This window comes from Leucoraja erinacea, chromosome 37, assembly GCF_028641065.1.
Source record: "Leucoraja erinacea ecotype New England chromosome 37, Leri_hhj_1, whole genome shotgun sequence".
Classification (NCBI taxonomy): Eukaryota; Metazoa; Chordata; class Chondrichthyes; order Rajiformes; family Rajidae; genus Leucoraja; species Leucoraja erinaceus.
The window spans coordinates 151,140-223,228 of NC_073413.1; the positions used below are offsets into that span (position 1 = coordinate 151,140).

General features: G+C 47.8%; 1 protein-coding gene across 3 annotated transcripts; it reads left to right on the top strand.

The window, feature by feature from the left end:
• Positions 1-5,368: 5,368 nt before the first annotated feature.
• pane1 (proliferation associated nuclear element) lies at positions 5,369-21,231 on the top strand. Of its 3 annotated transcripts, XM_055662975.1 has the most exons (6): positions 5,369-5,492; positions 6,926-7,005; positions 8,857-8,955; positions 14,073-14,152; positions 17,731-17,822; positions 20,220-21,231. In XM_055662975.1, exons 1-6 carry the CDS (start codon positions 5,436-5,438, stop codon positions 20,358-20,360), a joined length of 549 nt encoding a protein of 182 aa, XP_055518950.1. In that variant the 5' UTR covers positions 5,369-5,435; the 3' UTR covers positions 20,361-21,231. The 3 variants fall into 3 exon arrangements, with proteins under 3 accessions (XP_055518950.1, XP_055518952.1, XP_055518951.1); XM_055662977.1 differs by lacking the exon at positions 17,731-17,822; XM_055662976.1 differs by lacking the exon at positions 8,857-8,955.
• Positions 21,232-72,089: the final 50,858 nt, after the last annotated feature.

The window sequence follows — 72,089 nt, forward strand, 5'->3', positions numbered from 1 at the left end:
GGGAAGCGTACAGCCTGTCCTCCACCACCCCACAGAGTGGTGACTGCGTCAGATCGGGTCGGCGCGGAGTACATGCAGATACAGAGGGGCCCGGCCCACCACACTTACCCTCACTGGGCCCCACAGCAGGGGGGACCCTCAGTGATGGCCGCCTCCTGTGTCCTCCTCACGGCCCCATCATCAGCCTCCGGACACGGGCTCCCTCCCGCTCTGACACACGGTCAGTCCCACTGTCCCACACTCCTGTGTCTCCCGCAACGCACACTTCTTATTAATCCATCTGTTGCCACGGCAACCGGCCTGCCGAGCTGCTCCTTGTGGTACTGAGGAGAGGATGTGAGCTCGGGAGAGAGAGAGGGGGGGGGAGGGAGAGGAGGGAGAAAAGATGAGAGAGACAGAGAGAGAGGAATGGGGGGGGGAGAGAGAGAAAGTGGGGGGGGAGAGAGAAAGTGGGGGGGGGAGAGAGGGGGGGAGAGGTGGAGAGAGAGATGGGGATTGAGGGAGAGGGAGGGGGTGGGCGAGGGAGGGAGAGAAGGAGAGAAAGAGGGAGAGAGAAATTGGGAGAGAGGGAAAGAAGGGGACAGAGAGGAGAGGGGGAGAGAAAGAAGGAAAGAGGAGTGAGAGAGGGAGAGAGAGTGGGGGAAATGAGCCCACATCAAACAGTGACCTATAAACACCAGATGCACAGCACACAAAAACATGAATCAGCTGCAAAAATCATATCACTCCTAGGAAAGGCTTTTATTTACAGAGAGCAGATGAGTGCATTCAGCGGGGAGTTGGTTCATGTGGCTGGGGCCCAAATACCATGCGTAGCACAGGATGAAGATTGAAGCATTGACATGGTGTCACACCCAATGCCCTTGGTGTCAGTCCATCCACCCTTTACAACAGCCCCTTGACAGCATGCCTAGTGGCAAGGTGGTGCAGCGGTAGAATTGCTGCCTCACAGCGCCAGAAACTAGATATAGATATAGATATGCCATTTATTGTCACTATACATGTACAGTGAAACTGAAAGCTGCTCGTACTCAGTGCATACATACAATTTAGCACAAAAAAACAAGAAACAGAAAAAACAAAAAAAAAAAAGGGAGATGGGGAGGGGGGGGGGGGGGGGGGGAATAGGTGCACAAATTCTGCGGCGCTACATACATATATACATATATACAGATGAAAGTCCGTGTTGGGCAGTGTAGTCAGTGCATGTGTGAATTTGAATTTATAGTAGTTATAATTCTCGGAAAGCAACTATTCCTGAGTCTGTTTGTCCTGGATTTGATGCACCTATAGCGCCTTCCAGAGGACAGCAGGTCGAACAGTCCAAACGCAGGATGGGAGCTGTCTTTGATGATCTTCTTTGCCCTGCTAAGGCAGCGGGAGGAGTAGATATCCATCAGGGAGGGGAGAGGGCAGCCAATGATCCTCTGCGCTGTCCTGGTTACCCTCTGAAGCCTCTCCCTGTCTGCCATGGTGCAGCTGCCATACCATGCTGTAATGCAGTATGTCAGCAGGCTCTCGATGGACCAGCGGTAGAAGGTCAGCAGCAGGTTAGAGTCCAGGTTGTGCTTCCTGAGGACCCTCAGGAAGTGCAGCCGCTGCTGAGCCTTCTTGATGACCGCTGTCGTGTTGTCCGTCCAGGAGATGTCAGCAGCGATATGGACGCCGAGAAACCGGAAGGTGTTGACCCTCTCCACACACTCGCCGTTGATGTGTAGGGGGGCTAAGTCGGTGCTGTGCCTCCTGAAGTCGACAATGAGCTCTTTTGTTTTCCTGGTGTTCAGAGCCAGATTGTTTTCTGAGCACCAGGTTGTCAACTTCAGGACTTCCTCTCTGTAGGCTGCCTCGTCTCCCTTCGAAATAAGTCCGACCACAGTAGTGTCGTCAGCAAATTTGACGATGCGGTTGTTGTTGTGGGCCGGACTATAGTCGTAGGTGTAGAGACAGTATAAGAGGGGGCTTAGCACACAGCCCTGTGGGGAACCGGTACTCAACCTGCGAGTGGAGGAGAGGTGGGGGCCGAGTCTCGCAGTCTGGGGCCGGTTGGTGAGGAAATCCTTTATCCAGGCACATGTGACAGTGGGGAGGCCGAGAGTGACCAAACTCGGGTTCGATCCCGACTATGGGTGCTGTCTGTACGGAGATTATACGTTCTCCGCGTGACCATGTGGGTTTTCTCCGAGATCTTTGGTTTCCTCCTACACTCCAAAGACGTACAGGTTTGTAGATTAATTGGCTTGGTCTAAATGTAAATTGTCCCCAGTATCTGTAGGATAGTGTTAGTGTGCGGGGAGCGCTGGTCGGCGCGGACTCGGTGGGCCAAAGGGCGCTGTATCTCTAAACTAAACTAAACTAAAATAAAACAGCATTCCAGCACTGCAGAATGCCCACGGTTCATCACGGCTATATTTGATCTCAAACCCTAAAATGGAACCTTAGGGCAGATGAACAGAAAGGTTCATAGAAACATCCAGCCACTCCCTTCCTGGATCTCTGACTGGTTTACTTCAGACACCATTGCAGTATCCACCCCGATCCACTACGGGTACTGACCTCCCCACCATTAAAGGGATCTACGGGGTTGTTGCCTCAAAAAGGCAGTCAGCATCATCAGAGACCCAAACCACCCTGGTCACACACTCATTTCACCCCTGATATCGGAAAGAAGGTACAGGAGCCTGAAAACTTCCCTACAACCATCAGGCTCTTGAACATCGCACAAAACTAACCTCAACCATGAACTATGGACTGTCGATAGAGTTTAGAGATACAATGTGGAAACAGGCCCTTTGGCCCACCGAGTCCATGTCACCACCTGTTTATAATATGTCTATTCAGATTCAGATTCAGATTCAATTTTAATTGTCATTGTCAGTGTACAGTACAGAGACAACGAAATGCATTTAGCATCTCCCTTGAAGAGCGACATAGCAAACGATTTGAATAAATAATAATAAGTGTCCGGGGGGGGGGGGTGGTGATTGGCAGTCACCGAGGTACGTTGTTGAGTAGAGTGACAGCCGCCGGAAAGAAGCTGTTCCTCGACCTGCTGGTTCGGCAACGGAGAGACCTGTAGCGCCTCCCGGATGATAGGAGGGTAAACAGTCCATGGTTGGGGTGAGAGCAGTCCTTGGCGATGCTGAGCGCCCTCCGCAGACAGCGCTTGCTTTGGACAGACTCAATGGAGGGGAGCGAGGAACCGGTGATGCGTTGGGCAATTTTCACCACCCTCTGCAATGCCTTCCGGTCGGAGACAGAGCAGTTGCCATACCATACTGTGATGCAGTTGGTAAGGATGCTCTCGATGGTGCAGTGGTAGAAGTTCACCAGGATCTGAGGAGACAGATGGACCTTCTTCAGTCTCCTCAGGAAGAAGAGACGCTGATGAGCCTTCTTGATCAGAGTAGATCAGTGTATTCCACTTTCTCATCCTCTGCCTACATGCTATGGATAATTTACAGAGGCCAATTAACCTACAAACCAAGGACATTGTTTCTCTTTTGCAGTAGAATTTGGATTATTAATCTATTGACTTTTTGTTTATTATATATTATTTCTGTATCTCTTTACCTGCCCGTAATGTTGCTGCAAGTAAGAATGTCATTGTTCTGTTGTTGGTACATGTGACAATTAAACACTCCTGACTTGACAGTGTCACTTTCCCACACTTACCCCACATCCCTTCAGTCTGACCTCATTGGAGACCCTCAGACTATCTTTGATCGGTCTTTGCTGGACTTTATCTTGCACTAAACGTTATTCAATTATTCCCTTTATCTGTTCACTGTGGACGGCTCGATTGTAATCATGTATTGTGTGTCCGCTGAATGTTAGCAGGCAACAAAAGCTTTTCACGTGACAATAAACTGAACTCAAATAAACTAATCTCCCCTCAATAGCCCAATGGCAACCAGTCCCAGCCTTCAAGGATTGAACCTGAATAGACCTTTAAGACAAGGAGTCACCTCCAGCTACTTTAGTTTAGAGATACAGCACGGAAACAGGCCCTTCGGCCCACCGAGTCCACACCGACCAGCGATCCATCTTCAAATCCAGTGTTAAAACACATTTGTACTCCCTGGCTTTTGACCATGCCTGAGGCTTTGCTTCTGTTTGTGGTGTTTTTGATGTTTCTTTATTTTACATGTCTTTTCCTACTATTTCTTTTGATTGTTATTTTTGGTGTGTATTAACTTTTTTGTCAATGATTAGTGATGTACAGCACTTTGTTGCAGCTATGTTTGTTTTTAAAGTGCTCTATAAATAAAATTATTATTATTATTATTATTATTATTAACATTACCCTACACCCACTAGCGACAATTTACAATTATACCAAAGCCAATTAATCTACAAACGTGTACGTCTTTGGAGTGTGGGAGGAAACTGAAGAGCTCGGAGAAAACCCACGCAGGTCACGGGGACAAACTACAAACTCCGGTGACAAATTACAAATTACAAACTCCGTACAGACAGCACCTGTAGTTGGGATTGAACCCGGGTCTCTGGCAGCAACTCTACTGCTGCACCACTGTATTTAACTGTCATTGTCATACTAGACCAAGTGCAGACCCGTTGGGTCTGTTCCCCCAGCGTGCGGATGAGGGGGGAGGGGTGGCATGCGGCGTTACACATTAACCACCCCACCACACACACTACCCCCCTCCCACCCCCCGCACACAAGCTAACTACCCCCCTTGTTAGTCGTATGTCCCGAAATGGAACAATGCAATTCCTACTGGTAACAGCACAACACATACGTAAACCATGTACTCTGTAAAACCCATAATATACAACAAAAACATTCAGAGGGTGTATGCATGTATTATTTTATAAAAGAACTGCAGATGCTGGTTTACACTGTAGATACAAAATGCTGGAGTAACTTCTGTGGCAGAGAATTCCACAAATTCACAACTCTCTGGGTGAAAAAGGTTTTCCTCGTCTCAGTCATAAATCCCTCATTATTATACTGTGACCCCTGGTTCTGGATTCCCCCAACATCGGGAATATTTTTCCTGCATCTAACCAGTCCAAACCCTTAAGAATTGTATATGTTTCTATAATATAGTCCCCTCATCCTAAATTCCAGTGAATATAAGCCCAGTGGATCCATTCTTTTGAATATAAGCTGAGTCGATCCATTCTTAATGCTGGGCATCTGAAAGTATAATAGAAAATACTGGAAGGGAAGCACTGAGCAGGTCAAGCAGCATCTTTGAACCTTTTAACTAGGCAGCATCTGTGCAGAGTGGATTATGCAACGCCTGCCTTGTGGCTGGCAGAGCTTTGTGATTGAGTTGACAGCACAGTGCTTGGTGCAAGGAGCTGGCGGTCCTCCCGCCACCAGGGGGCGCTCGCCGCGGCCGTCAGTGCGTCGTGACGTCAGGGTGATGAGCACGTGACGCCGGTGGCGGGCGGCGGATTCAAAGCGGATGGAGGCGCTGCGGCCGCTCACTAAACAGGGGGCGCTCAACACGGGCAGCGTCCTGGTGGGTCACTCACCCCCCCCCCCCCCCCTCACCCTCACCCTCACCCTCACGTCATCTCCCACCCCCCCCCTCTCCTCCCCCCTCACCCAATCCCTCACGTCTCTCCTCACCTCCCCCCCCCTCTCACCTCGCCCCCCCCTCCCCTTCACCTCCCTCCCCTCTTCATCACCTCCCCCTCACCCCCCTCCTCCTCCTCACCCCCCCTCCTCCTCACCCCCTCCTCCTCCCCCCCCTCCCTCCTCCTCCTCCTCACTCCCCCCTCCTCCTCCTCCTCCTATCCCCTCCTCCTCCTCACCCCCCTCCTCCTCCTCACCCCCCCTCCTCCCCCCTTTCCTCCTCCTCACCTCCCCCCCCCCCACCCCCCTCCCTCCTCACCACCCCCCCCTCCTCCTCACCCCCCTCCTCCTCACCACCCCCTCCCCTCCTCACCCACCCCCCCCCTCCCCTCACAACCCCCCCCCCTCCTCCTCCTCCTCCTCCCCCCCCCCCCCCTCCTCCTCACCCCTCCTCCTCCTCCTCACCACCCCTCCTCCTCCTCACCCCTCCTCCTCCTCCTCCCCCCCCCCCTCCTCTCCCCCTCCTCCTCCTCACCCCCCCCCCCCTCCTCCTCCGCACTCCCCCCTCCTCCTCAACCGTCCTCCCCCCCCCCCCTCCTCCTCCTCCCTCTTCTCCCCTCCTCCTCTCTCCCCTCCTCCTCTCTCCCCTCCTCCTCCCCCCCCTCCTCCTCCCCCCCCCCCCTCCTCCTCACCCCCCCTCCCCCCACCCCCCCCTCCCTCACCCCCCCCCTTCCTCCTCACCCCCCCTCCTCCTCACCCCTCCCCTCCTCCCCCCTCCCTAACCCTCCCCCCACCCCACCTCCCCCCCCCACCCTCCTCCCCCACCCCTCCTCCTCCCCCTCCTCCTCCTCCTCCCCCCCCCCCCTCCTCCTCCTCCTCACCCACCCCCCTCCTCCTCCTCCTCACCCATCCCCTCCCTCCTCCCCTCAACCCCCCTCCTCCTCCTCCCACCCCCCCCCCTCCTCCTCCTCACCCCCCCCTCCTCCTCCTCTGAGGGCAGAGATAGATCAGCCAACAGATCAGCCAGAGTAGACTTGATGGACCGAATGGCCTAATTCTGTTACTATCGCATGACCTTATGACCCTCTCTCCCTTCACTCTTCTACTCTCCAGCCGTTCCACTTCCCCCTGACTCTTTCTACCTCTCGACAACCTTCCCACTTTACCCCCTCTCTACCTCTCCCTGTTTCTTCATCCCTCTACCATCACCATTCTGTAACTCTCTCCCTCTCCCTCCCCCCCCCCCCCCCCCCCCCCCCTTTGTTACACACAGCTGCTGAGGAGATATGGGGACAGGCTGGAAGGCTTCATGTCACTTTGGGTTGATGCGTGAAGGAGGGGTTATATTTACGTCATTTAATTATTTTTCTTTTGCAGTTAGTTGGAGCTGAATATCTTCCTTTGGATGAACTTGCAGCAGCTATTCTGAAGGAGAACAAGTCCTTTGAAGTGAATGTGTAAGTTCTGATGATTACAGACTCCAAAATGAGTTAAATTCAAGGGTACTGGGAATCTTTCAGACGTTGGAGTAATGGGTTGTCAGCTTTGGATTAGTTTAGAGATACAGCGCGGAAACAGGCCCTTTGACCCACTGAGTCCGCACCGACCAGCAATCCCCGCACATTAACACTCCTACACACACTAGGGACAATTTTACACATATACCAAGCCAAGTGTGGGAGGAAACCGAAGATCTCTGAGAAAGCCCACGCATGTCACGGGGAGAACGTACAAACTCCATATAGGCAGCACGCGTAGTCAGGATCTAACCCGGGTCTATGGAGCTGTAAGGCAGCAACTCTACCCCTGCACCACCGTGCTGCCCGTGGAAGGTGTCCCAACCTGAAGCGTCACCTATCCATGTTCTCCAGAGATGCTGCCTGCTCCCGCACCAGTACATGCATGTCTGCATCTACCCTTCATGCCACTAAATATCTTAAGTTCCAGTAGAAAGTTCTAGACAACCTTCTCTGCACAAGAATTAAGAAAACAAACTGCGGGAGGGGGAATGTTGTCACACAGACTCAGTCGGTGCTGGATTGATAGATCTTGGTCAGCATGGGCAGGTTAGGTTGAAAGGCTGGTTTCTGTACTGTATGACTATGCTATAAATAATCCCCTTCTCAGGGCAAAACTTGCGCAGCAGTAGAGTTGCTGCCTCACGGCACCAGAGACCCAGTTTGATCCCGACGATGGGTGCTGTCTGTATGGAGTTTGTACGTTCTCCATTTGGTGTCCAAAGCTCAGCTTAATCAAGAAAATACCTATTCAAAAATGGCAGTGGGGTCCCAGGAACTGATGCACTGCAATTGATTTTGATAGAGACTATATAAAATTAGATGAAGTCTTAAGGATCCTGACATGAAAACATCATCTGTCCATTCTCTCCACAGCTGCTGCCTAACCCACTGAGTTCCTCCAGCACTTTGTGTTTTGCTGTAGTTAGATGTAGCTCAAATATAATGTCATTGAATGTGGGTCAGGCTGAGAAACCAAGAGGCCCATTCTTGTTCTAGTATCCTTTAGTTCTTTATATTGATGTCTTAAGTTGTTGATGTACAAAAATTTGGAGTTTCCTTCATATGTCTTTCTCATTTCAGCATTGTGGAATACCAGCATTTCAAATGTTTAGCAAAATATTGGTTAAGTTCAAAAATAACTCATCCTTTCCCTAACATAGTGTTAGTCAGCCAAGGATGAAGGCTGGAAATATATTGATCAAAGCACGAAGTATTAGAGTAACTTAGTGGATCAGGCAGCATCTGTGGAGGGAATGGATAGGTGACGTTTCAGGTAGGAACCCTTCAGACATGGATTGGAAATATATTTCCTATATTACTGGGATTTTGTGGAACAGATGTGGAATTTTCCCTATTTGTTTAGTTTAGAGATATAGCATGGAAACAGGCCCTTCGGCCCAACGAATCTGCGCCAACCAGTGATCTCTGTACATTGGCACTATCCTTCACACTAGGGGCAATTTACACCTTTTGTCGAAGACAAATTAACCGATAAACCAGTACGGCTTTGGTGTGTGGGAAGAAACTGGAGCACCCGGGGAAAACCCACATGGTCACGGGGAGTACGCACAAGCCCCCTACAAACAGCACCCATATTCAGAATCGAACCGGTGTCTCTGGTGCTCTAAGGCAGCAGCTCTACCACTGCACCACAATGTGGCATTAGCTATCTTTAAGTAAATTCAATCTTTATCTTTTATCTGAGAAAATATTCAGTAAAGTAAACTTGTGTTTTACGGGATACCTTCCATTATATTTTGCATTATTATCTTGCATTATTTTTCTCAGCCATTTAGCAAAATGCCTGCCATTACCGGTGGAAAATGAGCACACCCGGCCTCGAATCGACCTCATCGTCTTCCTAATAGATGTACGTAGTCAGCACAGGTGAGCTGGAGTGATCTTTAAACCAGGGCATCTTTGATCCCATTGTTCAAATCAGATGGTGTTATGTTGCACAGTTCATGGTATGCACAGATTCACGATTATCCCCTAGTAGTGCGTCACCATTTGTATCTGGTGATATTGTAAGCTGATAGAAACATAGAAAATAGGTGCAAGAGTAGACCATTTGGCCCTACGAGACAGCACCGCCATTCAATATGATCCAAAATCAGAACCCCTGATGAGAAAGGTCCACGTCTTCCAATGTAACTCGACAGATATAGAAACATAGAAATTAGGTGCAGGAGTAGGCCATTCGGCCCTTCGAGCCTGCACCGCCATTCAATATGATCATGGCTGATCATCCAACTCAGTATCCCGTACCTGCCTTCTCTCCATACCCCCTGATCCCCTTAGCCACAAGGGCCACATCCAACTCCCTCTTAAATATAGCCAATGAACTGGCCTCAACTACCCCCTCTGGCAGAGAGTTCCAGAGGTTCACCACTCTCTGTGTGAAAAAAGTTCTTCTCATCTCGTTTTTAAAGGATTTCCCCCTTATCCTTAAGCTGTGACCCCTTGTCCTGGACTTCCCTAACATCGGGAACAATCTTCCTGCATCTAGTCTGTCCAACCCCTTAAGAATTATGTAAGTTTCTATAAGATCCCCTCTCAATCTCCACAATATTGATCATGGACACAACATACGGTGGTGGAGGAACTCAGCAGGTCAGGCAGCATCTCTGGGGGTGGATAGATAGGCCTATCCATCCCTTCCACAGATGCTGCCTAACCCAACGAGTTACTCCAGCATTTTGTGTGTTTGATTTTAAATGATTCTGTGTTCTATTGCACAGTTCATTGAGAGCAATATTTAGTGTAGAGATACATCGTGGAAGCAGGTCCTTTGGCCCACCAAGTCTACCAGTGATCACCCTCGTACACTAGGGACTTTTTTTTTACAGAAGCCAATTTACCTAAAAACCTGGAGGTCTTTGGGTGTGAGGGGAAACCCGGAACACCCGGAGAAAACCCACATGATCACAGGGAGAACGTACAAAACACTGAACAAATCGCAACTGTAGTCAGGATCGAACCTGGGTCTCTGGCACTGTAAGGCAGCAGCTCTACTGCTGCATGGCTGTGCTATTCTGCTCAAGATTCTAGCATCTGCAGTTCCTTGAGTCATAATTTTATCTCAATTGTGTTGTTAACAGAGCAAGAGGGAACTCTTCATCAGCTTGACTAGAGTTTCTTCAGCTAATGCATCTCACAATGGATTATTTTTAGAATACTTTATAACTTTTTGGAACAAATCGTAACATAATGAAGTAATAACTTGTTATCTGGTGTCCTTTAAGGTTGTATTAGTCAAGAGTGTTTTTGTGTAATGTCCCGAAACAGAACAATGAAATTCTTGCTTGCAGCAGCACAACAGATGTGTCAATATATTACTCTGAAACTATAATAACTAACGACAAAAAAGCTCAGTATATATAAAATAAAGCAAACAGACAATTAAATAGACAATAGAAGTGCAAAGTAAAAAATAATGTCTTCAAGTCTATAGACTTTTGAGCCCTTTTGGAGGTTGTAGTATTTAATAGCCTAATGGTTGTAGGGAAGAAATTATTCCTGAACCTGGACATTACAGTTTTCAGGTTATCCTATGCCTTCTTCCCGATGGCAGCAGTGGGATAAGTTGAGTGTAGTTTATTGTCACGTGTACCGAGGTACAATGAAAATCCTTTATGGCATGCTAACAAGTCAGCGGAAAGACAATACATGATTACAATCGAGCCGTCCACAATGTACAGATACCTGATATTTAATTGAGAGGGGAATTATGTTTAGTGCACGATCAAGTCCAGTAAAGTCCGATCAAAGATAGCCTGTGGGTCACCAATGAGGTAGATAGAAGCTCAGGACTGCTCTCTAACTGTTGGTAGGATAGTTCGGTTGCCTGGTAACAGCTGGGAAGAAACTCTCCCTGAATCTGGAGGTGTGCGTTTTTGCACTTCTGTACCGTTTGCCCGATGAGAGAGGAGAGAAGAGGGCATGGGCCTCTGATGGATGCTGGCTGTCTTTTAGAGGCAGCGCGACTCTTTTAGATTCCTTCGATGGTGGGGAGGTCATACCCGTGATGGACTAGGCAGTAGACACAAAATGCTGGAGTAACTCAGCGGGTCAGGCAGCATCTGTGGAGAGAAGGAATGGGTGACGTTTCGGGTCGAGACGTCACCATTCCTTCTCTCCAGAGATGCTGCCTGACCCGCTGAGTTACTCCAACATTTTGTGTCTACCTTCGATTTAAACCACATCTGCAGTTCTTTCCTACACATGGACTAGGCAGTGTTCACCACCTTTTGCAGTCTTCTTCCCTCCTGGGTGTAACCAGTTGCTGAACCAGGCTGTGAAGCAGCCAGTTAATATGCTCCGTACTGTACACCTGCAGAGGTTCAAGAGAGTATTTGCAAATTCTTTGTACGTATACATATTTGGCTAATAAAATGTATTCAATTCAATTCAATGCACAACGAATCTCAATCTTCTGAGGAGGTAATGACGTTGAGGAGCTTTCTTTATGATTGCATCAATCTGCTGTGTCCAGGACAGATCTTCAGAGCTATGCACGCCCAATGAAATCATCTTTTAAGGAGCTGCAGATGCTGGAATCTTGAGTGAAAGATCTGTATAGCAGCATCTGTATAAACAATGAATTCTCCCGATTTTAGATGACTCCATAACTTGCCCCTCTCCCTTCTTCTCCCATATAAACTCACCCTTCTTCCCCATCCCCTCCTCCCCTGTCCCCCACTGGACTTGCACCATTACATGTTCCCACCTCCCACCTACATTCTCTCTTCTAGCGGCACAATTTACATCTCAATCCCTTTGTCTCCCGCCTTCTGTATTTTCTTCTCCGGCCTTTGCCCAAACCATCTGTCCATCTGCCTAACTTTGACCTGCCCCTCTCTTCCAGCTTTATTATCCCTCCCCCCACACACCCTCTCCATGCCTTCAAACAGTCTGAAGAAAGTTCCTGACCCGAAACGTCACTATCCATGTTCTCATGATAAGCTACTTGGCCTGCTGAGTTATTCCAGCACTTTGTCTTTTGTAAACTGGTATCTGCAGTTCCCATGTTTCTATATAGTATAAATAATGTTAGGTTAAATAAGTAGTTGGCATTGAATGTCAGCCAGAGGAGAGTTACTGGTGTCTAATTAGTGCTGTGCATTTATATCCTCAGTGCACTGTCGTCAGCCTAGGTTAAGTACTTTGATGTTGATTCCATGCCCCTTTGATGTACAGATGTTGTATCATCGAGCCAAGACTGATACAATTAATAACTTGAGGTTCACACAGGGGTGCAACACTACCAGGGGTGGCGGTGGAGGCAGAAATGATAATGTTGTTGAAGAGGCTTTTAGATAGGCACATGGCAATGCAAGGACTGGGTAGATATGGATCACATGCAGGCAGAGGAGATTAGTTTGACTTGACATCATGTTTGGCGCGGACATGGTGGGCTGAAAGGCGTGTTCCTCTGCTGTACAATTTTAATTTCTATGTTAAATTAAGCAAAATTACACCAATTGTAAGATATTGAATGCAGTGTGATATTTCAGCTTTAATATATGAGACCAAGTACACTAAACTGTTGGAATTGATTAATGTAGTATTTCCCTGTTGAAAGTGTCACTTTCATGTCCACTAGACCAAATGCAGACCCGTTGGGTTTGCTCCCCCAACGCACCCGTCCCCTACCCGGGAGGTGTGGGGGAGCGAGCAGAGAGGGAGTGGGAGTGGGGTAGAGTTTGATATGGGGGGGGGGGGGGGGGGGGGGGGGGGGGGGCGTCACAGGGGAGGGCTGGTTCCCGAATGCAATACTCCCGGCTGGCGGGTCGCGGCTGCAGGCTCCAGGCGGCAGGTTCTGAGTACGGAGGGAGTGGTCGGGGGGGGGTGACGTCACTCCAAGACAGCGGCTTTTTTCTCCAAAGTCTTTTCAGATTTTTGAACATTTTCATTAATCTGGAGAAATGAAGCATGAGCTCGAGGGGCTAGTGGAGTCGAGGGATATGGGGAGAAGGCAGGCACGGGTTATTGATTGGGGACGATCAGCCATGATCACAATGAATGGCGGTGCTGGCTCAAAGGGCCGAATGGCCTCCTCCCGCACCTATTTTCTATGTTTCTATGAATATTTCAGATGAGGCGATTTCAGACTCCAGGGAGAAAATCTCAACCGGAATATGTAAACACTTTACCGTTGGCGTATAGTTTTTTCGAGAAGATGTGATTATACTCAAACAAATACACACACACACACACACACACACACACACACACACACACACACACACACACACACACACACACACACACACACACACACACACACACACACACACACACACACACACACACACACACACACACACACACACACACACACACACACACTATGATAGGTTATAGGTGCAGAATTAGGCCACTCATCCCATCAAGTCTTTATTCAATCATGGCTTATCTATCTTGGGGAATTGTAGGTCTACGCCATTTAACCTTGGCTGATGTATAGTTTTCTGTCAACTCCATTCTCCTGCCTTCTCCCCATAACCCCTGACAACCTTTGTATTGATTTGTGCCGAGATTAACTATCGAGTGGCGTTTCAGTTTTCTCATTCACAATGTGTTTGAGTGCTCGTCCTAATTATTACCCTGCGCAGGTTGAGAGTAAGCGACAAATTCTCATTTTGTATTCTAACAGCAAAACTGTGAACAATAGGGCAACTTCTCTATTTAACAATTCAGCAAAAAAGAAATTGTGATAAAGATGCTAAGAAAATGAGCATTTGCTACAACAGACTGCTGGCAGCAATGGCTTTCATGCTTAACAGCACCATAAACATGGGGAATGAATCCAACGGTGGTTGGCAGGTAACATCTTAAAAATATGTGGCCCTCCTTTTACACAAGCTAGGCACTAACATCAGAATAAAACAGCATTACTGTGCAATATTTAGCACCATTGTACAGGTTCTCTCTCCTGCCCTGTGTAAATGGCAAGCATAATCAAAGGAAATTGTACATGGGGCTTTGTTTTTATATTTCAGTGTTGAAGTTGTGAGATCGTCACTGGCCTATGTCGATGTGAACTTCTTTCTTGGAAAAGTTTGCTTTCTAGCCGTTGGGGGTAAGTTCATCGCAATGGAAATGATTTGAATTCCTGGTGCTGCACTCATGTGCAACTCCCTGCTCTCCTTTCCCTGTCTAAATGTTTAAGAAGGAACTGCAGATGCTGGAAAATCAAAGGTACACAAAAAAGCTGGAGAAACTCAGCGGGTGCAGCAGCATCTATCGAGCGATGGAAATAGACAACGTTTTGGGCCGAAGCCCTTCTTCAGACTGATGGGCTGTGGGGGGGGGGGGGGGGGACAAGAAAGGAAAAAGTATGAGGAGGAGCCCGAGGGCTGAGGGAGAGATAGGAAGGGGAGGAGACAGCAAGGGCTAACAAAATTGGGAGAATTCAATGTTCATGCCCCCAGGATGCAGACTCCCCAAGCGGAATATGAGGTGCTGTTCCGCCAATTTCTGGTGGTGCTCGCTCTGGCCATGAAGTGGTGGGATGGGGAGAGAGAGCAGTGTTATGGGGTATGGAAGATACCCTGGTGCGAGCCTCATCTATGGTGGGGGAGGGGAACCCCCATTCCCTGAAGAATTAGAACATTTCTGATGTCCTGATGTGGAACACCTCATTCTGGGAGCAGTAGCGGCGTAGACAGAGGAATTGGGAGTAGGGGATGTAGTCCTTGCAGGAAGCAGGGTGGGAAGAAGTGTAGTCCAGATAGCCATGGGAGTCAGTAGGTTTATAGTGGATGTCAGTCAGAAGTCTATCACCTGCGATGGAGATAGTGAGGTCAAGAAATGGTAGGGAAGTGTCGGAAATGGTCCAGGTGTATTTGAGTGCCGGATGGAAGCTAGTGGTGAAGCGGATGAAGTCAGTCAGTTGTGTGTGGGTGCAGTGACCAAAGCAGTCGTCAATGTAGCGGAGGTAGAGGTCGGGGATGGGGCCCTGGTACGTATCGAATAAGGATTGTTCGACGTACCCGACAAAGAGGCAGGCGTAGATGGGGTCCATGCGTGTGCCCATAGCTACGCCTTGTATTTAGAGTTTCTCTAGCTTTTTTGTGTACCTCCTTTCCCTGTCTCTCATACTCCTAAAGCCAGATCTGCCATCGCCAACACAAAGGGACAGTTTTTAGACTCGCCTTCAAGTTCCTTTTAACCGTGGATAAAGCTGACTCCTGGCTCAGGGTCGCAAAAATAATCAATTTAGTTTAGTTTAGAGATACAGTGCGGGAACAGGCCCTCCGGCCCATCGAGTCTGCACCGACCAGCGATACCCGCATATTAAGACTATCCTACACACACCAGGGACAATTTTACATTTATACCATGTCAATTAACCTACAAACCTGTTCGTCTTTGGAGTGCGGGAGGAAACCGAAGTTCTCGGAGAAAACCCATGCAGGTCACAGGGAGAACGTACAAAATCTGTGCCGACAGCACTCGTAGTCAGTATCGAACCTCTGGTGCTCTAATGCAATAGCTCTAACACTAACCCACCGTGCTGATGATCACAAATAATCTAATTAGATTTAAATCTAATCTTGAAATTCGACAGTGACCCAAAATCAAATTTAGATTAAATGTGTAGGAAGGAACTGCAGGTGCTGATTTCTGGCGAAGATAGACACAAAATGCTGGAGCAACTCAGCTGGTCAGGCGGCATCACTGGAGAAAAGGAATAGGTGATGTTTCGGGTCGAGACGCTTCTTCAGACCAGGGATTTTGTAGGGGAAAGGACAAAATGTGTAGGAAGGAACTGCAGATGCTGGTTTACGCCATAGATAGACACAAAATGCTGGAGTAACTCAGCGACAGTCTGCAGAAGGGTCTCGACCCGAAGCGTCACTGTTTTCCCAGTGATTTTGCCTGATGCGCTGAGTTACTCCATCATTTTTTGTCTAATTTAGGTTTAGTCGGGTTTGGTGAGAAAGTGAGTTTACAGGGTAGAGCAATGAAGCACAGGTGAAGGTCAGATTCTGCAGCACCGTGGTGGACGGATGGGTTGGAGAGCACTCTGTACAGCAGTAGGATCATGGTGTGTGTAAACTTGTGTTCACTGCTGACTGAAGTTAATGGTGGCGGGTCCACAGTGTAATCATGAAGTATATCTCCACAGCTGTAAGGGAAAGTATTCACATGGGGATTTAGCATTGCAACAATAGACAATAGGTGCAGGAGTAGGCCATTCGGCCTTTGAGCCAGCACCGCCATCTCCAATCAGTACCCCGTTCCTGCCTTCACCCCATATCCCCTGACTCCGCTATCTTTAAAAGCCCTATCTAACTCTCTCTTGAAAGCATCCAGGGAACCGGCCTCCACCGCCCTCTAAGGCAGAGAATTCCACACTCACAACTCTCTGTGAGAAAAAGTGTTTCCTCGTCTCCGTTCTGAACGGCTTACCCCTTATTCTTAAACTGTGGCCCCTGGTTCTGGACTCCCACAACATCGGGAACATGTTTCCTGCCTCTAGCGTGTCCAAACCCTTAATAATCTTATATGTTTCAATAAAATCCCCTCTCATCCTTCTAAACTCCAGAGTATACAAGCCCAGCCGCTCCATTCTCTCAGCATATGACAGTTCCGCCACCCCGGGAATTAACCTTGTAAACCTACGCTGCACTCCCTCAATAGCAAGAATGTCTGTCCTCAAATTAGGGGACCAAAACTGCACACAATACTCCAGGTGTAGTCTCACTAGGGCCCCAGGTCCCACTAGATAGATAGAGTGGACAAGAAGACATCTGGCAGGTTTATCCTCATTACTTGGGGCATTGAGTATAAGCATCAGAAAGTCATAATGTGGGCTGAAGGGACTTTTTGTGTGTTATACCGTTTAATGTTCTAAGCTTTAAAGGACTCGGGTCCTGCATTTGGAGTATTACTTGCTGTCCTGGTCACTATTGCTTCGGTAAAATTATAAATTGTCCCTAGCGTGTGTAGGATAGTGTTAGTGTGCGGGGATCGTTGGTCAGCATGAACTTGGTGAACCAAAGGGCCTGTTTCCATGCTGTGTCTCTCAAGCTACAAACTAAAACTAAAATACCTATTTCATTCTCTGTTTAGTTTATTGTCCCGTGTTCCGAGGTTTGGTGAAAAGCTTTAGCAGGGGCATTGTGGTTACAGCAGGGAGATTCTTCATGCAGGTTGGTGTAAATGATCGCGCCCCACTCCATGTATGTGCAGCTGAGGGTCATTGCAGGAATGATGTGGAGGACTGTAAAGGCATTTGGAAGAGGTTGATCAGAATGCTGCCTGGATTAGAGGGCGTTAGGTAATAGGAGGTTGGACAAACTTGGATTGAAGGGAGACCTTATAGAAGGATGTAAAATTATGAGTCGGAGACAAGAGTAGACAGTCAAAACCTTTTTTCCAGGGTGAGAGGAGCAAAGGTTAAACAAGATCAGCAGGACAGTAGAGGGTGCCTGGAACGAGCAGTCAGTGATGCCGGTGGAAACTGATACATTAGTGCAACAAGAGGCTCTTAGAAAGGCTCGTGGATATGGAGGAATACGGATCATGTGCTGGCAGAGGAGATTCATTATAATCTATTATCATGTTTGACACTGACATTATGGATCAAAGGCGTTTCTGTGCTGTACTGTGTAAGTAATTCTGATGTTTCTGTTTTGTTTTTTGCCTTAGACAAGTCTGTTAAACACCAGGTAGTGGAGATGTACACTCTGAAGCAACTGGCAGATTCCTACTTGAGCCCTCTAATTCCTGCTGAGCTTGAGGTATGAATAGTTATGAAAATGACTGTGGCATGTTAGCTGTGGCGCCTCTGTTCTATATGAACAGTGTCATTTCTACTTTTGGAGTATCACTGCACCTTGTCTTCAAGTGACTTTCACCCATTCTGTGTCTCCGAATCTGGCTGAGAAGTGTATATAGAAGTGTAGTGTTGAGCTTTAGAGGTTGAATAAAACTTGTTTTTGATTTTTAACGCCACATGGCTGATGACGCAGGTGGTGGTAGTCATAGGGAAGCAGTGCTTCCTGGCTGCAGCTCGTGTGAGGAACCAGCGCTATTTTGAGAGTGTAGCAAGGAATTGCAGATGCTGGTTTAAACCGAAGATAGACACAAAAAGCTGGAGTAACTCAGCGGGGCAGGCAGCGTCTCTAGAGAGAAGGAATGGGTCAGACTGATCAATCTGAAGAAGGCTCTCGACCCCAAATGCCACCCATTCCTGCTGCCTGTCCCGCTGAGCTACTCCAGCATTTTGTGGCTATTCTGAGAGTTTCCATTTTGATCACTGGCAAACAGAACTCTCTCCCACAATGTGTTGCCACCTTCTGGTTTGTGATGGTGCTGTCTTCCAGCTCCGATCTGGGAAGCTGGAGTTGTTCTGGACCCTCAGCTGCAGTGCTGCAGGGATGCATGGAGTGGGGTGCTACCATTGTCCAACAACAACAGGGGAATCTGCAGGATGAATCTCCCTGCTATAACTATAATGCAGCTGCAAAAGCTTTTTGCTGAACCTCGGTGCACGTGACAATAAACTAAACTAATCTGGGAATGAAATGGGTATTGATCTCAATTCTGATCAGAAAGAGCATCAGCCTCAGTTTTTAGCTTGAGTGATACAGCACGGAAACAGGCCCTTCGGCCCATCAAGTCCGCACCGACCAGCCATTCCCGTACACTTGCACACGAGGGGCATTTTACAATTTTACCAAGCCAATTAACCTACCAACCGGCATGTCTTTGGAGTGTGGGAGGAAACCGGAGTACCAGGAGTAAACCCACACAATCACTGGGAGAATGTACAAACTCCGTACAGACAGCACCCTTAGTCAGGATCGAACCCGGGTCTCTGGCGCTGTGAGGCAGCAACTACACTACTGCGCCACCGTGCCGTTGCAAAAGGTGAAACCGTTTACTTGTTGTCATCAGTGCAATGTAAAGATGTCTTTGAAGAGAAGAAATGAACTAAGGGGACATTTTAGTTTGCATCAAGAACTGAAAGCTTGCAATGTTTAATAAGTCAGTTACCTTTCCTCAGTAAGACCGGGCTCGTTAGTCAAAACCTGAATATTTTAGTATAAAATTGAAGATATATAGCTTGATGATATATTGTCAGCTACTGCACAAGGATGTGAATTTGGGTGGTGGGGGGGGGGGGGGGGGGGGCGGAAAATGCAGTGTGGAGATACATTTCCATATGGGGTAGGGATTACACCAGAGCAGCCGCTCTTTTGAAAGGATAATGGGAGGAATATCTTTAGGGTGATGTGATGAGGGTGATGAATCTGTGAAATTCATTGCCACAGAAGGCTGTGGAAGCCCTCGATGGATATTTTTTTAAGGCGAGGATTGACAGATTCTTGATTAGTCAGTCCGGGTGCCAGGGTTATGGGGAGAAGGCAGGAGAATGGGTTGAAGGGGAAAGATAGATCAGCCATGATTGCATAGTCTTGATGGGCCAAATGGCCTATTTCTGCTCCTAGAACTCATGAACCAGCCATGAGATTGTCATTGCATCTTGATAGCAGATTTTTACTCTATGAGGAGAAAGGATTCAAATCAGATGAGGAGTAGCACTGCTTGGAGATGATGCAATGAGATGGAATAAGGGTGGAAAGGTTAATTATCTTCATGAAGTACAACTCGGGTAGAGTAGTAAAGAACAAATATGTATGCTTGCAAGCATTGGTTGGGGCATTGAGTCAGGAAGTCACCATGCTGCTTAGTTTTGTCCAGGTTTGGAGTATTGCGTGCAGTTCTTGCCCCATTCCAGGAAGGATATGGAGGCTTTGGAAAGGATTTGTGTGGGGCAAGTTTTTTACTTTACACAAAAGTGTCTGGAAAACGCTTCCATGGATGGTGGTGGAGGTAGACACGATAGCGTCATTTCAGAGACCTTTGGATAGGGACGTGGATATTCAGGGAATGGAAGGATATGGATCACATGCAGGCAGATCAGAGGTGGTCTTGGCACTGAGCACGGCACAGAAATTGTGAGCTGAATGGCCTGTTCCTGCGCTCTACGTTCAATGTTCAATCAGCCCCTGTACCTGGGCAGCATCAGGACCCATTGTACATGTTGTGGAATGTCTAATATTCTTTCTGCATGCCAGGAGAGTTAAGTTGGGCTCGGGTGACTTTACCTTTTCTCATTTCCATTTCTTCAGTCTACCGAGAGAAGAGCGGCGATAGCCAAGAGGCTCCTTCAGATGCTGAAGGTTGCAGCCGGCCTGGTCCCGGGAGTGTCAGCCCTTGCTCTCAGCTCATTGATTCGACCTTCCTTCAAGACTGAGGCAGTGGAAAGCTAAACATCTCCAAGAGGCATCTCCAACCTCTTCTTCTGAAGCTACCCAACTCGAACCTACTTTATATATCGAACTTCATTTGATATTTAATTTTCAAATGCGTTTTGAAATGGCTTCCAAAGCCCATTTTTCAATGAATGAATTTTGAAATTAATCATCTTAATTTTGTTGGCTTTGAGACATTGGGTGGTGAATGTGCATGGGGTGGTCTTGGTGGTCTCACCACCTGGCAAGTGAATGCCATGTACAGAATGTATAGAGCAATACTTAGAACAGGTCCACCACTGACTTTCCGGCATCTCCTTTAATCCAGACAAAATCACCAGAGCGCACTTGAAATCTCCCCCGCCCCACCCCACAAGTCCCCTCGAAAATGTGGCGCCTAGGCTGGTTGAGGCGGCAGATCTCGACCTCATCAGGATCGGTGGGTTGAAATAGCCTCTTGTGGCCAGGACTCTGGAACTCCGGCCTGGCCAGGAAGCTGGCAGATCCGTTCCCGTAGCCAACGTCCAATGCCGACTTTATGCACCGGTATCGTGACTCCCTGGTGGCCGATCCCGTTGACTTCTGTTGGTCTGGCAAAAGGGAAAATCCAGAAAGGCTGTGAAACTAAGTGTGCCGGAAAGTCGGTGATGGACTTGTCTGTCGATGACCAATAAAATATGACCCATGTGGGGGTGGGATTGAAAATAGTGAACTTTAAATTAAAATGAGGGAAGTTTGAGATAGAATTCAACAAAACATAACAAATGTTGATCTTCACTAGGGTTTCTTTGGGAATGTTTTCCAACTCCGATTCCGGTGATGCTTGTAAATAACACAGTGCACGATAGAAATGATGTGGACATTAAACATTTTGCCAGTTTCAACTTAAGTTTGTCTCTAAGGGTTTTTCTAATTGTGATTTAATGGGAAATGGCTGGAGGAGCTGATTGCTTTACAATCAATCTGGGGAAAGACCAACATTCAAATGTAGTCCCCTTCCACCTCCATCCCTCTGGCTTCATATTTCACTCTTCTCTTTATCTGACACCTTTTTGTATCCTTTTATTCTCTAGCCTTGTCACTTGCTCCACACATCTGCCAATCACCCCCCCCCCCCACCTGTATCCACATAACTTGCTAGCCTATCCACCTATCACTTGCCCCCTCCTCTCTTTTCCAGCCTTCTCCCTTCCCCCCCTGCTACAATCAGTCTGAAGATGTGTAACAACCATTTAGCTTAACTCAGCATGGCATAAACTATAACCAGTCACCTTTAAATTAAATCTGCCTGTAATGATGTGGGTGGGATTTATAACGTAGTTGGAGGCGTGTTTGTGGCTGGGATGTTCACGTAGACGCACTAGTAGTTTTTAGTTAGTTCGGAGGAAGATTGGCGGAGAAGGCACAGCTTTCGACCATGCACGAGTTCATCCCTGGAGTTCATCCATGCACTAGTTCGACTACGAGTAAGATCATAATGTACTTAAACAAGAAGAAGTTTGGATGAATATCTTACTGTTTTTACTGCGACAATAAAGAAACTATTAATCAAGAGACTGTGTTTTGAAGATTTATCTTTCGGCGGCATTGAATGTCTTGTGGATGCGTAAGAAACTCTCTCCTTACCCCTGTCTTCTATCATAGTAGCTAGAGGAAAAATTCCTTGAACGATAAAATAATCTGCCACTACAGATGGGCCTCAATCCAAAATTCCCTCCAGATATGCTGCCCGACCCACTGAGTTCCTTCAGCACTTTATTCAAATGTAGTTAACTTGGCCTTTTATATTCCGGTTCTGGAGAGGGCACCACATCAAAATAGTTGCCATTTTGGATCTGGGAACGAGGGAAAGTCCAGCTGCATGAAGCAGTGCTCGGATTTAACACAGGAACATTAGCTGTCCTTTATAGCAGCTGGCAGGCCTGGATAGAGTGGATGTGGAGAGGATGTTTCCACTAGAGGGAGAGTCTAGGACCAGAGGCCACAGCCTCAGAATAAATGAACATACCTTTAGAAAGGAAATGAGGAGGAATTTACTAGTCAATGGGTAATGAATCTGGAATTCATTGCAACAGAAGGCTGTGGAGGCCAAGTCAATGGATATATTTAGGGGGGAGATTGATAGATTCTTAATTAGTGCGGGTGTCGGGGCTTGTGGTGAGAAGGCAGGAGATTGGGGTTGAGTGGGAAAGATAGCTCAGTCATGATGAAATGGTGGAGCAGACTTGATGGGCCGAATGGCCTTATGACAGAACCTCTGTGCTCTGTTGTTCTGGCTACAGCGTTCCTTGTACAGAAGGATTGTGAGTGAGATAGTTTGGGAAGCAGGCGTGGCTGATGTGCAGCCTGAAAGAAATCTAAAATAATAAATTGTGGAGAGTTGTGGATGTAGCCCAGCCCATTGATTCTCCCCCCCCCCCCCCCCCCCCCCATCCCCCACATTCACTTTACACGACCTCCCTATGGCAGCCAACATCATTCCTTCAGGAAGAAGGGTCCTGACCCAAAATATCATCCTTTTCCTCCAGAAATCTGACCTACTTCATAAGTTCTAGGAGCAGAATTAGGCCGTTCGGGTCGAGACCCTTCTTCAGACTGATGTCAGGGGAGGGGGTGTGACAAAGATAGAATGTAGTTGCAGACAGTAGGACTGGTGGAAGAACTGAGACAGGGGGAGGGGATGGAGAGGTCAATATTAATACCGCTGGGGTGTAAGCTGCCCAAGCGAAATATGAGGTGCTGTTCCTCCAATTACTCTGACAATGGAGGAGACCCAGGACAGAAAGGTCAGATTGGGAATGGGAGGGGGAGTTGAAGTGCTGAGCCACCGGGAGATCAGGTAGGTTAAGACAGAGTGGAGGTGTTCAGTGAAACGATTGCTGAGCCTGCGCCTGGTCTTGCCGATGTAGAGAAGTTGATACCTGGTACAGTGGATACAGTAGATGAGGTTGGAGGAAGTGCAAGTGAACCTCTGCCTCACCTGGAAAGACTGCACCTCATATTTGGCTGGGGTAGTTTACACCCCAGCAATATGAACATTGACTTCTTTAACTTCAGATAGCTCTTGCTTTCCATCTCTCTCCTTCTCCTCCCCCTTCCCAGTTCTCCCACCAGTCTTACTGTCTCTGCCTACATTCTTTGTCCCGCCCTGTCTCCTGACATCAGTCTGAGAAAGGATCTCGACCCGAAACATCGCCCATTCCTTCTCTCCAGACCCAGGACAGAAAGGTCAGATTGGGAATTGGAGGGGGAGTTGAAGTCCTGTCCCGCTGAGTTACTCCAGCATTTTGTGTCTAGCTGATTTAAACCAGCATCTACAGTTCTTTCTTACACTGTTTAAAGGTACGTTTATTTATTCTGAGTCTGTGGCCTCTGGTCCAAGACTCACCCACTAGTAGAAACATCCTCTCCACATTCACTCTATCCAGGCCTTTCACTATACGGTAAGTTTCAGTGAGGTTCCCCCTCATCCTCCTAAACGCCAGCGAATACAGGCCCAGTGTTTTCAAAGGTTCATCATATGTTAACCCAATCATTCCTGGGATCATTCTTGTAAACCTCCTCTGGACGTTCTTCAACGCCTCCCTCAGATATGGGGCCCAAAACTACTCCAAATGCCGTCTGACCAGCGCCTTATAAATCCTCAGCATTACATCCCATACCTTTGTATTCTTCAGACGTCTATGAATCTCTCTGCCAGCTGATCCGCACAGGTCCCGAGGACATGGCCAGGGACTCCGCCTGGGCCAGTTGCTTTCTACATATTCACTCTCAGGATGTCTGCCTCGGTAGCTGTTGGTACAGGCGTATCTGAGGCCTGAGGTCAGAAAGGGTGACACTCCACCATCTATTCAAAGCAGGCATAGAATCCTATGGTTCATGGGGGGAGCCATTGCTGCTATCGACACAGCCCACCTTTGTGTCAGTGAGGCCGGCTCATTCCAAAAGAGTGTGCTGATGCTTAGGATTTAAAAGAAACACCGCAGCTCTTTATAAATTCACATGGATAGGGTGTCAATAGACAATAGGTGCAGGAGTAGGCCATTCGGCCCTTTGAGCCTGGTGGCTCAGCGGTAATTACTGCCTTACAGCGTTTACAGCACCAGAGACCTGGGTTCGATCCCGGCTACGGGTGCTGTCTGTACGGAGTTGCTGCGTTCTCCCCGTGACCTGCGTGGGTTTTCTTCAAGATCTTCGGTTTCCTCCAACACTCCAAAGACATAGTTTGGAGGTTAATCGCCTAGGTTATAAATGTAAATTGTCCCTAGTGTGTGTAGGAAAGTGTTAGTGTGTGGGGATTGCTGGTCTAAGTTTCCTCATTGTATCTCTAAACTAAACTAAAAAAGATTGTTACATTGAATAAAAGGACACAAAGTGCTGGAATAAGTGAGCAGGTCGGGCAGCATCTCTGGAGGACATGCATAGGTGGTGAAGTTTCGGGTTGAGACCCTTCTTCAAAGGCCTTACCTTTGTACATCTCAGCCGCCACCTCAACCAGTTCTGAGCCTGCCTTGATGTACAGTTCTTCTTTCAAGAACATGCATGCACAGATGACATTTAGGGTTGGATCCCTTCTTCAGGCCCAAAACCACCTCTCCATGTTCTCCAGAGACGCTGCCTGACCCGCTGAGTTACTCCAGCACTTTGTGTCATCCTTTTATTTTGTAAACCAGCTTCTGCAGTTCCATATTTCTACTTCTGAACTGAGATCTTAGAAGTTAACTGTGAGAGTTGTTCTTTGTATTTCATTCAATTATTCCCTCGACACTTCGACCTTCTCCATCCTCAGTTGGGGCTTTGGGTTGGAAGTGAAATAATGAATGGGAGCACAAAATGGTGAGTTAGGGGAGGGCACCAGTAAATGGGGAAGTAGGGGAGGGCAACAGTAAATGGTGAGTTTAGGGCTTGTCCCACTTGGGGGTCATTTGCGTGTCACGCAGATGGAGCGTAAAGATTTGTACATCCTGGGATGTACAAATGCCTCCGTCACCACGCACCATGCGTGTGTAATACGCACCATGCGCGCATCACGTGCATGTCACAACACGTGCGTTGTGCGTCGTGATGCGTAAATGTTGCGTAAATGACGCCCGTGGTACAGGTCCTTTAGGGGAGGGCACCATTAAATGGTGAATTAGGGGAGGGCACCAGTAAATGGTGAATTAGGGGAGGGCACCAGTAAATAGGGAATTAGGGGAGGGCACCAGTAAATAGGGAATTAGGGGAGGGCACCAGTAAATAGGGAATTAGGGGAGGGCACCAGTAAATAGGGAATTAGGGGAGGGCACCAGGAAATAGGGAATTAGGGGAGGGCACTATTAAATGGGGATTAAGAAGCAATGAATTGTTTAAGAGATAGCATGTCAGTGGCGTGTGCAAGAGAGGGAGATGGAATGCGACTGAGAAAGATGGAGTGTGTCGGTGAGAGCCAGTGCAAGTGAACGTCGGTCACTGAGAGGGGCGATGTATTTGAGAGTCGTGCGTGTGAAAGAGATGGTGCAGCAGTGACAGAGAGTGGGCAGTGAGGTAAGAGGTGGAGTGCGTCGGTGAGTGAGATAGATAATTTGTAGGTGAGAGAGCGAGATGGAGAGAAAGAGAGACATGGAGGGTGTCATTGTGTCAGGGGGAGGTGGAGTACGTCAGTAACTAACCATTGGTAGTTAGAGGAAGGTGACAACAAGGCAGACTAAGTAAAATTTAATCAGAAGGACAGACAGACTAGTCGGAGAAGTAGGAGAGGGGGAAAGCAAGGGCTATTTGAAGTTAGAGAAGTCAATGTTCATACCGCTGGGGTGTAGGCGAAATGTGAGGAGCTGTTCCTCCAATTTGTGTTGGGTCTCACTCTAACAGTGGAGGAGGCCCAGGACAGAGAGGTCAGTGGGGGAATGGGAGGGTGAGTTAAAGTGTCTTCAGTGTAAACCAGCACCAGTTCCTTCCTACACATTTCGTCCTAATAAAGTTGCCCATTTTCTTGAGTATTCCAATTTCAAAGACCCGTTACATTACACGAAACATTGTTTTAGTAACTTTTATTTGAATTGAAAGATAGTATTGAAAGATCCAGCAGTGATGTTCCCGATCGCTGGGATTCCCCACATCTTCACTTCAGTGGGCTCAGCGGTAGAGTTGCTGCGTTCACCAGAGACCGGGGTTCGATCCTGACTACGGGTGCTGTCTGTCTGGAGTTTGTACGTTCTCCCTGTGACCTGCATGGATTTTCTCCGGGGTGCTCTGGATTCCTCCCACATTCCAAAGACGTACAGGTTCGTAGGTTAATTGGCTTTGTATAACTGTAAATTGTCCCCTAGTGTGTGTAGGATAGTGTTAGTGTGTGTAGGACAGTGTTAGTGTGTGTAGGATAGTGTTAGTGTGTGTAGGATAGTGTTAGTGTGTGTAGGATAGTGTTAGTGTGTGTAGGATAGTGTTAGTGTGTGTAGGATAGTGTTAGTGTGTGTAGGACAGTGTTAGTGTGTGTAGGATAGTGTTAGTGTGTGTAGGATAGTGTTAGTGTGTGTAGGACAGTGTTAGTGTGTGTAGGACAGTGTTAGTGTGTGTAGGATAGTGTTAGTGTGTGTAGGACAGTGTTAGTGTGTGTAGGATAGTGTTAGTGTGTGTGTAGGATAGTGTTAGTGTGTGTAGGATAATGTTAATGTGTGTAGGATAGTGTTAGTGTGTGTAGGACAGTTAGTGTGTGTAGGATAGTGTTAGTGTGTGTAGGATAAAGTGTTAGTGTGTGTAGGATAGTGTTAGTGTGTGTAGGATAGTGTTAGTGTGTGTAGGACAGTGTTAGTGTGTGTAGGGTAGTGTTAGTGTGTGTAGGATAGTGTTAGTGTGTGTAGGGTAGTGTTAGTGTGTGTAGGGTAGTGTTAGTGTGTGTAGGGTAGTGTTAGTGTGCGGGGATCGCTGGTCGGTGTGGACCAGCCCAATTATAGAAACATAGAACATATAAGTAGGAGTAGGCCATTTGGTCCTTCGAACCTGCACTGCCATTCAATATGATCATGGCTGATCATCCAACTCAGTATCCCGTACCTGCCTTCTCTCCATACCTCCTGATCCCATTAGCCACAAGGGCCACATCTAACTCCCTCTTAAATATAGCGAATGAACTGGCCTCAACTACATTCTGTGGCAGAGAATTCCACAGATTCGGTGTGGACTCGGTGGGCCGAAGGGCCTGTTTCCGCGCTGTATCTCTAAACAAAAATCAGTTGTGATTCTTGTGTGGCGTGACCACTCTCCCTCCAACCACTGTGGTCTCTCCATTCACAAATTACCTTGGAATCGCAGGTGGATGTAACAACTGGTGACTGGACACTTGGGACAGGTACATGGATACTGACAAGATGCGGCATCTTGTTTGGCACGGGTGATATGGGCCGAAGGGCCTGTTTCTGTGCGGCACGACTGACTACAACTGCATGGAGGTTGTAGAGATGAAACATTATGAGTTTGTAAAAGCAGCATGAGGTGGCTGACAGTCAGTGCAATGGCCTGAAGGTGGCAGTGTTGTTCTTCCTTCCCTTATCCTTGCGCCGAGCACAAAATCAAAGACAGACATAGAGTGCTCGAGTAATGCCCCTGTCCCACTTAGGAAACCTGAACGGAAACCTCTGGAGACTTTGCGCCCCACCCAAGGTTTCTGTGTGGTTCCCGGAGGTTTTTGTCAGTCTCCCTACCTGTTTCCACTACCTGCAACCTCCGGCAACCACCTGCAACCTCCGGGAACCGCACGGAAACCTTGGGTGGGTTTTCCTTTTGCTATGAATGCTAACATACCATTCGCTTTCTTCACTGCCTGCTGCACCTGCATGCCTACTTTCAATGACTGGTGTACCATGACACCCAGGTCTCGCTGCATCTCCCCTTTTCCTAATCGGCCACCATTTAGATAATAGTCTGCTTTCCTGTTTTTGCCACCAAAATGGATAACCTCACATTTATCCACATTATACTGCATCTGCCAAACATTTGCCCACTCACCCAGCCTATCCAAGTCACCTTGCAGTCTCCTAGCATCCTCCTCACAGCTAACACTGCCCCCCAGCTTAGTGTCATCCGCAAACTTGGAGATATTGCCTTCAATTCCCTCATTCAGATCATTAATATATATTGTAAATAACTGGGGTCCCAGCACTGAGCCTTGCGGTACCCCACTAGTCACTGCCTGCCATTGTGAAAAGGACCCAATGTGTGTGTGTGTGCGATAGTGTTTGAGAGTGTGAGACCGTGTGTGAATTATGTGTGTGTCTGTGCACTGTGTGTGAGTGACAGTGAGTAATTATGTGTGTATGATAGTGTGTGAGTCTGAGAATGTGTCTATGAGTGCGTGTGTGTGCGTTTGTGAGTGCATGTGTGAGTGTGAGTGTGCAAGTGCGATAGTGTTTGAGTCTGAGAGCGTGAGTGTGAAATGTGCATGTGTGTGAAATATGCGTGTGTCTGTGCGCCTCTGTGTGAGTGAGTAATTATGTGTGTATGATAGTGTGTGTCTGAGAATGCGTGTATGAGTGCATGTGTGTGTGCTTGTGAGTGCATGTATGAGTGTGTGTGCTCGTGAGTGTGTGAGTGTGAGTGCATGTGTGAGTGTGTGTGAGTGCATGTGTGAGTGTGAGTGTGAGTGTGTGTGAGTGCATGTGTGAGTGTGTGTGAGTGTGTGTGAGTGCATGTGTGAGTGTGAGTGTGTGCGAGTGCGTGAGTGCATGTGTGAGTGTGAGTGCGTGTGAGTGCATGTGTGAGTGTGTGTGTGAGTGAGTGATTGTGAGTGAGTGTCTAATGAGAGTGTGAGTATGTGTTTGTGATTGTGAGTGAGTGTGAGTGTGAGTGTAAGAGTGCAGGTGTGAGTGTGTGCGTTAGCTCTGGTTGCAGTGAGGGTTGTGATGTGGAGTCAGTTTGACATCAGACGTGAGTGATATAACGCAGACACAGTAATGGTATTTCCACACAACACTGCCTCAATAGATTCACAAATGACTGGCTTATTCTTAGTTTTTGAACTATTTTTATCCTCAGCTGCTGTTTATCACATTGAAGTTCATCTCTAAACGTGTATAACTATGGCCTGTGGAGGTGACCACTACTGCCAGGGGGCAGTATGCCAGTCATGGAGGGGTCAGTCAGTGTTTGAGGGTGGAAGTGGTTACTGCCCGGCCTGGAGCTCTGGCCCATAGCACAGACACATGCACAGTTCACACTCTCACACTCTCACACACTCACTAACAAACACATACACACTCTCACATATGTATATACACTCATACTTACACACACATTCATATACACTCATACTCACACACACACACACACACACACACACACACACACACACACACACTCACACACACACACACACACACACACACACACACACTCACACACACACACACACACACACACACACACACACACACACACACACACACACACACACACACACACACACACACACACACACACACACACTCATACACACACATACTCACACTCACACACATACTTAAACACAGTCTCACTCTTAGGTGTAGGAAACACACTGGCAATATTTTGACGAACACTTTAACTCCCCCTCCCATTCCCACACTGACCTTCAGTCTGAAGAAGGGTTTCGGCCCGAAACGTCGCCTATTTCCTTCGCTCCATAGATGCTGCTGCACCCGCTGAGTTTCTCCAGCATTTTTGTGTACTTTCGATCTTCCAGCATGTACCTTCTTGAACAGAATGAATATTGATTTCTCTAACTTCGTAACCCTTGCATTCGTAAGAGTGAGAGTGAATATATCAGGGGTTATATTCCCTCTCTCTCCACCCCTTCCCCACCCTAGTTGAACCAGCTTCAAAGTCATCCTGCTGAGTCTCAATGGCTAACAATGACCTATTTCCTTTATCATCATTACATCTTTGCATATCCTTCATTATATCTCTCTACATTACCATCCATATCTATCGTTTCGGTGGGGAGTGGAGAAAGAGGGGCATAGACTATCTTAGAACACCCCTTGGAGTTTCAACATAACAAGAGGAGTTGAGTATAGGAGCAAATATGTCCTTCTGCAGTTGTATAGGGCTCTAGTGACACCACACCTGGAGTATTGTGTGCAGTTTTGGTCCCCTAATTTGAGGAAGGACATCCAAGAGTCAAGAGAGTCAAGAGTCAAGAGTCAATTTAATTGTCATTTGGACCCCTGGAGGTCCAAACGAAATGCCGTTTCTGCAGCCATATATTACACACAAATAGACCCCAGACACAACATAATTACATTTAACATAAACATCCATCACATAGCTGTGATGGAAGGCCCAAAAAAACTTATCTCTCCACTGCACTCCCCCCCCCCCCCCGATGTCAGAGTCAAAGTCAAAGCCCCCGGCTGGCAATGGCGATTGTCCCGCGGCCATTGAAGCCACGCCGGGTGGTGCGAGGTCGCACACTGCGGGTCTTGGTGTTGGAGCCCCCGGTGTGTGCTCGCAAAGTCCCGCGGCCATTCCAGCTATTGCTATTCCTTGCTATTGAGGGAGTGCAGCGTAGGTTTACAAGGTTAATTCCCGGGATGGCGGGACTGTCATATCGTTGTCTCGGTACTGTACACTGACAATGACAATTAAAGTTGAATCTGAATCTGAATCTGATATGCTGAGAGAATTGAGCGGCTGGGCTTGTACACTCTGGAGTTTAGAAGGATGAGTGGGGATCTTATTGAAACATACAAGATTGTTAAGGGTCTGGACACGCTCGAGGCAGGAAACATGTTCCCGATGTTGGGGGAGTCCAGAACCAGGGGCCACAACACTTTTTCACACAGAGAGTCTGTGGAATTCTCTGCCTCAGAGGCAGGTTCTCTGGATACTTTCAAGAGAGAGCTGGATAGGGCTCTTAAAGATAGCGGAGTCAGGGGGTATGGGGAGAAGGCAGGAACGGGGTACTGATTGTGGATGATCAGCCATGATCACATTGAATGGCGGTGCTGGCTCGAAGGGCCAAACGGCCTACTCTTGCACCTGTTGTCTATTGTCTATTGAGTGACTGATGTGACCTGCTGAGTCTCAAGTGAACATATATAAAATAATATGGTGCAGTGGTAGATTTGCCCAGTTACAGCAACAGAGAGCCAGAATCTATCCTGATTACGGATGCTGTCTGTACAGAGTTTGTACGTTCTCCCCATGACCATGTGGGTTTTCTCCGGGATCTTTGGTTTCCTCCCACACCCCAAAGACAATTGTAGGTCAATTGGCTTGGTATAAATGTAAAATTGTCTCTAGTGTGTGTAAGATAGTGTGAGTGTGAGGAGATCACTGGTCAGTGTGGACAGTGGGCTGAAGGGCCTGTTTCCGCACTGTATCTCTAAACTAAACTAAGTAATGAAATTGTACAGACTTCTGTTAACTGGAGTTACTCCGAGACCTAATCTCTGCAAAGGAATAGATGATGTTTTGAGTCGAGACCTTCCGTTGAACTGAGCCTGAAGGAGGGTCTCGACACAAAACGTCACCTATTCCTTTTCTCCAGAGATGCTGTCTGACCCATTGTGTTACTCCAGCATTTTGTGTTACTCCAACATCTGCAGTTCCTTCCTACACATTCTATCTACTCTCTGCATCTGCCTGTAAGTCTGGGAGATCGTTCCCCTGTACAAGTTCCAATTAAGTATTAATATGCCAATTTGCATCAAATTTTCAGTATACCCAGACAATTACCGCAGTCAGAGTGAAACTGTCTCATTTGTGGTCTTCTCTATTCTAGTCATAGCGTGACTCTACTCAGCCCAACTTGCCCACACTGGCCAACATGTCCCAGCTACACTAGTCCCACTTGCCTGCATTTGGACCAGATCACTGCAAACCTGTCCTATCCATGTACCTGTCTAACTGCTTCTTAAACGTTGGGATAGACCCAGCCTGAACTACCTACTCTGGCAGCTTGTTCTGTACACCCACCACAACCTTCACCTCACCCCACGGGCCACATCTCTGAACAGGTTTTAGAATAATAGAAACAAGGAACTGCAGATGCTGGTTTATTTAAAAAAAACACACAAAGTGCTGGAGTATCTTGGCGGTCAGGCAGCATCTCTGGAGGACGTGGATAGGTGACGATTCAAGTCGGGACACTTCTTCAGACTGATTGTAGACCAAAGCCTGTCAGGTAATATGTTGATAGGTTGAGTGTGTAGGAAGGAACTGTAGATGCTGGTTTACATGGAAGATAGGCACAAAATGCTGGAGTAACTCAGCAGGACAGGCAGCTGGAGAACAGGAATAGCAGACGTTTCAAGTCAAGACCCTTCTTCAGACTGAGAGCCAAGGGAGAGAGAAACTAAAGGTGTGAAAAAGTACAGGTGAAAAAAGTCACACAACAAATCGGAGCCGGTACCGATGGCCAAGGAGCCCACAATGGTCCATTGTTGGTTGCGGAAGAGGTGATAATGAAGGGATACGAACAGTGAAACTAGCAGGACAACTAGGATGGGGGTAGAGTGGTGAGGGGTGGGGGGGTGAGGGGGGAGGGGCGGGGGTGGGGGGTTGTTAAGGAGAGAATGCAAGGGTTACTTGAAATTAGATAAATCAATCTTCACACCATTGATAATAGGTTGATGCAAGTGAAGAGGATTCTTTGACAAGCAGATGGCTGGACAAAGTCTAGAGAAGGTGTGAGACAAAAGGATTGAAGAGTTGTGAATTGTGAAGCTAGAGGAAGGAATATAGGTGAAGGGGAGGTGGGGGAAAAACAGGTGCAAGTCCAGGTGGGGCACAGGGAAGGGGAGGGGGGGAGGGGAAAGAAGGTGGAAATATGAGCTAAGAGGGGGAGGGGTAGTGACCATGACCCCACAGATCAACACCAGGCCATCATCTCCCAGACTGTTTCCCATCTCATCATCTCTGGCGATCTCCCTCCACAGCCTCCAACCTTATCGTCCTTCCAAAATCCACAAACAGGGCTGCCCTGGCAAACCCATTGTCTCTGCCTGCTCCTGCTCCACTGAACCCATCTCCACACACCTCGCTTCCATCCTATCCCCCCTGGTCCAGTCCCTGCCAACCTACGTCCGAGACACATCACACGCACCTCAACTCTTTATTAACTTTCAGTTTCCAGGCTCCCATTGCCTCATCTTTATCATGGACGTCCAGTCTCTCCACACCTCCGTCACCCACCAGGAAGGTCTCAAGGCCTCTGGTTCTTCCTCAAACAGAGGAAACAAATCAATACCCCTCTACGAACACTGTCCATGTAGCGGAACTTGTCCTCACCATCAACGTTAGTTTTACCTCCTCTCACCCTGCAAGTTGAATGTGTAGCCATGGGCACGTGTATGGTCCCCAGCTATGCCTGCCTATTTGTCATTTACATCCAACTGCCCTTGTTCCAGACATACACCGAGTCTATCCCCCAACACTTTCTGTGCTGCACTATCCTACACCCACTCGGGACAATTTCACATTTACACCAAGCCAATTAACCTGCAAACCTGTACGTCTTTGGTGTGTGGGAGGAAACTGGAGCACCCGGGAAAAACCCACGCATGTCACGGGGAGAACGTACAAACTCCATACAGACAGCACCCGTAGTCAGGATTGAACCCGGGTCTCTGGCACTGTAAGGCAGCAACTCTACCGCTGCACCACCACCTGAGTTAGTCCCACTTCCTCTGGCAGCTCGTTCCACCACCCTCTATGTGGAAAGGTTACCTGTTTTAACATTCCTCTCTCACCTTAAACCCTGTAGTTGTAGACTCCCCGACCCCACAGTAAAGACTGTGATCAGTCTGAACCTCACAACCTTAGAAACCTCTATAAGGGCCACCCATCAGTCTCTAGGGGAAACAATATGAGTAGGAAGGAACTGCAGATGCTGGTTTCAACCAAAGATAGACACAAAATGCTGGAGAAACTAATCAGGACAGGCAGCATCTCTGGAGAGAAGGAATGGGTAGCGTTTCGGATCAGTCTGAAGAAGGGTCTCGCCCCAAAACGTCACCTAGTCTTTCTCTCCAGAGATATATATAACCATATAACAATTACAGCACGGAAACAGGCCATCTCGACCCTTCTAGTCCGTGTCGAACACATATTCTCCCCAAGTCCCATATATCTGCGCTCAGACCATAACCTTCCATTCCTTTCCCGTCCATATAACTATCCAATATATTTTTAAATGATAAAAACAAATCTGCCTTCAGTCCCTTAATTCTCAAGTCATGTCCCCTTGTTTGAATCTTCCCTACTCTCAGGGGGAAAAGCTTATCCATGTCAACTCTGTCTATCCCTCTCATCATTTTAAAAACCTCTATCAAGTCCCCCCTTAACCTTCTGCGCTCCAGAGAATAAAGACCTAACATGTTCAACCTTTATCTGTAACTTAGTTGCTGAAACCCAGGCAACATTCTAGTAAATCTCCTCTGTACTCTCTCTATTTTGGTGACATCCTTCCTATAATTAGGCGACCAAAATTGTACACCATACTCCAGAATTGGTCTCACCAATGCCTTGTACAATTTTAACATTACATCCCAACTTCTATACTCAATGCTCTGATTTATAAAGGCCAGCACACCAAAAGCTTTCTTTACCAACCTATCTACATGAGATTCTACTTTCAGGAAACAGTGCAGTTATTCCCAGATCCCTCTGTTCACCTGCATTCTTCAATTCCCTACCATTTACCATGCACGTCCTATTTTGATTTGTCCTGCGAAGATGTAGCACCTCACACTTATCAGCATTAAACTCCATCTGCCATCTTTCAGCCAACTCTTCCAACTGGCATAAATCTCTCTGTAGACTTTGAAAATCTACTTCATTATGCACAACCCCACCTATCTTAGTATCATCTGCATACTTACTAATCCAATTTACCACACCATCATCCAGATCATTGATGTACATGGCAAACAACAGTGGACCCAACACAGATCCCTGAGGCACCCCACTAGTCACTGGCCTCCAACCTGACAAACAACCATCCACCATTACCCTCTGGTATCTCACCTTCAGCCACTGTTGAATCCATCTTGCTACTCCACCATTAATACCCAACCATTGAACCTTCTTAACCAACCTTCCATGAGGAACCTTGTCAAAGGCCTTGCTGAAGTCCATATATACAACATCCACTGCTTTACCCTCATCAATTTCCCGAGTAACCTCTTCAAAAAATTCAAGAAGATTAGTCAAACATGACCTTCCAGGCACAAATCCATGTTGACTGTTCCTAATCAGACCCTGTTTATCCAGATGCTTATATATATTATCTTATATAAGTATCCTTTCCATCAATTTGCCCACCACTGACGTCAAACTAACAGGTCTATAATTGCTAGGTTTACTCTTAGAACACTTTTTAAACAATGGAACAACATGCACAGTACGCCAATCCTCCAGTACTATTCCTGTTTCTAATGACATTTGAAATATTTCTGTCATAGCCCCTGCTATTTCTACACTAATTTCCCTCAATGTCCTAGGGAATATCCTGTCCGGACCTGGAGACTTATCCACTTTTATATTTCTCAAAAGTGTCAGTACTTCCTCTTCTTTGAATCTCATAGTTTTCATAGCTACTCTACTTGTTTCCCTTACCTCACATAATTCACTATCCTTCTCCTTGGTGAATACCGAAGAAAATAAATTGTTCAATATCTCCCCCATCTCTTTTGGCTCTGCAGATAGCTGTCCAATCTGACTCTCTAATGGACCAATTTTATCCCTCGTTATCCTTTTGCTATTAATATAGCTGTAGAAACCCTTTGGATTTACTTTCACCTTACTTGCCAAAGCAACCTCATATCTGTTTTTAGCTTTTCTAATTTCTTTCTTAAGATTCTTTTTACATTCTTTATACTCCTCAGGCACCTCATTTACTGCCTATAATTATTGCTGCCTATAATTATTGTAGATCTCTCTCTTTTTCCGAACCAAGTTTCCAATTTCCCTTGAAACCAGGGCTCTTTCCAATTTTTACTATTTCCTTTCAACCGAACAGGGACATAAAGATTCTGTACTCTTAAAATTTCCCCTTTAAATGTCCTCCATTTCTCTTCTACATCTTTCCCATAAAACAAAATGTCCCAATTTACTCCTTTTAAATCCTTTCGCATCTCCTCAAAGTTAGCCTTTCTCCAATCAAAAATCTCAACCCTAGGTCCAGTTCTGATCCTCTCCATAATTATATTGAAACTAATGGTATTGTGATCACTGGACCCGAAGTGCTCCCCAACGCATACCTCCGCCACCTGTCCCATCTCATTTCCTAACAGGAGGTCCAGTACCGCCCCTTCTCTAGTAGGTACTTCTATGTATTGCTGCAAAAAACTACCCTGCACACATTTTACAAACTCCAACCCATCCAGCCCATTTACAGAATGTGTTTCCCAGTCTATGTGTGGAAAATTGAAATCTCCCACAATCACTACCTTGTGCTTACTACTAATATCTGCTATCTCCTTACATATTTGCTCTTCCAATTCTCGCTCCCCATTTGGCGGTCTATAATACACCCCTATAAGTGTTGCTACCCCTTTCCCATTTCTCAGTTCCACCCAAATAGCCTCCCTAGACGAGCCCTCTAATCTATCCTGCCAAAGCACTGCTGTAATATCTTCCCTGACTAGCAATGCAACACCTCCACCTCTTGCCCCTCCAATTCTATCACACCTGAAGCAACGAAATCCTGGAATATTTAGTTTCCAATCACAGCCCTCCTGCAACCACGTTTCACTGATCGCCACAACATCATACTTCCAGGTGTCTATCCAGACTCTAAGCTCATCCACCTTTCTTACAATGCTCCTAGCATTAAAATATACACATTTAAGAAACCCACCCTCTCTTAATCTCTGTTTATTGTCTTTTTCTTCTCTCTCCCCTACATTTTGGGTCAGAGTGCTACCATTCTCTGCCTCCTGCCTCACACACTGACTGCTAGCTTTCCCAATTTGAGTCCCTCCCCCAAACCATACTAGTTTAAAGTCTCCCCAGTAGCCTTTGCAAATCTCCCCGCCAGGATATTGGTCCCCCTTGAGTTCAAGTGCAACCCGTCCTTTCTGTACAGGTCGCATCTTCCCCAAAAGAGGTCCCAATGATCCAGAAACTTGAATCCATACCCACTGCACCAGTCCCTCATCCACGCATTTATCCTCCACCTCACTCCATTCCTACTCTCACTGTCGCGTGGCACAGGCAGTAATCCTGAGATTGTTGCTCTACCTAACTCCCTAAATTCTTCTTTCAGGACCTCTTCTCTTTTTTTACCTATGTCGTTGGTACCTATATGCACCACGACCTCAGGCTCCTCTCCCTCCCATTTCAGGATTTCTTGGACCCGTTCAGACACATCCCTGACCCTGGCACCAGGGAGGCAAACTACCATCCGGGACTCCTGTCTGCGTCCACAGAATCGCCTATCCGACCCCCTGACTATAGAGTCCCCTATTACAATTGCCCTCCCCTTCTTTTCCTTACCCTTCTGAGCAACAGGACCGGTCTTTGTGCCAGAGACCCGGTCGCTGTCGCTGCCCCCAGGTAGGCTGTCCTCCCCCACCCTTACTCAAGCATGAGTACTTATTTCTAAGGTGTACAGCCACCGGGGTACTCACCAGTCCCTGCCTCTGCCCGTTGCCCTTCCTAACTGTGACCCAGTTTTCTGTCTCCCGTGGTCTTGGAGTGACCACCTCCCTGTAACTCCTTTCTATGACCTCCTCGCTCTCCCTGAGCAGACAGAGGTCATCGAGTTGCTGCTCCAGGTTCCTAATACGGTCCCTTAGGAGTCCCATCTCGACACACCTTGCGCAGATGTGGACGTCTGGAGGGCACTCAGACTCCATGACCTCCCACATCTGACATCCAGAACAGTAAACTGCCCTGGCCCTCATTCTCCCCCTTATCCGAATACAATAAAGCCTAACCCGGGATACGTCAATCAGCTGCTTCCTCTAGTCCGTTCGACCCATCAGAGGCTTCCACCAGCCCCGTTAATTTGAAGTGTGATCTGCGAATGGAACGTTGCAGATTTTGGTTCTTCCTCCCCCACCAACGGCTCCTGTGCTGCCTGTCCTGATGAGTTACTCCAGCATTTTGTGCCTATCTAGGGAAAAGTCCCAGTCTATTCAGACTCTGCTTATACCTGTAGGAAGGAACTGGTATACACTAAAGAGAGACACAAAAGTTTTGGAGTAACTCAACGGGTCAGGCAGCATCTCTGGAGAAAAGGAGTGGGTGATGTCTTGGATCAGGATCCTCCTTCAGAGTGAGAGTCAGGGGAGAGGAGGACTCTCAGTCTGAAGAAGGGTCCCGACCTGAAACAGCACCTATTCCTTTTCTCCAGAGATGCTGCCTGACCCGCTGAGTTACTCTAGCGCTTTGTGCCTAACTCTTCTTATACCTGTTGGAACTGGTCACCTGTGGCTCAGTTCCTTTCTATAAATTATTTAATTTAAACAAATGAAAGGCTTAACTTGCTGGCAGTGAAGAAAGCGAATGGCATGTTGGCCTTTATAACAAGAGCAGTTGAGTAACCATATAACAATTACAGCACGGAAACAGGCCATCTCGGCCCTACAAGTCCATGCCGAGTATAGGAGCAAAGTGGTCCTACTGCAGTTGTACAGGGCCCTAGTGGGACCACCCCTGGAGTATTGTGTGCAGTTTTGGTCCCCTAATTTGAGGAAGGACATTCTTGCTATTGAGGGTGTGCAGCGTGGGTTCACAAGGTTAATTCCTGGGATGGTGGGACTGTCATATGCTGAGAGAATGGAACGGCTGGGCTTGTATACTCTGGAGTTTAGAAGGATGAGAGGGTATCTTATTGAAACATTTAAGATTGTTAAGGGTTTGGACACGCAAGAGGCAGGAAACATGTTCCCGATGTTGGGGGAGTCCAGAACCAGGGGCCACAGTTTAAGAATAAGGAGTAAGCCATTTAGAATGGAGACGAGGAAACACTTGTTCTTATAGAGAGTTTTTACAGAGAGGGTTGTGGAGTCTGTGGAATTCTCTGCCTAAAGATAGCGGGCAGGGGATATGGTGGAGGCAGGAACGGGGTTCTCTGGATCACTTTCAATAGAGAACTATGATTTAAGAGGGCTCTTAAAGATGGCGCTAAGGGGTCAGGGGATATGGGAGAAGGCAGGCAGGACTGAGGGGTACTGATTGTGGCCGATGATCCTGCACCTAAACCATGATCACATTGAATGGCGGTGCTGGCTCGAAGGGCCGAATGGCCTACTCCTGCATCTATTGTCTATTGTCTATTGCTGCTTATCGTTCAATATCTTAACGGGAGGGTCGGGTTACATGCATCAGAAGTGTTAGTCAATGAAACCATGACGTTTGGAAGCCACTAGTGAAAACGCAGATAATACCAACATCTGCTGACTTGCAATTTAAGTAAGAGTCTTCATATTTTATTCTTAATTAGGGACGCTAATAATCTCTCGACAACAGATGGCAGACCAACTGGACTATAGGTCGATAAGGATGTTGCTGTCACTGGAGGACTTCAATTACACAGTCATGGAGCTGTAGTTTAGTTTACATTAGAGATAGCGTGTGGAAACAGGCCCTTTGGCCCACCCAGCCCGTGCCGACCAGCGATCCCCGCACATTAACCCTATCATACACACACTAGAGACAATTTACACTTATACCAAGCCAATTAACCTACATACCAGCATGGCTTCGTCATGTAGGAGGAAACCGAAGATCTCGGAGAAAACCCACACAGGTTACGGGGAGAACGTACAAACTCCATACAGACAGCACCCGTGGTCAGGATCAAAACTGGGTCCCTGGCATTATAATGCCCCTGTCCCACTTGGGAAACCTGAACGGAAAACTCTGGAGACTTTGCGCCCCACCCAGGGTTTCCATGCGGTTCCCGGAGGTTTTTGTCAGTCTTCCTACCTGCTTCCACTACCTGCAACCTCCGGCAACCACCTGCAACCTCTGGGAACTGCACGGAAACCTTGGGTGGGGCGCAAAGTCACCAGAGGTTTCCGTTCAGGTTTCCTAAGTGGGACAGGGGCATTCGGCAGCAACTTTACCGCTGCGCCACCGTGCCTGTACATTACAGTAACAGACTCTTCAGCCCATCTTGTCCATGGTGACCCAGTTGGCATACTGGGCTAGTCCCAGAAACCCTTCCTATCCGTACATCTGTCCAAACCATTGCCCAAAGCACAGTCCACCAAAGTTCTCGCTGTTTGGTAAAAAATTGTCGATATCATAGTTTATGTAGAAAAGGTAAGAAAGAGAAGTCAGTTGGATTGGATCAGTTCAATTCAGTTTAGTTTAGTTTGGTTTGGTTCGGTTTTGTTCGGTTTGGTTTGGTTTGGTTTGGTTTTTTAGAGATACCACGGAAACAGGCCCTTCGGCCCACCGAGTGCACAAGGACCAACAATTACCCCGCACACTAACACTATCCTACACGCACAAGGGACGATTTACAAGTTTACTGAAGGCAATCAGCCTCCAAACCTGTACGTTTTTGGAGTGTGGAAGGAAACCGGAGCACCCGGAGAAAACCCACCCGGTCACGGGGAGAACGTACAAACTCAGTACGGGCAACACCCGTAGTCATAATCGAACCTGGGACTCTGGCGCTGTAAGGCAGTGACTCTACCTCTGTGCCACCGTGATACCCGTGTTATCCATTGTCAAGAGATTGTTAGAGTCTGTAGTTAAGAATAAAATATTAGGTATGTTACAAAACTTACCTTCAGCGGTGCTGCAGTTCTGTCACTGGCTGTATGCGCGACTTTGGTGCCTTTGGGGGGGGCGGGATTAAAATGCCGTTTTCTCCTGCCTGTCCGAGATATATTTTCTCGGGCTACTATCTGATGCTGAAAAATCTTTCTGACTTGCGTTCTCGGAAGTTTAAAAAAAAACCCGCTGGACAATTTAATCGCTGGAGTAAAATTAAAATCTACTTCTAACGCCGTCAACGCCGTCAATAGGACGGATCTCACGTAGGGGACAAAACATAAGTCGTTTATTTTACATATATACGTGCTTCTTAGGATTACTTTAATCAAAATTTAATCGGCGAAAATGTGATTAAGGACCCATACGAACCGGCAGCGTTTTTCCTGCCGATATGGGGTTTAAATTCACCACAACCGCAACGTTCCAAACGATTGCGTTCCACAAAAACCCACTCACAAGATTTAAATGCCCATTAATTTACGGGAATTAAACACTAAATTCCTTCCATTTGGCCTATAAATTCATGACAATGAGATTTTAAAATCATGTTATATTGTGAATTATTGTGTGAATGTTATTTGGACACTTAGGCTATTTAAAAATGTTAACTTTTTCTTAAGAAATGGATAGATGTTTAGATCTAGTAATTGAATTTTGTAATTAGCTACAATTAGGTAACTTACTAATTATATGCTTTAATTTCAGGTCATCCAAGTAAGATTGTTTCATATTTGTTTCAGAATGCTTCAATCTATAATAATTGAAAATTTCTTACAGTCCTCCAAATTTTTAAGAAAGTTATGACCATTTCACTGTCCTTGATCACAGTTGTGTTAAGTCAATGGAAAAGCAATAGGGAACAAGATGCTAATTTCAGTATGAAAATGGCCATAACTGTTTTAATACTGAAGATATGAGAGTGAATTAGGTGTCAAATTAAACTTCTGTCTATGCTTTATCTGATGGGATAAATTGCAGACTTGATTTTTAAAATCTCAAAATTATGTAACATTGCTAAAAATATGAAGACTTTTACTTAAATTACGTCAGCAGATGATGGTGTTATCTACATGTTCACTGGTGGAGTCCAAATGTCATGGTTTCATTGACTAACTCTTCTGATGTATATAAACCATCTCGTCGAGATGTTGAACGATAAGCAGCAAGTTCTCTAAGCAATTGATTAAACTAAGAGTTCTCAGTAAGGAACTGAGCCAGACAGTTCCAATCTGTTCAATACCAACCAACTCTTTGATAAACACCAGACTATCTGATAGGTTTGACTCCCTCAATCAAATCCTTCGTGCCGACACATTGTGTAGCTTTTTATAGTCTCGTAGAGCTATGCAGCAGGGACATTCCACCCATCCTCTTCTCTCCCAAGCTGTAGTCAATGAATCAGAGTCTGACATAGGTTCTTATCCAGGTGTTCCAAGATTGAGTGTGTGACCAGGGAGATGACAACAGGCATGGACCTCTTACGGTGTTCGGTGAACTGCAGTTGATCAAGGCTGCTGGGTAGACAGGATTTAATGCGTTCCATAACTAGCCTTTCAAAGCACTTTGTGATGGTGGATGTCAAGTCGTACGTTAAGGCATCAGGTCTTACTTTTATTCGGCAAGATCTACACTAAGTTCACTCAAATTCCATTCTATAATGGGCGGCATGGTGGTGCAGCGGTCGAGTCGCTGCCTCACAACTCCAAAGACGTGGGTTCGATCCTGACTACGGGTGCTTTCTGTACGGAGTTTGTACATTCACCCTGTGCCTGTGTGGGTTTCCTCCGGGTGCTCCGGTTTCCTGCCACACTGTGGTGAACCTGCCCTGGTTGGAGTTAGGGGTACTTGGTGGGAAACGGAGGGAATGGAATAGAACTGGTGTGAACTTGGCACTGGGAACGTAGCAACTCTTGTGTACTGCCTCAGTGTAATCTAGTATTCCTGGCCACTTGTACTGCAGTATGATGCTGCCTATACTTACTGAACTGTATGAAGAAAGGAATTGAATTGAATTGATTGAATTGAATACTTTATTGATCCTTGGGATGGCGGGACTGTCATATGAGGAAAGATTGAAAAGACTAGGCTTGTATTCACTGGAGTTTAGAAGGATGAGGGGAGATCTGAAGAAACATATAAAATTATAAAAGGACTGGACAAGCTAGACGCAGGAAAAATGTTCCCAATGTTGGGCAGGTCCAGAACCAGGGGCCACAGTCTTAGAATAAAGGGGAGGTCATTTAAGACTGAGGTGAGAAAAAACTTTTTCACCCAGAGAGTTGTGAATTTGTGGAATTCCCTGCCACAGAGGGCAGTGGAGGCCAAGTCACTGGATGGATGTAAGAGAGAGTTAGATAGAGCTCTTGCGGCTAGAGGAGTCAAGGGATATGGGGAGAAGACAGGCACGGGTTATTGCTTGGGGACGATCAGCCATGACCACCATGAATGGCGGTGCAGGCTCGAAGGGCCAAATGGCCTCCTCCTGCACCTATTTTCTATGTTTCTATATTTCTATGGTTCTATTGTCACATGTGACAAGTCACAGTGAAATTCTTTGCTTCCATACCCGAGGTATGCAAATAGTCACCATGAAAAGGGCACTTACAGTTACAAAATACCTCAGCGCCAGGAACTCCTTACTTCTCCCCCCTCGTGGTGGTCCCCCCACGCTGCGTCCTCCTTTGGTAATAAAGTACCGCCGAACCATTAAACGTGTGGTTGGTGGGCAGAGGCAGGAATCCTATTCCCTGTGATTCTACCACTCACACACAGACAGTTTACAGTGGGCAGCCGACATGTCAACCGACACGTCCTTGCGATCTGTGAGGAAACTGGAACACATCAGGGTAAGACCAGGCACAAGGGCGCAGCGGGTAGAGCCGCTGCCTCACGGCGCCAGAGCTCTGGGTTCGATCCTGGCCTCCGACCCTGTCTGCGTGAAGTTTTCATGTCCTCCCTGTGACCCCGTGGGTTTCCTCCGGGTGCTCCGGTTTCCTCCCACATCCCAAAGATGTGCGGGATTGTAAGTTAATTAGCCGTCTGTAAATTGCTCCCTCGTGTGTAGGGAGTGGATGGGAATGTGGGATAACATAGAACTAACTGGTTTGGCATAATTGTAAATTGTCCCTCAACTGTGTTAGACCAGTGTTAGTGTGCAGGGATCGCTGGTCAGTGCGGACTCGATGGGCCGAAGGGCCTGCTTTTTGCTGTGTCTCTAAACTAAACTAAACTGCTGCGAAGGTGCGGTCGACTGTGGCCGTGGATAGTGGGCCGAAGGGCCTGAGTCCATGCGGTATCCTTCAATCAACTCAAATCAATTAAAAAAAAATTATCATACTAGACGCAGACATCAGCGGACGTCAGGATCGAACCTGGGCCTCTGGCGCTGTGAGGCAGCGACTGCCAGCTGCGCCAAACTCGACACCTCAACCCAGACCGTAGGTTCCTCTTCCTATCTGTGCAGGATGTTCGTGGGTCTGAGGGCACAGAAACCCTGCGTTTCCCCCTCTCCTGCCCCCTCCCACTCCACCTGCTGTACTTCTCTCTATCTCTGCTCCCCAGCTGTGTGGTACTGAGTCCTCTCCCAGCCCTCCAGTCCAGGAAACATCTGCACAACACTGCTGCTCGTGCCTGCTGCACTGCTAAATTGGGACCATGAGCTGTTTATATATTAGTAATCAGCCTCATCTTACAGCTAGCTTCATGCCTCAGGGAACACTGATGGCTTTCCGATTTAGATGAGTTTAATTTAGAGATACACTGCGGAAACAGGCCCTTCGGCCCACCAAGTCCGTGACGACCAGTGATCCCTGCACCTTAACATACTATTCTACACTAGGAATAATTTTTTTACATTTATACCAAGCCAATTAACCTACAAACCTGTATGCCTTTGGATGTGTGGGAAGAAACCAAAGTACTCCGGGAAAACTCGCGGGGAGAACGTACAAACTCCGCACAGACAGCACCCGTAGTCAGGATCGAACCCGGGTCTCTGCTACTATAGGCGCTGCACGATGGCTGTGAGGGGTTGTGAGGGAAAGATAGATCAACCATGATTGAACGGTGGAGTGGACTTGATGGGCCAAATGGCCTAATTCTGCTCCTATGACTAATCAACTTACGAAGTTATGAACTGCTACGTTTACACACAAATGGTTCAAGAAGCTGGTGGTAAGTCCCTGGATCACTGCGAGTTAGTTGATTTAGTAATGGGAAGATTTAATTAAGAGAAAGATTTAATAAGGAACATAATAGTACAGCTATTTCACTCAGTATGTGGAACAAGCTGCTAGAGGAGGTAGTTGAGGCAGGTTTAGTTGAGGCAGGTTTAGAACAAGGAGGTAGTTGAGGCAGGTTTAGAACAAGGAGGTAGTTGAGGCAGGTTTAGAACAAGGAGGTAGTTGAGGCAGGTTTAGAACAAGGAGGTAGTTGAGGCAGGTTTAGAACAAGGAGGTAGTTGAGGCAGGTTTAGTCATTACAGGAAATAGATTATTGACTGACGTCTATTACAAACCCGCTGACTCCCACAACTATCTAGACTACACTTCTTCCCACCATGCTTCCTGCAAAGACTCTATCCCCTACTCCCAATTCCCCCGTCTATGCGCATCTGCGCCCAAGATGAGATGTCCTCATTCATTAGGGAATGGGCTGTTCCCCTCTCATATCTTAGATGAGGCCCTCACTTGTGTCTCCTCAATACCCCGCAGCTCTGCCCTTGCTCCTCCCCGCCCCCCCCAAAGCTTACCTTCCACCCCATCAGCCGTCACATACAAAGCATAATCCTCCGAAATTCCCGCCACCTCCAAGGGGATCCCACCACTAGTCACATCTTCCCATCGCCACCTCTTTCCGCCTTCTGCAGAGACCGTTCCCTCCGCAACTCCCTGGTTAACTCGTCCCTTCCCACCCAAACCACCCCCTCCCCAGGTACCTTCCCCTGCAACCGCAGAAGATGCAACACCTGGCCCGATACCTCCTCCCTCAACCCTGTCCAGGGACCCCGACACCATGGATGTCCAGTCACCATGGTGTCCAGTCACTCTACACCTCCATCCCCCACCACGATGGTCTCAAAGCCCTCCAGTTCTTCCTCGACCAGAGAAGCAACCTATACCCGGCCACTGACACTCTCCTCTGCCTAGCGGAGCTGGTCCTCACCCTCAACAACTTCATGCTTGACTCCCCCCATTTCCTCCAAATACAAGGCGTAGCTATGGGCACACACATGGGCCCCAGCTACGCCTGCCTCTTTGTCGGGTACATCGAACAATCCTTGTTCAATACATACCAGGGCCCCATCCCCGACCTCTACTTTTGTTACATCGATGACTGCTTTGGTGCCACCTCCTGCACCCGCACACAACAGACTGACTTCATCCACTTCACCACCAACTTCCATCCAGCACTCAAATACACCTGGACTATTTCCGACACTTCCCAACCATTCCTTGACCTCACTATCTCCATCGCAGGTGATAGACTTCTGACCGACATCCACTATAAACCCACTGACTCCCATGGCTATCTGGACTACACTTCTTCCCACCCTGCTTCCTGTAAGGACTCCATCCCCTACTCCCAATTCCTCCGTCTACGCCGCATCTGCTCCCAGGATGAGACATTCCACACCAGGGCATCGGAAATGTCCTCGCTCTTCAGGGAACGGGGATTCCCCTCCCCTACCATAGATGAGGCTCGCACCATGTCTCTTCCATACCCCGCAACACTGCTCTCTCTCCCCATCCCCCCACTCGCAACAAGGGCAGTCCCCCTAGTCCTCACCTTTCACCCCACCAGCCGTCAAATACAACAAATAATCCTCCGCCATTTCCGCCACCTCCAACGTGACCCCACCACTCGCCACATCTTCCCATCTCCCCCCATGTCTGCCTTCCGCAAAGACCACTCCCTCCGCAACTCCCTTGTCAATTCTTCCCTTCCCTCCCGTACCACCCCCTCCCCGGGCACTTTCCGTTGCAACCGCAAGAAATGCAACACCTGTCCCTTTACCTCCCCCCTCGACTCCATTCAAGGACCCAAGCAATCGTTCCAGGTGCGACAGAGGTTCACCTGTATCTCCTCCAACCTCATCTACTGCATCTGCTGCTCTAGATGTCAGCTGATCTACATCGGTGAGACTAAGCGTAGGTTGGGCGATCGTTTCGCCGAACACCTCCGCTCAGTCCGCAAGAATCAACCTGACCTCCCGGTGGCTCAGCACTTCAACTCCCCCTCCCATTCCCCATCCGACCTCTCTGTCCTGGGTCTCCTCCATTGCCAGAGTGAGCAACACCGGAAATTGGAGGAACAGCACCTCATATTTCGCTTGGGTAGCCTGCATCCTGCGGGCATGAACATCGAATTCTCCCAATTTTGTTAGTCCTTGCTGTCTCCTCCCCTTCCTCAGCCCTCGGGCTCTCCTCCCATCCCCCAGCCCTCGGGCTCCTCCTCCTCCTTTTTCCTTCCTTCTCCCCGCCACCCCCTATCAGTCTGAAGTAGGGTTTCGGCCTGAAACGTCACCTATTTCCTTCGCTCCATAGATGTTGCTGCACCCGCTGAGTTTCTCCAGCTTTTTTGTGTACCTTCGATTTTCCAGCATCTGCAGTTCCTTCTTGAACACCCCGACAGTCCCTTCAGGTTAGGCAGAGGTTCACTTGCACCTCCTCCAACCTCATCTACTGAATCTGCTGTTCAAAATATTGGTTCTTATACATTGGTGAGACCAAACGTAGACCGGGCGATCGTTTCGCTGAACACCTTCACTCAGTCCGCCTGGACCTACCTGATCTCCCGGTTTAATTCTCCTTCCCATTCCGACACAGACCTTTCTGTCCTGGGTCTCCTCCATTATCAGAGTGAGGGTAAACACAAATTGGAGGAACAGCTTCTCATATTTCGCTTGGGCAGCTTACAGCCCAGTGGTATGAATGTTGATTTCTCTAACTTCAAGTAACCCCGGCATTCCCTCTCTCTCTATCCCTCCCCCACCCGAGTCACACCAGCTTCTCATTTTCACCCAACAAACACCTGTTTCCTTTATCATCGTTACATTTTTACATATCGTTCATTCATTATTCTTTATCTCTCCACATCACCATCTATATCTGTCGTTTCCCTTATCCCTAACCAATCCGAAGAAGGGTCTCGACCCGAAACATCACCCATTCCTTCTCTCCAGAGATGCTGCCGGTCCCGCTGAGTTACTCCAGCTTTTTGTGTCTATCTCTAGGTTATTTTAGTTTAGTTTAGTTTAGTTTCGAGATACTGCGTAGAAATAGGCCCTTCGGCCCACCGAGTCCGCACCGACCAGCGATCCCCGCACATCAACACTATCCGACACACACTAAATAACCATATATAACCATATAACAATTTACAGCACGGAAACAGGCCATCTCGACCCTTCTAGTCCGTGCCGAACACGTATTTTCCCCTAGTCCCATACACCTGCGTTCAGACCATAACCCTCCATACCTTTCCCGTCCATATAACTATCCAATTTATTTTTAAATGATAAAAACGAACCTGCCTCCACTAGAAGCTCATTCAACGCAGCCACCACTCTCTGAGTAAAGAAGTTCCCCCTCATGTTACCCCTAAACTTCTGTCCCTTAATTCTCAAGTCATGTCCCCTTGTTTGAATCTTCCCTACTCTCAAAGGGAAAAGCTTATCCACGTCAACTCTGTCTATCCCTCTCATCATTTTAAAGACCTCTATCAAGTCCCCCCTTAACCTTCTGCGCTCCAAAGAATAAAGCCCTAACTTGTTCAACCTTTCTCTGTAACTTAGTTGCTGAAACCCAGGCAACATTCTAGTAAATCTCCTCTGTACTCGCTCTAGGACAATTTACACTTGTACCAAGCCAGTTAACCCACAAACCGGTGCCTCTTTGTAGTGTGGAAGGAAACCAAAGATATCGGAGAAATCCCACACAGGTCACAGGGAGAACGTATAAACTCCGTACAGACAAGCACCCGTAGTCGGGATCGAACCCGGGTCTCTGGTGCCGTGAGGCAGCGACTCTACCCGCTGCGCCACCAAACCTATTACAACAATTATAAAAAATCTTCTGCCATTTATTGATCCTTGATGATTACTCAAGCTCTTGGATAAGTTCTACTGCTGTGCAGGAGTTGCCTGGAGAGATATATGTTACAGATCCCAATGTACCTGCAGTCAACATGCTGTACATTCAGTATCTTACCCTTCCATCCACTAAATACAGTACATAGTCTTTCTTTAATACATCAAAATAAACATTATTCAGGATAAAAATAAAAGTACAAAACAAGAATTGTGTAAAATGTCTCTGACATTCTCCGCAGGTACACATACATTTTTTAGCGTTATATTTGGTAGTGTTCTCAAGAACCATCATTTTACCCCGCACCCTTGCCACTCATGTGGCCCCCTGTCGTGGAATCCCTCCCCTTATTTAGAGGGGCGTCTCCACCACACACTGCCCCCCATGTCCAACAGCGGAAGGACCCTAGACTGTGGTCCTCCCCCACCGAGCCTTGGCGTTGGCTGCACCAAGCTTCAGTGCGACCCTCAGCACGTACTCCTGCAGTCTGCAGTGGGCCAGTCGGCAACATTCCCCGACGGACATCTCGCTCCGCTGGGTGGTCAACAATGCTCGGGCAGACCAAAGAGCGTCTTTGACTGAGTTGATGACCCTCCAGCAGCTCTCGATGTCAGTCTCTGAATGTGTCCCTGGGAACAGTCCGTAAATCACAGGGTCGGAAAGTTCATGGAGGGATAGGTTTAGAGGGATATGAACCAAGCTCAGGCAAATGGCACTAGTGTAGATGGGGCATCTTTGTCAGCATTGGGCAAGTTGGGCCGAAGGGCCTATTTCTGTGCTCTATGACTCTGAGGGGGAAGGATTTCGCAGACAGGGTGCTGGCATCTGGACCATCTTGGGCCAAAGGGCCTGTTTCCGTGCTGTATTGGCCGGGTTGGTCGGCAGTTGGGTACTGCTGTTGCAAGTTGACCAGTTGGTGACCCCGCTAATCTTTACACGGTTCTGGTAATCTTTGAATAAGATTTAACAGCACAAAGGAAATGGTCATCCTAGTCTCTACTTGTTTCCTGTTCTGTTCTTCCCCGCCATTTGCATAGCAGCTCATTTGCATCTTTGTACTTTTTGTGCGAGATCAGAGCTGCCCTGAAACTAACTCCAGGAGTGTGTCTTCCTTTGATTATGATTAGTGTTCATGGGTGATGTTTCGGGTTGAACAGCGATTTTTAAAAAAGCAGCTTACTCCCAGCTAACAATGATCTATTCTCCAATTTCCTTGATCTCCATCCCCTTTGTCCTATTTTCACACCTTACACTTCCTCATCTTTGTATCCCCCTCTCCCCTGACAACAGTCTGAAGAAGGATCTTGACCCGAAAAGGCACCCGTTCCTTCTATCCAGAGATGCCGCCTGTCCCGCTGAGTTACTCCTGCATTTTGTGTCTATCTTCGGTTTAAACCAGCATCTGCAGTTCCTTCCTACACATTAGTGTTCATGATCTCCACTGAGGATAGACACAAAAAGCTGGAGTAATTCAGCAGGACAGGCAGCATCTCTTGAGGGAAGGAATGGGTGATGTTTCGGGTCGAGACCCTTCTTCAGATCTTCATGGTCTCCACTGATAGGTTTGTTTAGAGTTCCCCAGGTTCCTGCTGGTCCCACAACCTGAAGACAGGACCTCATCTATCCAACCTCATCTATTGCATCCACTGCTCTAGATGTCAACTGATCTACATTAGTGAGACCAAGCGTAGGCCTGGCGATCGTTTCGCCGAACACCTCCACTCAGTTCGCAATAACTAACCTGATCTCCCGGTGGCTCAGCACTTCAACTCCCCCTCCCATTCCGAATCTGACCTTTCTGGCCTGGGTCTCCTCCATGGCCAGAGTGAGAACCACCGGAAATTGGAGGAGCAGCACCTCATATTCCGCTTGGGCAGTCTGCACCCCAGCGGCTTGAACATTGAATTCCCCAATTTCCGGTAGCCCTTGCTGTCTCCTCCCCTTCTCAGCTCTCCCTCAGACTTCTGGCTCCTCCTCTTCCTTTCTTCTTCCTCCCCCCCCCACCCTAAACAGTCTGAAGAAGGGTTTTGGCCCGAAACGTTGCCTATTTCCTTCGCTCCATAGATGCTGCCTCACCCGCTGAGTTTCTCCAGCACTTTTGTCTACTTGAAGACAGGACAACCTGCTACAGTGTATTCAGGGGCACAGGAGCTGAGGTCAGAGGCAGTGAGATACGTTCATAAGGTGTCACGGCACAATTAGGCCATTCGGCCCATCACGTCTGCTCTGTACTCCTGTTCAATCATGTCTCCTGTTCAATCTCTGTTCAATCATGGCTGATCTATCTCTTCCTCCTACCCCATTCTCTTGCCTTCTCCCCATAACCCTGACACCTGCACTATTCAAGAATCTATGTACCTCCGCCTTACAAATATCCACTGACTTGGCCTCCACCGCTGTCTGTGGCAATGAATTACACAGATTCACCACCCTCTGACTAAAGAAATTCCTACACATCTCCTTTCTAAGGGTATGTTCTTTTATTCTCAGGCTTTGTCCTCTGGTCCTAGGCTCTCCCACTAATGGAAACATCCTTTCCACATCCACTCTACCCAGGCCTTTCACTATTTGGTAACTTTCAATGAAGTGCCCCCTCATCCTTCTAAACTCCAGCGAGTGCAGGCCCAGTGCCGTCAAACGCTCATCATGCGTTAACCCACTCATCTCTGCCATCATTCTAGTAAACCTCTAGTCCCTCTGCAGAGCCAGCACATCCTTCCTCAGGTATGGTGCCCAAAATTGCTCACAATGCTCCAAATGCGGCACGACCAGCGCCTTGTAGAACCTCAGCATTACATCCCTGTTTTTATATTCTAGTCCTCTTGATATAAACGGCAGCTGATCACAGGCGTGTGGGAACATAGTTCTTCTGTAGGTAGACACAAAGTGCTGGAGTAACTCAGCGGGTCAGGCAGCATCTCTGGAGAAAAAGGATGGGTGACGTTTCGGGTCGGTGCCATTTTTCAGACTGAAGGTTTTACAAAATGTCAAACAAAATCTTGCAAGTTCTCAAATCTCGCCCAGTGAGGAGATGAAGTTCCAACCATGCTTATCGGGTTTATAACAAAATAAATTACAGGTAGTTCTGCTATAATGTGTGCTCAACACAAACTGGATATAATAACCATATAACCATATAACCATATAACAATTACAGCACGGAAACAGGCCATCTCGACCCTTCTAGTCCGTTGCCGAACACATAATCTCCCCTAGTCCCATACCTACCTGCGCTCAGACCATAACCCTCCATTCCCTTCCCATCCATATAAACTATCCAATTTATTTTTAAATGATAAAAACGAACCTGCCTCCACCACCTTCACTGGAAGCTCATTCCACACAGCTACCACTCTCAAAGTAAAGAAGTTCCCCCTCATGTTACCCCTAAACTTCAGTCCCTTAATTCTCATGTCATGTCCCCTTGTTTGAATCTTCCGTACTCTCAGTGGGAAAAGCTTTTCCACGTCAACTCTGTCTATCCCTCTCATCATTTTAAAAACCTCTATCAAGTCCCCCCTTAACCTTCTGCGCTCCAAAGAATAAAGCCCTAACTTGTTCAACCTTTCTCTGTAACTTAGTTGCTGAAACCCAGGCAATATTCTAGTAAATCTCCTCTGTACTCTCTCTATTTTGTTGACATCCTTCCTATAATTAGGTGACCAAAATTGTACACCATACTCCAGAATTGGCCTCACCAATGCCTTATACAATTTTAACATTACATCCCAACTTCTATACTCAATGCTCTGATTTATAAAGGCCAGCACACCAAAAGCTTTCTTTACCACCCTATCTACATGAGATTCCACTTTCAGGGAACTGTGCACAGTTATTCCCAGATCCCTCTGTTCACCTACATTCTTCAATTCCCTACCATTTACCATGTACGTCCTATTTTGATTTGTCCTGCCAAGATGTAGCACCTCACACTTATCAGCATTAAACTCCATCTGCCATCTTTCAGCCCACTCTTCCAACTGGCATAAATCTCTCTGTAGACTTTGAAACTCTACTTCATTACTCAATCATTATCAATCATATAATGCATTTGATGAATTAAGAACCAATATTTGTATTACATGGGCCGAATTTTCACTGGAACTGGAAAACCACTTAAGGGTTACGAAGGAATTTGACAGGTAGGAGAAATGTTGTCTCGGAAAAAGTGCAGGGGAAAAAAAACTGTTTCCATGTAACCTCCCCGCTGTAATCAGACACCCAATGTCTCTTAAGAACACACTCTGTAAGTTTCACTGGGGGAAGTTATTGAAATTGACAAGCAATTGCTTCTATTGCCACTTGACACTATTAAACAATGTGCAGCCTTTAGTATCTTTAGCTTGTAGTAACGAAAGTAAACTCATGGCTATTAAAAATACCTTTAGTTCTGAAAATCCTGTGGGGGAAAATAACGTTGTTTCGTGAGTCTGACATACTGAGGCCGTTATCCGCTTGCCCCATTGATACATTAGTATTTATAACATGATTCTCTTTAACACAAAGTCATGAGGAAATGGAGGTCGAAACAAAGAACTGCAGATGCTGGTTCACACCAAAGATAAACACAAAGTGCTGGAGTAACTCAGCGGGTCAGGCAGCATCTCCGGGGAAACAGTACCGGTGACGTTTCAAGTCGGGACCCTTATTCGTTTGCAAAAAAAAAGAACAAACTGCTGGAGTAACTCAGGAGGTCAGGCTGCATCTGTGGAGGACATGTACATGACCATCAGAGATGTTGCCTGACCCACTGAGTTACTAAGCACTTTGTTTCTCTCTATAAGATGGACGCAGCTATCTTGTTACCTCCTGCCTTTCCTCGCCGTTAATAAATAACATTGTTCTGGACACTCCCTTTGTCTTCTCTGGAGTTGTAGAGTTGTACAGCATGAAAACAGGCCATTTGGCCCACGTCCTCCATGTCGACCAAGTTAGCATCCTGAGCTAGTCCCATGTGCCTACATTTGGCCCATACTCCGCCCAATCTTTCCATTCCAGACATCTCCCCCTTTGCCACGTGTCCTAACTTTATGGGCAACTGGAGGCCTGTGACTAGTGGTGGGCCTCAGTAATCAGTGCTGTCTGTGGTTTATATCAACAGTTTGGATGAGAATGTACAAGGCATGATGAGTGAGTTTGCAGATGACGCTAAAGTGGGTGGCATTGTAGATAGCGAAGTGAACAGCACCTATGATTCCAGCAATGGCCGCCTCGCCAACAGTCTATCCCTTCCCTTCCTTCTTTGTTATTGTTTTAGTAGGTGTTAAATGTATGTTTTTGTGTTCTTTAACTTGTATTATGTGCAGGGGGGGGGGGGGACTATTTTTAATCTGTTACCTCGACAGAGATGCGATTTCTTCCCGTATTGTATCTGTGTCCGCACTGCGGCCTAACATCGAGGCTTCTGCTGGGGACCGACTTCGGGGAGCTCTTCAGACTGAAGAAGGGTCTCGACCCGAAACGTCATCCATTCATTCTCTCCAGAGCTGCTGCCTGTCCCGCTGAGTTATTTTGTGTCTATATCTATTTCAACATTTAAAAGACATTTGGACAGGTACATGGATAGGACAGGTTTAGAGGGTTACGGGGCCAAACACTATGTTGGGTAGGACTTCTTGGTCAGCGGGGGAAAGTTGGGCGGTAGGGCATGTTTCTGCACGGTCTGACTATGATTATTTCTCCCATTATCCAGCCTCTCCTTTCCTGTCCCACCTCTATCCCTCCTCTGGCTTCACAATTCACGCCTTGCCTCTCCTTATCCTTCAGCACTCTGGTCTTCTTTTCTTCTCAGGTCTTTGTCCACCCACCTGCCATTCAAAGCCCCCACTGCCCTGTATCCACCTATCATTTCAGACAGACACAAAATGCAGGAGTAACTCAGCGGGTCAGGCAGCATCTCTGGAGAAAATGGATGGGTGACGTTTCGGGCTGAGATCCTTCTTCAGTTTGAAGAAGGGGCACCACCCGAAATGTCACATATTCCTTTTCTCCAGAGATGCTGCCTGACCCGCTGAGTTACTCCAGCGTTTTTTGTGTCTGTCTGAAATGATAGGTGGATACAGGGCACTTGTGTCTTTGACGTAAACCAGCATCTACAGTTCCTTCCCCCACCTATCACTTGTCAGGCTTGATCCTGCCCTTACATCCCACTTCCAGCTTCCTCCCCCCTAGGACAATCAGTCTGAAGCAGGGTCCTGACCCGAAACACCACCGATCAATGTCTTCCAGTGATGCTGCCTGACTCGTTGAGTCACTCCGGCACTTTGCATCTCTTTATGTAAACTAGTATCTGCAGTTCCTTGTATCGATTTGCAGACACCTGCTTGTGTTATCAGTCAATGTCACAGCTGGCTGGCTTGGTAACAACTGGCAGGAATTGCCTGAAACTCTCAGAGAACTATTTAAATTGAACCCACACAGAGTTCCCCGACAGGGTGGAGTTACAGCACAAAACTCCAGCGAGGGTCATTTAGTTTAATGCAATTTAGTTTAGTTTAGAGATGCAGCGTGGACACAGGCCCTTCGGCCCACCGAGTCCGTGCCGACCAGCGATCCCCGCACATTAACACCATCCTACACACACTAGGGACAATTTACATTGATTCCAAGGCAATTAACTGACAAACCTGTACATCTTTGGAGTGTGGGAGGAAACTGATGATCTCGGAGAAAACCCACGTGGTCACCGGGAGAATGTACAAATTCCGTACAGATCCCCCCCCCAGTCGGGATCGAACACAGTCAAGTCAAGTCAAGTCAAGTTTATTTGTCACATACACATACGAGATGTGCAGTGAAATGAAAGTGGCAATGCTCGCGGACTTTTGTGCAAAAGACAAACAACAAAACAACCAAACAAATTATAAACACAATCATAACACACATATTCTTTTGCATAATAAATAATGGAAGGAAAAACGTTCAGTAGAGTTAGTCCCTGGCGAGAAAGGCGTTTACAGTCCGAATTGCCTCTGGGAAGAAACTCCTTCTCAACCTCTCCATTCTCACTGCATGGCAATGGAGGCGTTTGCCTGACCGTAGCAGCTGGAACAGTCCGTTGCAGGGGTGGAAGAGGTCTCTCATGATTTTGTTTGCTCTGGAGTTACACCTCCTGTTGTAAAGTTCCTGCAGGGGGGTGAGTGAAGTTCCCATAGTGCGTTCGGCCGAACGCACTACTCTCTGCAGAGCCTTCTTGTCCTTGGCAGAGCAATTCCCGAACCAGATGGTAATGTTCCCGGACAAGATGCTTTCCACCGCCGCTGCGTAGAAGCACTGTAGGATCCTCGGAGACACTCTGAATTTCCTCAATTGCCTGAGGTGGTAAAGGCGCTGCCTTGCCTTACTCACGAGTGCTGAGGCGTGTGATGACCATGTCATATCCTCAGAGATGTGGACTCCCAGATATTTAAAACAGTTCACCCTATCCACAGGATCCCCATTTATACTCAATGGAGTGTACGTCCTCGGATGATGTGCCCTCCTAAAGTCCATGATCAGCTCCTTCGTTTTTTGATGTTCAAGAGGAGGCTGTTATCCTGGCACCAGAGTGCTAGATCAGCCACCTCCTCCCGGTAGGCCTTCTCGTCGTTGTCTGAGATCAGGCCCACCACCACAGTGTCATCAGCAAACTTAATTATTGAATTGGAGCTGAACCTAGCCACACAGTCATGTGTGTACAGGGAGTACAATAGGGGGCTGAGGACGCAACCCTGGGGCGATCCTGTGCTCAGGGTGAGGGACTTCGATGTATTCCCTCCCATCTTGACTACCTGGGGCCTGGCGGTGAGAAAGTCCAGGACCCAGGCACACAGGGAGGTGTTGAGCCCTAATTCCAGTAGCTTCCCGGCCAGTCTGGTGGGGACTATAGTGTTGAAGGCTGAACTGTAGTCTATGAACAGCATCCTCACGTAGCCCCCCTTCTGGCTGTCCAGATGGGAGAGAGCGGTGTGCAAGACCTGGGAGACCGCATCGTCCGTGGACCTGTTCGGACGGTATGCGAACTGCAACGGGTCCATGTTCCGAGGGAGGAAGGCGCAGATGTGATTCTTCACCAGCCTCTCAAAGCATTTCATGACTACCGAGGTAAGGGCCACCGGACGGTAGTCATTCAGACAGGCTGGGGAGGCATGTTTTGGTACCGGTACAATGATGGATTTTTTGAAGCAGGCAGGGACCACGGACTTGTCCAGGGAGAGGTTGAATAATGTAGTGAGCACTGGAGCTAGCTGCGTAGCACAGGACTTGAGTACTCGCCCCGAGATGCCATTGGGGCCTGCAGCTTTTCTCGTGTTCACCCGTGTCAGAGCCCTCCTCACGTCGTGCTCGGACAGCGAGAATGTGTGCACATTCCTCCCTTCAGCTTCGGTAGCCAGCCCGCGGGCGGTATTGTCGATAGTCGGCAGACCTGGAGTGGTGTTGCCCCTCTCGAAACGAGCGTAGAAGGAGTTCAGGTCGTCAGCTAGGGAGGTGCCGGCACATGCGGGTGAGGGAGCGGTGCTTCGGTAGTTGTTGTTACAATCCGTAGCCCCTGCCACAGGCTTCTGGTGTCCTGCTGCTCCATCTGTAACTCCATCTTGTCCCTGTACCTTCTCTTTGCGTCCTTCACCGCCCTTCGCAGTCGGTAGGACTCTGCCTTGTAGACGTCCATGTTTCCTGATGCCAAGCCCGAGTTGTAGGCAGCGGTACGAGCATTCAGGGCCACACGAACAGACCTGTCTACCCAGGGTTTTTGGTTCGGGAAGGTGCTTACCCTTACCGTGGGGACGATGTTGTCGGTTATTGTTGCGATGAAGTCCGTGACTGCTTCCGCGAACTCACTGACGTCACTGGAACTTGCTTCGAACATATTCCAGTCGACATCACAGTGCATCTTGCAGCATAGCCTCTGACTGGTCGGACCACCGCTTTACGTCCCTCGTCTCTACCGCTTCCCGAACTATCCTCTGTTTGTACTCCGGCAACAGGAAAATAGCAGCGTGGTCAGATTTTCCTAGGGGAGGGAGTGAAACGGCCTTGTAGCCTTTCCTGAACGGTGTGTAGCAGTGGTCCAAAGTTCTCTCCCCCCTGGTGGCACACGTGATGTGTTGGTAGAAGTTCGGCATGACCTTCTTGAGATTTGATTTATTAAAATCTCCAGCCACCACCATAGCCGCATCCGGGTACTTGTTTTGATGTCGACATAGCACATCGTGTAGGGACGATAGTGCCACGTCGGTGTCCGCCTGCGGTGGAATGTAGACGGCTGTGACGATCACTGAGCAGAACTCCCGGGGAAGGTAGAATGGGCGGCATGAGATTGGCACGGTCTCCAGTGCTGCAAACGCTGTAAGGCAGCAACTCTACCACTGCGCCACCGTGCATTGTCTTTAAATACACGGTATTTAGCAAACACAGATAGAAACATAGAAAGAAACATCGAAAATAGGATCAGGAGGCCATTCAGCCCTTCGAGCCAGCACCGCCCATTCATTGTGATCATGGCTGATCGTCCCCAATATAGAAACATAGAAAATAGGTAGGTAACACAGATAACGGCCATAGTTTCAAGGAAATAAGGACAAGGGTTGCTTTGGTTTCCAAAGAACATGGCAGTACGCAGCGGGTAGAGCTGCTGGCTCACAGCACCAGAGACTCGGGTTCGATCCTGACCTCAGGTGCTATCTGTATGGAGTTTACACATTCGTAACCACATGGGTTTCCTCCGGGTGCTCCGGTTTCCTCCCAAATCCCAAACACATGTGGGTTTGCATGTTAATTGGCCCTCTGTAAATTTCCCCTAGTATTTGGGGAGTAGATGAGAGAGTGGAATAACATGGAACTAGTGTGAACGGGCGATCGATGGTCAGTGTGGGCAAGTTGGGCTGAAGCGCCTCTTTTCACGCTTGTCTCTAAACTAAACTAAAATATAATAAAATAAACTGAAATAAATTAAACTGAAATAAAATAAAAGAAACTAAACTAAGTAAACAAAACAAAACTAACTGTAGTTTAGCAACCAGGAGATCGTGTAGGTCTACGCGGACTGAGCGGAGGTGTTCAGTGTAATGATCGCTGAGCCTGCGCTTGGTCTCACCGAAGGGACAGGTTGCACCTTAACTGGAGAGGGAGCAGGATCCTAGTGGGCAGGTTTGCTAATGCTACACGGATGGGTTTAAACTAGATTGGAACTCGTACAGGACAGAGACACGTGAGAGGCTAGAAGTTTGTATGGAGGGTGGTGTGGGGAAGGTTAGTGGACAGAATAGGCAGGTGAAAGGCAGAGAATGAGGAAGGAGGGTTGGTTTAAACTGCACATAAAGGGGTCTGACGGGTGGGGCAGATGAGCTGAGCGCATGGATAGGTACGAGCGACTGGGATGTTGTAGCCATGACTGAAACCTGGTTAAGGGAGGGGCAGGACTGGCAGATCAATGATCCCAGGGTACAGGAGCTTCAGGACAGACAGGGGTGGGGAAAAAGAGGAGGGGGGTTACATTGTTGGTTAAGGTGGATGTCACGGCAGTGTTCAGAGGTGACATTACGGACGGTTCGTCTAGTGAAGCTATATGGGTGGAGCTGAGGAACAAGAAAGGGATGATCTGTGTGATGGGCTAGGCTACCTCCACACCTCTGTGCAGTTTGTGTAGGAAGGAACTGCAAATGCTGGTTTAAACCAAAGGCAGACACAAAATGCTGGAGTAACTCAGCAATCTCTGGAGAGAAGAAATGGGGGACGTTTCGCCAACTTCTTCAGACTGACTGCAGTTTCTTGTGGTCCAGGGCAGAGCTGTTCCCAAACCATGATGTGATGCAAGGTGACAGTGGGCTTTCTGTGGTGTAAAGGGGCTGTACCACTTGGGTACCATCTGCGCGTCATTAACGCGACTGTTTGGCGAAAATCATCTAGCAGTACGACAGTCGCGCGCCAAGTAGCGCCAGTCTCCGTGGCGCACTTTATACCCGGGTGTTCACGTGGTGCGGCGCTCAAATTACGCGCAAATGGCGCGCCGACAGCGTACGGGGCGGCGCATGGTTACGGACGTTGACGCACGGTGATCCATAATAAATTAGCATAGGCAATGTTTCTGCGTAACCATGCGTTACCACGCACCACACGTACGACGTCAGTATGTCAGTGTACGCATCAGGACGTCAGCGTGCGCAAGGGATACGTCATGCAGGTGGCTCGCGAGGATTTTGAACATTCCAAAATCCTGGGTTGATAGGGAAGCGCCGCGCGTTGCCGTGCGTTACTGCATACGCCACCACGCGCCACGGCGCGCCAACTAATTATTAGGATGTTGTGTAAATGACGCGCAAATGACACCCAAGTGGGACAGGCCCTTTACTGAGTGAGTTATCCTTATCAGAGTGAGGTATATGTGAAATTAGTGGTTGTGCCTTTGGGTCTGGTGTAGTTACGGGGAACTCAACCTGCAGTGGATGCATTAGTCAAATTCTGGTGAAAAGCCACATCAATTGAAATGAATTCTAGTCATTCTGTTGCATCATCAGAAAGTCCGAGTTTAAACGGAGTCAATTAAACAGATTAGACTGTAATTATACTGTGTAATGGTGAAACCTCTCTACATTAATGTGTCCACTAACCAGTGTCTACGGTCCTTGCACCATTGGGCCAGAGACTGTACTCCACATGTATTGTGTACAGTGTATACAATGTACTATACCTTGTGTACACAGTGTATACAGTGCACTTTAACCTGTGTATACAGTGTACCTTACTCTTTTTTATTATACCATACTTTTATTCAAAAAATAGCAATAAACATACAGACTATTAATGCAATCAAAGGCTGCCTATATTGAGAGTTTACAAACAAATGGTCATCAAATTAATATCTCGCCAACTTTATCAACAATACATTCGACCTCCCGGGGCGACTAGCGTTCACGGAAGGCCTCCAGAGTCCCCGTGGACACCAGGTGTTCCCTCTCCAGGGACACGATGGCACGGACGCAGGCCCGGGAAAGGGTTGGTCATCGACTACCCGCTGCCCGGACCCGCGAATACTGTGTATACTCTATACTCTGTGTGTACACTGTCCTTTCACCATTGAACCAGAGATTTGACCCTGATCCAGTTGGTGCTTCAGGCATCAGCCTTTACTCACCAACAATCTCCACTGTCACGTGAGCTCACATTGGCGCAGCGGGTAGAGCCGCTGCCTCACCGTGCCGCAGACCCCAGGATCAAACCTGACCTTGGGTGTTGTTTGTCTGTGTGGCGTTTGCACGATCTCCCTGTGACCGTGTGGGTTTCCTCTGGGTGCTCTGGTTTCCTTCCACATCCCGGGTTAATTGGCCCTCTGTAAATTGCCCCTGGTGTGTAGGGAGTGGATGAGAAAATGGGATAGCATGGAACCAGTGCGAATGGGTGATCAGTGTGGACCGAAGGGCCTATTTCCATGCGCATCTTTCAATAAATCAATCAATCGATCAATCAATCTGGTGTGTGTTGGATAGTGTTAATGTGCGAGGATCGCAGGTCAGCACAGTCTCGATGGGCCGAAGGGCCTGATTCTGCACTGTATCTCTAAACTAAACTCTGAGATGACTGCTGTGAAGGGATTTGCAATTAACTGTATACTTTCCCCTTACATTTGACCTGCCATAGCACGACACATCTTACTTGGTTTAGTTTAGAGATACAGCGTGGAAACAGGCCCTTCGGCGTTCCGTCCAAAGTCCGCACCAAACAGTGATCCCCGCACACTAACACTATCCTACACACACTAGGGACAATTTGCACACACACCAAGCCAATTAACCTACAAACCTTTTACAAATACGTTTTTGGAGTGTGGGAGGAAACCGAAGATCTCGGAGAAAACCCTTGTGATCACGGGGAGAACGTGCAAACTCTGCACAGACAGCACCCGTAGTCGGAAGCAACTCTACCGCTGCGCCACCATACCGACTTGTTCAGGTTAAACTCGTCTCTATCCTGCATATACGTTGACAACCACTCTCACTCTCCGTAACGCCACCAAGTTTAGTGTGGTCTGTAAACTTACCAAACAACCCATCTATGTTTAGGAAGGAACTGCAGATGCTGGTTTAAAGCGAAGATAGACACAAAATGCTGGAGTAACTCAGCGGGACAGGCAGCATCTCGGGAGAGAAGGAATGGGTGACGTTTCGGGTCGAGACACTTCTTCAGGGTGAGTTACTTCAGCATTTTTTGTGTCTAATCCATCTATGTTTACATCCATTTGTATTAATTTAGTAACATCTTATCAAAGGCCTTCTGAATGTAACAATCCAAGATGGCAGCCAACCCAGGTGACTCATTGTGCGCTGGCCACAGAGTGGATCTGCAATCACGTATTACAATCACTCCACACTTTTAAATCTCTACTTCAACAGCAGCAGCAGTATAACTGGGCTCGGACTTTATCTTGCACTAAATGTTATTCATGTTATTCTCTTCATAGAAACATAGAAACATAGAAATTAGGTGCAGGAGTAGGCCATTCGGCCCTTCGAGCCTGCACCGCCATTCAATATGATCATGGCTGATCATCCAACTCAGTATCCCGTACCTGCCTTCTCTCCATACCCTCTGATCCCCTTAGCCACAAGGGCCACATCTAACTCCCTCTTAAATATAGCCAATGAACTGGCCTCAACTACCCTCTGCGGCAGAGAGTTCCAGTGATTCACCACTCTCTGTGTGAAAAATGTTCTTCTCATCTCGGTTTTAAAGGATTTCCCCCTTATCCTTAAGCTGTGACCCCTTGTCCTGGACTTCCCCAACATCGGGAACAATCTTCCTGCATCTAGCCTGTCCAACCCCTTAATAATTTTGTAAGTTTCTATAAGATCCCCTCTCAATCTCCTAAATTCTAGAGAGTATAAACCAAGTCTATCCAGTCTTTCTTCATAAGACAGTCCTGACATCCCAGGAATCAGTCTGGTGAACCGTCTCTGCACTCCCTCTATGGCAATAATGTCCTTCCTCAGATTTGGAGACCAAAACTGTACGCAATACTCCAGGTGTGGTCTCACCAAGACCCTGTACAACTGCAGTAGAACCTCCCTGCTCCTATACTCATCATGTACCTGTAGGGGTCAAGGAGAGAGTGTTCACTTCGCGACCCTGCTCCCACCACCACGCACAAGTCAGAGTATAGAAGTGAGATCGACCAACTGACCAAGTGGTGCATGCTCAATAACCTGCCTCTCAACACCAGCAAAACAAAGGAACTGATTGTGGACCTTGGAAGGGGTAGGCTGGGGACCCACAGTCCACATGGTGGAAACGGTCAAGAGCTTCAAATTTCTGGGCGTACATATGTCTGAAGATCTCTCCTGGTCCCAGAACACTGTCCCATCATCGAGGGGATCTACCACAGTCGCTGCCTCAAAAAGGCTGGCAGTATCATCAAGGACCCACACCATCCTGGCCACACACTCATCTCTCCACTACCTTCAGGTAGAAGGTACAGGAGCCTGAAATCTACAACAACCAGATTCAGGAATAGCTACTTCCCCACAACCATCAGACTATTAAACTCAACTTAAACAATATCTGAACTTTAATTAGCCTACTGCACTTGATATGCTTATTTATGTGTGTATATACTGTATATATTCATTGGTATATGGACACACTGATCTGTTCTGTATTATTTATGCCTATTATATTCTGTTGTGCTGAAGCAAAGCAAGAATTTAATTGTCCTATCTGGGACACATGGCAATAAATCCTCTTAAATCTTGACAAGAAGCACAAGAAGCGCAAGACAGGCACCATTGTGTGCAGATGCTGAGAAGTGTGTTCATCTCCAGCTGAGCAACATCTAATCTTGTGTGTGGACTCGATAAGAAGAATGTGTATCTGTACACTGTGGATGGTCCGATTGTAATCATGTATTGTCTTTCTGCTGACTGGTTAGCATGCAACATAAGTTTCTCACTGTACCTCAGTACACGTGCCAATAAACTAGACTAAACTAAACTAAACTAAACTAAACTAAAAATACAGACTACTGATTTCCCTTATCTATTCAGTCAGTTGCAAAAGACAGCACGGTGGTGCAGCGGTAGAGTTGCTGCCTCACAGCGCCAGAGACCCGAGTACCATCCTGACTGCGGGTGCTGTCTGTACGGAGTTTGTACGTTCTTCCCGTGACCTGCGTGGGTTTTCTCCGAGATCTCCGGTTTCCTCCCACACTCCAAAGACGTACAGGATTGTAGGTTAATTGAGTACGGTAAAATTGTAAATTGTCCCTAGTGTGTGTAGGATAGTGTAAGTGTGCGGGGGTCGCTGGTCGGCGCGGACTCGATGGGCCGAAAGGCCTGATTCCACGCTGTATCTGTAAACTAAACTAAACTTGTCACTGTTACATGTTTAATTTGCTCAATGGATACATTGAAATGGTGGTATCATGATGGGGGGGAGGGTGGTGCCCTCAGTGTCCTGATCCAGGCTCAGTCCTTGCCTTGGCCTCTGTGTAACACACGGCTCTCATCACCCTGTAGCCATCCCACTGGACAGAGAGGCAACAGATGTGACAGGTAAAGGGCCTGTCCCACTTGGCCGTCATGTGTGCATCATTTGTGCATTATGTGCGCATGGTGCATGGCGTGCATGGAGCGTGCATGGAGCGTGGTGATGTAGGCAGTGACGCACGGTTGCGCGCGGCGCCCCAGGATTTTGTGATTCACAAAATCTTTGTGCGCGACCTGTGTAACGTACAAATGACACCCAAGTGGGACAGGCCCTTAAGAAGGCATTTCCTCAGGTTTAGTTTAGTTTAGAGATACATCGCGTAAACAGGCCCTTCGGCCCACCGGATCTGTGCCGACCAGCGATCCCCGCTCATTAACATTCTCCTACACCCACTAGGGGCAATGTTTACATATACCAAGCCAATTAACCTGCAAACTTGTACGTCTTTGGCGTGTGGGAGGAAACCGAAGATCTCGGAGAAAACTCATGGTGAGAACGCACAAATGTAGTACAGACAGCACCCGGAGTCGGGATCGAACCCGGATCTCCGGCGCTACATTCGCTGCGTCACCGTGACCGCCCATGTCTGAGGAAATCCGGAATGTGTCCAGTAACTTGTGCAAACTTCTACAGATGCACCAAAAAAAAACAAACTGAAAAACGACGCAAAAAGCTGGGATTACTCAGAGATGATGCCTGACCCGCTGCGTTTAGTTTAGCAGCCAGACAGCATCTCTGGAGAAAAGGATTATATGATGCTATGGGTCAAGATCCTTCTTCAGACTGAGAGTCGGGGGAAAGGGAAGCCAGATATATAGACAACACATAGGACAACGAACCGTTGGAAAAGCAACAATGATGAAGGAAAGATGGAGCCCACAATGGTCCATTGTTGGCTGTGGGGCAGGTGATAACGAGTTATACAGACAGTAAAAGTCAACAGGACAACAGTGAAACTAGTACAACGATGTGGGTGGGGGAGGGGATGCAAGGGTCACTTGAAGTTAGCTAAATCAATATTCATACCACTGGGTTCTAAGCTGCCCAAGTGAACAATGCGATGCTGTTCTGTCTGGTCGCATGAGGGGTGGGAGTGGTCTTTGATTATGTTGCCAGTTTTCCAGCGTGAAGGATGCTGGAGTTAAGGGCCTGTCCCACGAGCATGCGACTGCATGCGGCAAGCGCGGCCTAACGTGGTCGCTTGAGCCGTACGGCCTCGCGGGGCCGGTCCCACTTCGATCGCCGGAGCCGTATGGAGTTGTGCGGAGTTGGTCCCGACATCGCGCGGGGCTCCGAAAAACTGACACTGTTCAAAAATTCCGCGCGGCAACGGCCTGCCGGCCCGCAGCCGCCTCAACACCGTACGCAGCGCCTCGATGGGCGTGCGCAGCGTCTCGATGCAGCACGCAGCGCCTTGACGCCGTACATCACGCGCGAACTTCCTGCGGACTTCGCTCGAACTTCACGTCACTCAGTCGACCTCCGCGCGGCCCCCGCTTCCGGTTTGGTCGCGCTTGCCGCACGCAGGTCGCATGCTGGTGGGACAGGCCCCTTAACTCAGCGAGACAGGTGGCATCTCTGGAGAGAAGGAATGGGTGACGTTTCAGGTTGAGACCCTTCTTCAGACCCTGTGATTCATCTGTGCAGCGTTGTCACGCAGTCAGGATGTGTTATCACAGGTTAGGATTGTTCTTTTCTCTAGCTAATTAAAAGTACAATTTACATTCACATCAATGACTATGATAATGAGCGCTACTCACTAAACTGCTGACACCAAAATATGCCTTGTTCCCAGTAGCTGTAACTCAATTACATGCACAGCAACACTGTAAACCTGCCTTTACAATGAGGTTAGTTTCAGTCTACAGGCACGGTGGCGCAGCGGTAGAGTTGCTGCCTCACAGCGCCACAGACCCTGGTTCGATCCTGACTACGGGCGCTGTCTGTACACAGTTTGTACGTTCTCCCCGTGACCCGCGTGGGGTTTTCGGTTTCCTCCCACACTCCAAAGATGTCCAGGTTTGTATGTTAATTGGCTTGGTGCAAATGTAAATTGTCCCTAGTGTGTGTGTGTAGGATAGTGTGAGTGTGCAGGGGATCGCTGGCCGGCATGGACTCAGTGGGCCGAAGGGCCTGTTTCCGCGCTGTATCTCTAAACTATAGGCCACGGGGAGATGCAGTGTGTGTTCATAAGTTCATAAGGTCCTAGAGCAGAATTAGGCCATTCGGCCCATCAAGTCTATTCTTCCATTCAATCAGGGCTGATCTATCTTTCCCCCTCAACCCCATTCTCCTGCCTTCTCCCCATAATCCCTGTCTGTGTGTTTTCCGTGCTGTGTGAGATGCAACTGAAGAGAGTGTGTGTACGGACTATAGACCAGACCAATTCTCATGATTATTGAACCATGCTGACTGATCGGCCCATGGACCGACGTCCCTCTCCTCTCCTCTCTTCCCTCTCCTCTCCTCTCCTCTCCTCCCCTCTCCTCTCCTCTCCTCTCCTCCCTCTCTCCTCTCCTCTCATCTCCTCTCCTCTCCTCTCCTCTCCTCTCCTCTCCTCTACTCCCCTCCCCTCTCCTCACCTCCTCTCTTTCCTCCCCTCCCTTCCCCCTCCTATCTCCCCTCCTCTCCTCCCTCTCCTGTCCTCTCCTCCTCTCCTCTCCTCTCATCTCTCTTCGTCTCTCCTCTCCCCTCCTCCCCTCCCCTTCCCTCTCCTCTCCTCTCCTCTCCTCTCCTCTCCTCTCCTCTCCTCTCCCAGCCATCTTTGTGTCCCGGGGGTGACTCCTGCAGCTGACCTTGAAGCCACTGCAGGCATTAACCCGATTCACTTTCCTAGCGGCCTTTGCTCCTCGAGTTCACCCCCCACCGCCTATCTCTCTCTCTCTCTCTCTCCCTCTGGGGGTCCGCAGTGGTCCCACATTCTGTCCCACTCTTGCCCCCTGACCAGGAAGTTGCCCTCCCCCCCAGCCAGGGCTCAGAGTGCAACATCCACTCAGGCCCAGTGGGCTGGAGGTGGGAACAGACTCCCACACCCCCAACCCATTCAAACATCAGCACAGTCAACATGGTCACCCTGGGGAACTGCAGGACCACTCTACCACCCTCCTCCCCCCTCCCCCTCTCGCCACCCCTCCCCTTACCCCACCCCCCACCCTCCCAAAGATTCCTAATAGGAACCCGAGGGGCAACACTTTCACACCAAGGGGGGTGGGTGTATGGAACAAGCAACTATGGAGGTAATCAAGGCTGGGACTATCGCAACGTTTAAGAAACATTTAGACAGGTACATGGATGGATAGGACAGGTTGAGAGGGATATGGGCCAAATGCTGGCAGGTAGGACTAGTGTAGCTGGGACATGTTGGGCAGTGTGGGCAAGTTGGGCCACACTGTATCATTCTATGACTCTATTGAACGCGTGCCTCTGACGTGCGAGGGGATATGACACTAAAACACATTTGACTCTTGACTTGTGCCCAGTCTCTCCCTCTTCCGATTTCTCTCTCAGACGCGGGATAAGCTATTGTATGAATCTGTCGATGAAGGCTCTATAGTCGGTGCTTGTTTCAGACTGGGTTTTGAGTCAGCTCCTGTACTTTCCTCTCCTGAATAAGAATCATCGTCGTGAAATGAACCAACAGATCGATCATCGTTTCTGAGAAGTGGGTCTTGAAACTGAAATGAAAACCCGTCCCCTGTCTCTGCTGCCCTGTGCCCCCATCACAAGTAGTTATGTTCATTGAACATGTCCCACAGTGAGTCATTATCTGGGCTCCACATCTCCAGTTCCTCTGGGGTGATGGGGCAGAGGTTTGCCGTTAAAAGCAGAAGTGTTCATGTGCGTATATATTTATAGAATGGTATATGGACACACTGATCTGTTTTGTAGTCAATGCCTACTATGTTCTGTGTGCTGAAGCAAAGCAAGAATTTCATTGTCCTATCAAGGACACATGACAATAAACTCACTTGAAATTGAACTTGAAGTGTCAGGCTTGGGTGCAGGGTGGTGATATGTGTCAGATCCTCCAGTGATGAGGACAGGACTGGTTGTTGACTAGATTTACGAGGATGTTGCCAAGACTAGAAGATCTGAGCTATAGGGCGAGGTTGAGTAGTCTTGGAGCGCAGGAGGATGAGGGGAGATCTTATAGAGGTGCATACAATCATGAGAGGAACAGATCGGGTAGACGCACAGAGTCTCTTCCCCAGTGTAGGGGAATCAAGGACTAGTTGACGTAGGTTCAAGGTGAAGGGGAAAAGATTGAATAGGAATCTGAGGGGTAACTTGTTCACGCAAAGGGTGGTGGGTGCATGGAACGAGCTGCCAAAGGAGGTAGTTGAGGCAGGGACTATCCCAACGTTTAAGAAACAGTGAGACAGGTACATGGATAGGACAGGTTTGGAGGGATAGAGGCAAGTCAAGAGCGTTTTATTGTCATATGTCGCAGATAGAACAATGAAATTCCTATGGGCCAAACGCGGGCAGGTGGGACTAGTGTAGCTGGGACATGTTGGCCGGTTTTAGCAAGTTGGGCCGAAGGGCCTGTTTCCACACTGTATCACTCTATGACTATCACTCTGTACCATTCAGTGGAGTCTGAAGAAGGGTCCTGGGTGGGTTGTTCCTGGGCCTGGCCAAGCTGGGCCATCCGCTAGTCACGACGCCAGGCGGAAGGGGACTCTACCCGAGCCGGCTGCCTGCCCCTTTTCCAGGGGTATGTCCGTGCCCGGGGGTCACTAGAGAGGGAACACGCGCTGTCCACGGGCACCCTGGGGGGTTTCAGGACCGCTGGGCACCGCGGGGTGGAATGCATCCTGGACAAGGAGTGTAAGATAGTTGTGTAATAGTTTATTTAATACATTTGTTTGTCTTGTATTATGGTGATCCCAGGGTTCTGTTTTGCTTTATTGTATTGTAAATATTATTTTTAATAATTGAGTGCATTTTTTGATTAAAAAAAGACAACTGCAGTGCACCTTGAACCTACGTCAACTAGTGTATAAAAGCAAGTCACCAACGCTGCAAACCCCATGCCCCTGTTGTTGAAGGGGCAAGCAGAGCAAATGCAAAGTCCACTAACGGACACCCATTGGAGTTGTTCAACAGGTCAGGCAGAATCCCTGGAGATCATGGATAGGTGACGTTTCGGGGCATTTCGGACCCTCTGGCAGTACAAAGACCTGTTACATAAACCTGGGTCCCAGCGCAAGTTACCAGTAAAGTTAATAACCATATAACCATATAACAATGACAGCACGGAAACAGGCCATCTCAGCCCTTCTAGTCTGTGCCGAACACTTACTCTCACCTAGTCCCATCTACCTGCACTCAGACCATAACCCTTTCCTTTCCCGTCCATATACCTATTCAATTTATTTTTAAATGATAAAATCGAACCTGCCTCCACCACTTCCACTGGAAGCTCATTCCACACCGCTACCACTCTCTGAGTAAAGAAGTTCCCCCTCATGTTACCCCCAAACTTCTGTCCCTTAATTCTCAAGTCATGTCCTCTTGTTTGAATCTTCCCTACTCTCAATGGAAAAAGCTTATCCACGTCAACTCTGTCTATCCCTCTCATAATTTTAAAGACCTCTATCAAGTCCCCCCTTAACCTTCTGCGCTTCAAAGAATAAAGACCTAACTTGTTCAACCTTTCTCTGTAATTTAGTTGCTGAAACCCAGGCAACATTCTAGTAAATCTCCTCTGTACTCTCTATTTTGTTGACATCTTTCCTATAATTTGGCGACCAAAATTGTACACCATACTCCAGAATTGGCCTCACCAATGCCTTGTACAATTTTAACATTACATCCCAACTTCTATACTCAATGCTCTGATTTATAAAGGCCAGCACATCAAAAGCTTTCTTTACCACCCTATCTACATGAGATTCCACCTTCAGGGAACAGTGCACAGTTATTCCCAGATCCCTCTGTTTAACTGCATTCTTCAATTCCCTACCATTTACCATGTATGTCCAATTTTGATTTGTCCTGCCAAGGTGTGGCACCTCACACTTATCCGCATTAAACTGCATCTGCCATCTTTCAGCCCACTCTTCCAAATGGCCTAAATCAACAATACTTTGTTGCGTGACCTAATGAAGCAGAATTGAATGGAACCCTTCCCTGGCCTGGCTCAGATAAAACCAGAGTGCCTGCAGTGGTGCCATTAGTCTGGGGAATAATTTGCACAACAGGACCAGTCATACGCTCCGCTCTGCCTCAGGGAAGCAGCCAACACTGCCGTCGGGCAGAATATACAAAACATGAGAGCACCTACTGCCAGACTCACCAACAGCATCAGTTATCAGATTTAATGGATCGACTGGGCTTATATTGACTGGAATTTAGGATGAGAGGTTATCTTATAGAAACATGTAAAATCCTTAAGGGAATGAGCAGGCTAGATGCCTGTTCCCCATGTTGGGGGAGTCCACAACCAGGGTCACAGTTTAAGAATAAGGGGTAGGCCATTTAAGACTGAGATGAGGAAAATCTTTTTTGAGGATTGCGAATTTGTGGAATTCTCTGCCACAGAAGGCAGTGGAGGCCAATACACTGGATGTATTCAAGAGAGATTTGGATATAGCTCGTAGGGCTAACGGAATCAAGGGATATGGGGAGAAGGCAGGAACGGGGTACTGATTCTGGATGATCAGCCATGATCATATTGAATGGCTCGAAAGGCCGAATGGCCTACTCCTGCACATTTTCTATTTTTGAACCTATAATATGGGGTATAAATTCATAAATTCAAAAGTTCTAGGAGTAGAATTTGTCCATTCGGCCCATCAAGTCTACTCCGCCATTCAATCATTGCTGATCTATCCCTCCCTCCTAGCCCCATTCTCCTGCCTTCTCCCCATAACCCCTGACACCCTTTCTAATCAGGAATCTATCATTCTCTACCTTAATAATATCCATTGGCGCCCTCAACAGCTGTCTGTGGCAATGAATTCCACTGATTCACCACCCTCTGACTAAAGAAAATCCTCCTAATCTCCTTTCTAAAGGTAATTTTTTTAATTCTGAGGCTTTGACCTCAGGTCCTAGGTTTTCTCGCTAGTGGAAGCTATAATCCCAATCTTACAACCTACCTCATTGGACATTGGTCATTTTCTCTGGAACTGTTGCGCAACAATGCTGAGAAACGATATTCTGTGCTCTGTTATTTTTCGCTTTATGCTACCTGTTATATTTGTGCATGGCTAGATTATATTCTTGTACAGTATTATCTTTGATTTGATAGTACACAAAGATTTTCACCACGTCTCGGTGCATGCCACTTGCTTAGAGTAGGTGAATCGAGGACCAGAGCACATAGGTTTAAGGTAAGGGGGAAAAGATTCTATAAGAATCTGAGAGGTAACTTATTCATACAAAGGGTGGTGGGTGTATGGAACAAACTGCTGGAGGAGGTAGTTGAGGCAGGGACTATCCCAACGTTTAAGTAGCAGGATATGGATAGGACAGGTTTGGAGGGATATGGACCAAACGTGGG

Coding starts and splice junctions, on each gene's coding strand:
- pane1 (XM_055662975.1), top strand. CDS start 5,436: ATGGAGGCGCTGCGGCCGCTCACTAAACAGGGGGCGCTCAACACGGGC. Junction 5,493..6,925: donor TCAACACGGGCAGCGTCCTG/GTGGGTCACTCA, acceptor TTTCTTTTGCAG/TTAGTTGGAGCTGAATATCT. Junction 17,823..20,219: donor TAATTCCTGCTGAGCTTGAG/GTATGAATAGTT, acceptor CCATTTCTTCAG/TCTACCGAGAGAAGAGCGGC.